This window comes from Cupressus sempervirens, chromosome 8 (assembly GCF_028749045.1).
Source record: "Cupressus sempervirens isolate cs-2001-9-10 chromosome 8, ASM2874904v1, whole genome shotgun sequence".
In the NCBI taxonomy this organism is placed as follows: Eukaryota; Viridiplantae; Streptophyta; class Pinopsida; order Cupressales; family Cupressaceae; genus Cupressus; species Cupressus sempervirens.
Genome location: NC_143125.1, coordinates 448,767,715 through 448,839,803, shown reverse-complemented (window position 1 = coordinate 448,839,803; position 72,089 = coordinate 448,767,715). Strand labels below are relative to the sequence as shown.

At 33.7% G+C, this 72,089-nt stretch overlaps 2 pseudogenes; one reads left to right on the top strand and one right to left on the bottom strand.

The window, feature by feature from the left end:
• Positions 1-58,553: 58,553 nt before the first annotated feature.
• On the bottom strand, positions 58,554-61,366 carry LOC149543150 (L-type lectin-domain containing receptor kinase SIT2-like; annotated as a pseudogene).
• A 3,284-nt stretch (positions 61,367-64,650) lies between these two features.
• LOC149543149 (L-type lectin-domain containing receptor kinase SIT2 pseudogene) lies at positions 64,651-71,709 on the top strand (annotated as a pseudogene).
• The last annotated feature ends 380 nt before the right edge of the window (positions 71,710-72,089 follow it).

Genomic DNA, 72,089 nt, shown 5'->3' with positions numbered 1-72,089 from the left:
TTCTATGATTTGGGATGGAGAATCCTATGAGTTTCTCTCTGTTTCTTTAGTTGTTTGAGCTATGATTGAGATAGAGAGTCCACCTCTTGTATAGGCTTCTAAATGGAACAACAAACTCTTTCCCAAAATAAACATTTTCTCATGGATAGTCCTCCAAGATAAAATTCTAACTCTGTACAATCTCAACAAAAGAGGTATTTGTTTTCCTAATAGACGTTTTCTTTATGCAGCTTGGGAAAATTTGGTCAACCACATTTTTATAGCTTTCCCTTATGCTTGGAATACTTGGATGGAAATCTTAAAGGTCTAAAATATGAGCTGGACTATTCTAGAAAAATTAGTGGATCTATGAAGGTTGTGAGAGGATTTTAAAGGAAGCATTGAGAAAAACTTATAGATGCTTGTGTTCTCTCATGTCATTTAGTTCCTCTGGAAGGAAAGAAACAATAGGGGTTTTAGGGATAAAGCCTAATCTTTCTAGATTTTGGTGAATCATATTAAGCATAGTGTAACAAAATATTTCAACTTAATGTATAAGGAGAATGTGGATTTCGATGCTAGAGAAAACATTAACTGAAATACAGATCTTAAAGATAAGGTCAACAAAAAAGGGGAAAATTCTAGATGGGACCATCCACCACCAAGATAGATCAAAATGAACTTCAATGGTGCTACTAATGGTAATCTAGATTCTACTATGTGTGGTGCTATAATAAAGGATGGAGAGAGTAACATGATCAAAGCCATGAATATCTTGTGATATTGCTATTATGATTTAACTATGTAGTTTTTGAGTCAAACTCATTGACCCATGTTTCATGAGTAGTGATTCAACATGAATCCATCTCTCATGAGAATAAATGGAACACTTATCACTCATTAGATCTAGGTGATACTCACAAAGGTGAAGCCCTGAGACTTCTCAGGAGGTCACCCATCCTAGTACTACTCTAGCTTGAGCGTGAGTTAATACGAAGTTCCCTTCATGGTTAAACTCACTTTTTTTGGGACCCCATTTGAAAAACTTTCACCAAGTGTTGTGCCTTATGAACCATTCATTAGAAATCCCCTTAATCTCATCAATTGATAAGTAGGAGATCATTTCCATAGCAAGTCAAATTGTGATATTGCTATTAGGATTTAACTATGTAGTTCTTGAGTCAAACTCATTGACCCATGTTTCATAAGTAGTGCTTCAACATGAATCCATATCTCATGAGAATAAATGGAACACTTAGCACTCATTCAATTTAGGTGATGCTCATGGAGGTGAATTACTGGGATGTCCTAGGAGGTCACCTATCCCAATACTACTGCAGCTTGAGCGTGCTTAAATATGGAGTTCCCTACATGGTTAAACTCACTCTACTTGCAACCCCATTTGAAAAACCTTCACCAAGTGTTGTGATTTATGAACCATTCATTTTAAAGCCCCTTAAGCTCATCAATTGATAAGTAAGATAATTTCCACAACAATTCAAATTGTGATATTTTTTCAAGATTTAACTATGTAGTTTTTTAGTCAAACTCATTAACCCATGTTTCATGATTAGTGATGCAAAATGAATCCATCTCTCATGAAAATAAATTGAACACTTAGCACTCCTTGGATCTAGGTGATGCTGAAGGAGGTGAAGCACCAGAACTTCCCAGGAGGTCACCCATCCTAGTACTGCTCCAGCTTGAGCATGCTTAACTACAAAGTTCACTCCATGGTTAAACTAACTCTACTTGCAACCCCATTTGAAAAACCTTCACCAAGTTTTTTTCCTTATGAACCATTAATTGGAAAGCAGCTTAAGCTCATTAATTGATAAGTAGGAGATAATTTACACGACATGTCAAATTATGATATTGCTATCAGGATTTAATAGTGTAGTTTTTGAGTATAACTCATTTATCCATGTTTCATGAGTAGTGATTCAACATGAATCCATCAGTCATGAGAATAAATGGAACACTTAGCACTGGGACTTCCTGAGAGGTTACCATTCCTAGTACTACTCCATCTTGAGTGTGCTTAATAATGGATGACAAGACCCATATTTGTCATTTTGTGTTATTAAATAATTTTAGATATTAAAAAAATATGTGTTTCCATTTTTATCTTCTTTTTTTGTTGTCTCTTAGTATCAATGCTTTAAGGGCTAACCCTAATAAACTTATAATGCATGACAATTTGATGAGATTGATTCACACTTATGTGAAATTTTTTGTTTCTGATCCTATGCCAAAGAAAATTAAAGAGAAAAGTGTCAAAAACCTAGAAAATGGGGAAGGGGAAAAGAATTATGGGGGAAATAGGGATTGATTTCTCTGATTCCAACAAAAAGGAGAAATCTAAGAGATCAATGAGGAACTGGTGTTAGGTAATGAGGTTAACAATGAGCATGAAGAGGAGAAAAAGGTGAATGATGGTCAAGGGAAAGAAAAGACAAAAATAAATGTTTATGAGGAAGAAGATTATTATGAATCCATTGAAAGGAAGTTTGGTGGTGGTATGGAGTCTCCAATTATGTCAATTTCTACACATAATGAAATTATTTCCTCAGCATACAAATAAAAAGAAACCCAAATAATCAAGAAAAGATGAGTATTTGGGCTACCCCAATTAATAATAAAACTAATAAAGAGTCTCAAAATATCAATGAGGATGAGGAAGAACCAAGATAAGCCATCATGCTAGTTGACTATTATGAGTCCATTGATGATGATGTGTACATTTTTCTTACTGATGTTGAAAGAAATGATACTGAAACCAATTTGAGAATAGGTAGGGTAGGTGGGAAAGTTGCAAGAGGATTAACTTTAGGAATAATAAACTCAAATTTTTTTTTTTTAAACTTATACTTTTAATAGGATCAATAAAGATGATCAAGACACGTAGGTGGTGTTGTAAGAAGAGATCAACATAAAGTAGTAATACAACTCCATAGTGTAGTAATACATCTTGATGCTCCATTAGAATCGAAAGCCTCCCAATATGCACCATTCCTAATTTACTAACAGTTTTCCCAAATGCTTAGATTTACTTATTTTTGTATCCTCGATGAGAAAAATATCCACCTTATTCTCTTGAATAACATATTTAAGAAATCATTTTTTGACAAGCTATTAAAATCCTTTACAAATTCCAAGACATTATCATCATTAGAATGAAATAGGAAGTAGTAAACCCTAAATATTCACCAATAACAAAGAAGTGACATTTCCTCCTTGATCTAAATGGTCCCTTACCTTTCCTTTCTTATAGAATTTTCAAACCCATTTATAATACTTCATCTTCTATTTGAAACTTCTTTCTCAATCTCCTTTTCCATATTTTATTTTTGGGTTGGTCTTGTTTGCCATCTTTCCATTCAAACATCCAGTTTATTTTTATTTTTTCCTTCCACTAAGTTCTATTCAAAATGCTCTTCATCTCATTATATCTTATCCTTTTTTTCCCATGTGTGTGTGTGTGTGTGTGTGTGTGTGAGGTGTGGGGGGGGGGACTATAATCTAGTCTATGAGGCTCATAGTCCCAAACAAGTACTTATTGGCTGCCATCTTTCCATTCAAACATCCAGTTTATTTTTATTTTTTCCTTCCACTAAGTTCTATTCAAAATGCTCTTCATCTTATTATGTCTTATCCTTTTTTTCCCATGTGTGTGTGTCTATGTGTGTGAGCTGTGGGGGAAGAAACTATAATCTAGTCTATGAGGCTCATAGTCCCAAACAAGTACTTATTGGCTAATGATGAACTAAGGAAAGATGAGCTTCATACTAAAACAAGAAGCTAAGATATTCAAGCTATTATAGTTCTCACCTTCTCCTATTTTTCTAATCTCTAACTTCTCATAATCCTTTTTACAATTGATATGAACCATTACATCATCTAAAATTACCTACTAAGAGGGATTGAAGATGGATCTATAGGGAAAGAACTTTAATAAAATAGGAGTAGTCAAGACTACAGAATCACCCTAGGAATCTAGAACATAGAGAGGTTCCACCAAAACAACCATAATCAACCTATAAGTCCCTAATGAGGAAGCTAGACCTTTAAAGGTGAACTGGGAATTATAGGGGCTAGAGGACCTTTCATCTTAAAGGTGCATGGGATATTAAGGTGAATTTATCTCTTTCATGCTAGAGAATTTTTAAAAAAAAAAAAAAAAAATTGTATTCCAAAGTTGGAGAAAAGAGGGCCATACTTCAATTCTAGAGGGATGCAGGTATGAAGGACAATATTTATTTCAAAACTATAACAAATTCTATAGAAAAGAAGATGAGATTTAAACTAGGTGACCCTATCAACAACAATAAGGGATTTTGAAGATTCTATTATGCCCCTAAACACTTTATTATTCCATAAATCAAGAAGTAAGCCAAAGGAGGAAAATTTAAGTTGGGGCCACTACAACCAAGTCAAACGTTGGATTTAGAACTTGATTCCACTTACAAAGAGCTAAAATATTTCTTGGTTACTCCTATAAGTGCACATACTATTGGACAACACAAAGAGGTGATCTTCTTTATTTACGAAGATGAACAGATACATACCATGAGACATGACATTAATATTAAAACTTCCTTCAAGGATCAATTAATGCATAGCCCATTTACATTTTTGGTAAATATAGGGTTTGAAATAATGGTATTTGGTAACTATTAGTAATTCCATAAAAATTGAACTATGTTAGTCAAGATCTTGTTAGGGACCTGCATAGTCATTCCACTAATTTTATAAGAGCCTTTATACCTGCAAACTATTGAATTATAAACCAAGGAAGAAGGGAAACCCTTCACCTTTTTAGAAAAATTTGAAGTGGTCAGGGACTTCAATGAAGACTCCAAGGGACCTCTAGGTACTAGCAAAGAGGGAGGGACAGTGGAGGGAGAAATACCAAGGACCCTTCTTGAAGGAACACTCTAGGAAGGTGGTGCAACTAATGTTATATTAGGGATAATAGAGGAAATATAAATGGTTGGGAAATCTCAAGCTCAAGATACACAAGAGAAACCCTTCTTACATAGAGTTGAAGAGAGAGACGCAAATAGTTTCCATGATCTCCTACAAGAGGCTACATAGAGAGCCTAACAAGCATGCACAAGAAAATAAGAACAGAGGGAGCTAAGCAATAGGGTGAGCCTAGAAGAAAGTAGAATGTTAAAGAAATGAAAGTGAACATTTTCATTTTAGATAGATTTAGTTGAAATTTTTTCTAATTTTTTATTCAAATAAACAAGTCCATGAGTTCTTTGTATAACTCATATTTTCTACCTTAGAATTACAAAACACAAAATATAAGCTAAGGTCAAATAAATGAAGAGCCATCTTCACTTCCAAGATTGTAAATGAAATTATCATAAGGGTAAAAGCACAAACTTGTCACCCTTTTGTAAAGGAAAAGGCTAACAAAAGTATAATTGTCCATCTTCAATGACATAAATTTGGCATTATTATTTTGAATTTGAAAATTAAGTAGACTAATGAGATGTATAAAAATGGATGATATTTATGATTATAATTTTTAACAATTATTTTGAATAAGAATTGATATAGTTTCCTAATTTTTATAGAAAATTTTTTAGCTATTGAAAAGCACTAAAAATTAGGGGTCTAGTTCCCACCACAAAACTATATGGAAATAAACTTAGTTCCCTTTGATCTCAAACTATGTTATAGATAACATATATAGCTAGAGCAATCAAAAACAAAAATAATATTTAGCCCTACATTTCCTCTTGTATAATTATTCAAATTTCAACTCACTTGACATTGATAGTTTTCATCTCCCACCACATTTTTCAAAACAAATCTATTTGAACCAAGAGAAGAATTATACATTCTAGAAGATGACTTTCTCATCTAGAATGTCATATAATTTTTAATTTTTTTTTATATGATTTAGTATTTTTTCCTTTCTCAAAACCAAAAAAATTTTGAGTGTTAAAATACGTGCTTGTAGAATTTTTAAATAATAATATACTATGTCTAATTAAAAGACTATAAACTCTATATGAGAATATTCTTGACTCTGAGCTCTATAAAATGGTGTTTATATGTTGTTAAAAAAATATCATAAAAATAACAAGAGTTATTGAAACACCACTTTTTCTAAAATAATTTTATTTCTTTAGTAATTGGATACGAACTAGTATAAAACATGCATTTAATAGACATTTCTAATTGGAAAAGTGTGAAACCATGTATAACTTAGCTAGAAGCAATTTATCTAGATCATATGTTTTAAAAAAATTGAATTTTAGATAGAAATACTCAAATATAGTCATTTTGATAAGTCAGCTTGAAAGGTGACACAACTTTGTACTTTGACTCATAAATTAATGTTAGGTCACTTCTTCAAACAAAATAAATAGGATTGTTTAGTTCAAAGTTTCATGTGTTAAAGATAAGGTATATGTCTCTAATATGTGAATTTAGATATATATATTTTTTGATTGTCTAACTAACCACAATAGATATATAAATCTTGAATGAAAGTTAGTGTGAGTTTAAATGATAAGCCTATGTTAAATATGTAACAAGGTACTATTCATGATCTTCCATATTCATCTCTTTGGAAACATCACAACTCTTGTTTCTCATTTTCCTTAACACATTTGGATACACAAAATTTCTATCCTTAATTCACCATCATGAACTTCTAATATTCATTTTTATGTATTATTTTATCTCTCTCCTTTGATCTATTAGTGACGATGTTATGATGTCTCTCCTCTACCCTCTTCCTCTGTAAATGACTTTATTTTTAAATTTTCATGAGGGGTTTACAATTTATGAGATTGTAATTTTTTTCATCTTTTATTAGCTTCCTTATGTTCTTTAGTTTAAATGGATGAACTAACAATAACAATTCCTTCTTATTGTGTCTATAATGTGCAAAAATTAAGTGCAATATTCTCCTTTGGGTAAAGTGAAAATTATTTATTTCTAGACATTTGTCACATGCATTAATGAGGATATACTTATTCTATTTTTTATTAATAATTTTAGTTGAACAAAAGATTTTTCTATTTTCCCATAGTAAATTTTGATTCCTTCCAATGTGACTTTATTTATATATTTGTGTGAGAGCTTTTAAATTTATATCTTGCAATATTATTTTGTCTTACACCAACTTCCTCTACTCTTTATTTTAAAGGTCAAACATAAAATAAAGTCTCATTCTTCCTTTAACAAGTTTTATCATATCAATGAATATGTGAAGGGGACAATAATAGAGAAGGATGATTAAAATGATACCATTTATGCTACAAAAAATTGTGTGTAATACAAACACACACTCTAAAATCTCCTTTAGGAAAAAAAGTGGCACAAATATCCTCATTTCCATGTTTTGTTGAGGTTTTAAGGCATGAAAGTCACAATCATATTTAGACTAGTTACAATTCTCTTGATAACATCTACATAATGGATGGATGGTATAAATTTGCTAGGATATTTTAGATTTTAAGAGTATTTTAGAATGATGCCACTCTATGCCTTGAGGAATTTTAGTTCACTCCCAAAATCAAAAAAAGGAACAAATGTTTTCTAACATTCAGAAATTGATGATGATTTATCCATTCACAAAATATACCAAACCAAGATTCATAATGATCTCTCATCTTCTTCTTTGTTTTCTTTGCCAAAACATTTAATTTTTTAATTTTTGTAAGGTGTTGGAGTTCTTATTGGTAAGGAACATATCAAGTGGGTTTAAACCTAATACCAAGAAATAATAAGATAGGGACAAGCCTAAGGATCAACTAAATCCTACATTCAGCAAGGCTAAATCTTATTTTTGTGTCATTATTAATAGAGTCATTAGGACTCACTTCACTTTAGGCTTTGTAGGGACAAGGTGGGAAAACCTTAGGTATTAATCTTACTAATTTGATATTCTTGCTCTTCAAAGATTGTTCCCTATAGCAGAAATAGTCAATATTCTTCTATGATTTGCTGAATAAAATTCCTGGACATAGTAGCTAACTATAACCAAAAACTAGATGCAAATAAGTAATGACTAGCACTTTTAGTTCTTAGTACATAAAGTAGTGAATTGATTTTTTTTGTTATATATTTTTCTACAATCAAGTGAATCATCAACTTGTTCTTGAACTTTTAATAGACCAATGTCTTGTCCATTGGGATACATAGTCAAAAATCAATAGATTTGGACCTTTTTAATCAACTTGTGATTAAAATTGTCAGCACTGAACTCTAAATTTCATTCTTACCATATCCTTTTCATAAACCCTAAACCTTATCAATTATAGAAAGAAATTACCCAATTCTTTAAATTAGCAGCAACTAGTAAGAGATATACAATTTGTGTGAATTGCATTAAACTAAATGAAACTTGTTCATATCAGTCTCAAGATTATGAATATATGAGAAAGGAGACAAAACTCAAAGACAATGATATTTAAGGGAAACTCCTTTTGAAAATGTTTGTAATACTAACAGAGACTCATAATACAACTTAGAAACAAGCCATTGGTACCAAATGTTCACTTTTTATATTCAAGTATGCAAGAATTGAATTCATTCACATAATTATAGAACAAATGGATAGACTTTAAAACAAAACATGATAGATGAGAAAATTCTACATATGACCAACCTCTACTCTTCATCTTGGAAATTCATATATAGGATTGCAAAAGGCTACAAATGAGAGGAGGACACATGTCAAAATAAGAATGGATACAAAATGTGGAAAGATGGGAAAAAAAAGATATATAGAACATTCTTCAAAAGATTGATCAAAAAAAGAAAAGTACTTGAGATAATAAGTGAACATTTACGTCATGCTTTTAAACTTTACTATACCTTGTCCTTCATTGTCTTCAATGAAAAATATCTCAAACTACTTCCTATAGGCAGGGCTTTAATCTCTCCTACCACCTCCCAAATATAAATCTTCCTTTTTGTGGGCTACTCTATAGTTTTGACCTCTTGTAAATCCTAAGTGGCTTTAGTACACCCAGTGTCCATAATTACTTTAGATTAAATAGAAAATTTATTCAATTCTATTTCTACCTTAATAAGGGAATTAATTAATTTATTATATGGGACATTAGAAGTATCTTCAAAAATTGACATTGTGGTTTCTTGAGTTAAAATGGCACCAAAGGAATCAAACCATTCCTACCATTCTATCACTGCATTAGTGGCATCCAAGATTGATGGTATACAAGGTTATATTTTTTGAGATAAAACTTTTAATTTTTCTTGTATAATCTATAATTTACCAATGAAAAAACCAATCAATTCCTTAACTATCTCCAAACCCTCCTTCACTGTGATTATTTTGTTAGGCAACTCTGGCTTTTTAGCCATTACTACAATGAGCCTCTCCAAGAATTGTGTGTATGGACCCCATAGATTAAATGTGGGTGATAGCCATGAAAGTGCCTCATTGCAAAATTGTTGAGCACTTTGTAAAGCAATATAAAAATTGTGAACCTATTGTGACATGTTCTTCAAAGTTTCAACCTTGTGGCTCATCAAGATCTTAGGGACAGTTATCCTTATCTCATCTCCTTCTTGAGTAGATAGAGAATCAATGCTCATTCTTCTTGGTTTTTTTGTATCCTCTTCTCCGAAATCATTTGTTTATGTTGGGGCTTTAGTTGTATTCATAGTTGGTTGCTATTGATCCTCATGTTCATGTCCCTATCCTGCAACAACTACTTGCTCTACCTGTACAAGTTTCTCTTTGAGAGATGCAACCTAATTCTCAAGGGCTTGGACCTTAGCATCAAGCTCTAAAATCTTCTCCTTGTATACATGGCTCTTTCTAAGCTCATCTTTAGAGAGATTTCTTATATCAATGTAATTATGTATGGACTTAGAAAGTCTAATCTAAAACTCCTCTACCTTATCTTTATTCATAAACAAAAAATGCTTCATGACCCTAGAAATTTATGTGCTAGAGGTTCCATGTAGATTCTATAAAATCATATTACCCTATTCAGTGCTCTACACATCCATCAACTTTGGTTTATTTGATGATGGAGCCATGCTCCAAACTGCCAAAGATTTTTGTATCTATATTAAAAATGGTTCCCCTTTGTAGTCGGTTAGCACCAAATCCTTCATATGAGATGGCATTCTCTTGCCTCCTTATTTGATCAAGCATAAAAGCTTGCTTTAGGTCTCATCCAAGCACTAATAATATGTTACTCCTCTGTACAAGGTCTCTTGCCTCCTTTAGAGTCATGTTTTCACTCTGAGGATCATAGGCTTGTAACTTCTCCACTAGTTCTAGCTTTTTCTCATTTGATTCTCCTAGCTTCATCTTTAGCACAAGCTCACTCTATTTTATCTTGTATAAAAAACTCTTGAACTCACCAGATTTGATGAATTCATCATCTTCTATAAATTATTGGGTTTGGATCATCCTATCATCTAGCCTTGCTATTGCTAGTTCCATGTCATTGAGTGTATTCTTAGCTGCATTAATCTTATCCTAGAGGTAACTCTACCTTAAGTTAGCAAAGTACTGACTATTTCTAGGTAAAATCTATAAGCTCCACTATTTCACCTCTGCAGGGATATGGACAACCTTATGCCTTTTATTTCCTTTTGTGACCCATGATGCCTCAAAAGCATCATCTTCTTCTATTTCTAGGGTCACATCAAGTTTAGGGCTATCTGGGCATACCCTCTCTTCCTCTCCTATAGGTCCCTCTAGCATCTTGGCCATAATCTCAGCATGGTTTGTGACCATCTTTCTAATCCTTTGAGGATAGGGGATATCCATATAAAATTCCATAAATTGGGGATCTATTCTCTTTATTTCTCTTTCTTTCCTCAAGACATCATCCAATTTTGCCAATCTATCAGCTACCACACCCTTTGCAACTATTTTTGGAATAACATCTTCATGTGGTAATTCCTTGGTGCTAGGCAGTACATAATTCCTTATTTCTTTAAGGGTGATCCTCATCCAATTGTCAGGATCATGCATTCTATAAGTACTAGTTGACAAAATGTAGTGGTGGAGGAAAGTATGGATTTGATCAAGGACCTCTTTTCTAATTGTAAAATCCCCCACCCTAAAATATCTACACAAGAAAGTTCCTTTATGCACTTTGGGACCTAGATACTCCCTATTTACCATAAACAACTTCCATATAAACTCAATTATACCCAACCTTGGAGGAATAAACTTTGGTAATATATGGGGTGGTTGAGGACAACCATAGACTCTCATCAAAGAAAAATTTGGAAATAAGAAAATGTCCCCCTAGTTATGGTCTAATCTTTTACCCTTAGGAAGTAGGGCTGGTCTCAAAAGGCCTTTTGGAATCTCAGGTTCCCTAAAGTAACCTGGATCTAACATTCTCATTATTACAGTACTAAAATTATTAAAGAATGAAATAGAATCATAAAAGTGACAGTTGATGTCCCATACCCATGTCCACAAATGAACTAGTAAATATCCATTTGCATAAGAGATATGATCAATAAAATCAAGACTAACATACCCTAGATTTGTGTAGAGGATCAGGTGCATCAGCAGTGAGTAGTGATGGAACTTGAAATCTTTTAATTCTCCACTCTAATCCTAGGAAATGTTTTCTTTCATCACCTCCAAAATATACTCAACATAGTCATACTCCCCCCCATGGTAGGAATCTTACACATCTCTGGAAATAATGAATTCAGCTCCATATACCATACCAGTCCCATCTTTTCTAGTCACCTTGTGGACACCATATACTATTTTTACAAAGTAATTTTTAAATTTATCCAGAGGCATCATTTTTTCTACCTTTTTAGGGTAATCACCCACATTATTTAAATCCATGGGAATATGTTGTAGCATTGACTTCCCAGTGTAGGCCTTGGTATTTTGCTCAATCTTCCTCTACAAATCCTTCAAATATATAGGTTGGCCCATGGCCCCATCCAATGCAAAAGCTTCAATGAATGAAACATGATCTAGTGTACAAAGAATAGTTTTGTCTTTCTTATGAAATGATTTTGTGGAAGAGTTGTAAGAACAAAATAGGGCCTTCATCAAATCAACATCCACAAAAACCTCTAGAAATATCAACTTGGCCAAGTTCTTCTTCCATGGATTACATACAAAAACCTTCTTCTCTCTAGTATAGTATAAATACTTGAAAAGTTCAAAACCCATGACACCAGAGCATACAACATCTTTTCAAAGGGAATATGGGTCAGAAAAAGCATGGTCATCTATAGCATTGGCATTGGAAGAACTAGGGAAAAGCTTAATCCATTCTTCAACAAACCTGTTAGGTTTCTTCTATCTTGTTTTCCCTCCTTTAGAAGCTAAAGTTTCTACAACTCCCATATCTAACACTTGAATTCCTTCCACATCTTTATTAGACATCTTGATAATATGTTAGCAAACAAGGAATGGACTCCTCTCTCAGGTTTTGAAAACAATTATATGTATACATTGAAAGCTCTGCAACTAATCAAAATATCTCTCTTTCTGTAAATGGTGAACTATAATTGACAAATAGGAAAGCCTTTAATACTCATTGTATACAATCAAAATTCATTTTTGCATTGATTTTCAGCATACTTGAAACATAAGATCAACTTATTCTATTACCTCAGAGGAGCGTCACCATTACTATCCAGCAATGCACTTTTTGTACCATATTAAAATATCATTGGTCGAGAAGCTTTGTTGTTATTTCCAGCTTAGAAAATTGACTATTATATCATATACTAAATTATGATCTATATCTTAGATCATTATTCAATAAAATGACTATTTGTATTATCGTATAGCTAGACAAAGAGTTCCACAATGTTATGAAAACCTTGAAAAATCCCTCATTGAACAATCAAAAACCATCGAAAAACACTCTATGATCTTATGACACATTAGTTTTCATGGCATTGGCACTGATTATTGGACCCTTTACGATCTCTTGACAAGTGGTTTACTTTGAATAGTGTATCATCTTATTTGAAATTGTCTTCCTTTATGATCTCATAGCATGGCCTTCTTCGTACCATTCGAGCACTTTATCCATTACCTTGAGATCTTACGATAAACTATCTATCATAAAATTAGAGATCGCATTATGCTACATAAAAATTAGTATAAAATTATTTTCTAGTCTCACTGGTCCAACTAAGAATCCATCTGGTGTACATTGCACAATTTGGTCAATTAGATTTGGACACTTGTCACCTGTCTGACAATGTACTATCACTTTTCCCTTTATTTATCACCTTATGATCCTATGATCATAAGTGTCTCACAGCATCGCAACATCAAAATATTACCTTCATGACCTTATGCCACCCATTGCTTCACAAGATCATAGCAACCTTTTCCTTAGTCTTTGATGTCATAATTGCCTTCCTTGTAATAGCATCACACATCAAGAGTGGACATCATTCAAAATAGTATACAATTGTATGATTCAAAGGAATCATAGAATCAAGAGGCTTATTTAATTACCCTAAGATATTATGATGCTCTATCTATCTTAAGATGGGGGGAACTGAAAATATTCCATCGAGACTCTTCAATAACTATTTGTAATAACACCATGAAGGATGATGTAATAGAAAAAATAAAAACCCGCTCAACTACAAAACCTAAGGTTAGGGAAAGATTCATATTTTTTAGGAAGATCTCAAGAAATATTAGGTGGAAACAAGACCTTAGGGTACTAATTTTTATCGTAGGGAAATAAGAAAATTAATTGGATTAGTGAAAAACCATGCTAAGGTTTTCCTCTTCAAATGAAAACAAATAACATATGACTCTAACATCACAACACTCTTTTTTAATAATATTGTCACCATAAAATTTTTAAATTTAAGCTTGGTGAAAATATGGGCTATCAGTGGCTCTGTATGGGGATGATGGATAACCTATATCCATGCAAGAATTTATAATTTTTGGGTTAAGCAGACAACATACATGATAGCCTAAGGTAACATCCTGATACTATACATTAAAATATACACATATACAAGGGTTATTAACATATGCACAAGTAATTACAAAATTGTAGGAAAATACAAATCCTAACTATTGTTCATGGAAGATAAATACCTTCAATAGAAGTATTTCTTCAAAAATTGTCCATGAGCTAGCAATTCTAGAAAGTTTCTTGATAATTCCTTGATGAAATATGAATCATCACCCCAAGTAGAATCAACCAAATCAGGATGAAGCCAAATGGGATCAAATTTCTCATGTTTACCTTTATCTTCTAGCCTTGCATTCCACATTAGGACAAGATCATCTGATTGAAACTTTCTAACCATTGCCCTTTGGTCATATAAATGTTTTGTCTGTAACTGTAATTTCATATTCCTTGTAGAGGCCTCTTTCCTTGTCTCAGTTAATCCAACTAATTCATCTATCATTTCATGCATATCATCAATGATATCATCATCATACATCTAAATATAGTTATACAAACCCATCAGATTGTTCTAAGGCATTCTGGCTTGAATTTTGTATACAAGGTGAAAAGGCAATACACCTATTGCCTTTTTTACTATCACTCTATCAGACCAAATGGCTAACTGTAATTTAGAGTCCCAAACCTTCTTGTTATTATCCAAGGTCCTCTTTATGACCTTTAGCAAACTCTAGTTTGTAGATTCTACTTGTCCATTCCCTTGTGGATGATAAGGCAATGAAACTGATCTATTGATGTCATATTTATCACATAAATTAATGAATTCCTTAGATCTAAAGCACATAGCATTATCACTTACTATTTTTCAAGACATCCAAACCTTGTGATGATATTATTCAATTGGAAATTGTTTACCACTTTTCTGGTAGAATTCCTAGTAGGGATTACCTCTACCTATTTTATAAAATAATTAGTTGCAACTTGTATCCAAGAGTAACCACTACTAGAGCTAGGTGAAATTTAACCTATAAAATCCATTCCCCATTACTAAAAAGGTTCTTGGAAGGTAAACTGATTTTAAAGGTGTGTTCCTAGAAAATTTTAATTTTCCTGCAAACCTTTGGCAAGAGTCACATTTCCTAACTAGGATTTGGGCATCCTTAAATAAGTTAGGCCCAAAATCCTTCTCTCATGATCTTGTGGGAAATTTTTTTTTCCATATAATACCCACCACATACCCTTGAGTGCATATCATTCAATACCTTCTCTAATTTCTATTGATCAATGCACTTCAAGAGTATTTTATTCCTTCAAAATTTCTCCACCATAATTCTCTATTTACAATAATGTATCTGATTGCATGCAATTTTATAGTCTACCTTTCATTATCTATTAAATGGGATGGATATTGCATGTGTTGTAAATATATATCATATCTTTGTACCAATCACACTTACTCATATCACATGTACTAGAGTTGAGGTTCTGATCTTCAACATTTATCTGATTAGTGTCTAAGTTGGCCTATGCCATGAGTTTAGCAAATCCTTGTCCTCTTATCAATTTGGTAATCTAAATATCTATGTTAAATTCTTGGATTCTTTTGATCCATCTACACCTCCTATCAGACACTTCTTGCTGAGATAAAATATCCTTCATTGTTGCATCAAGCACAAAAGCAATAACAATAGCACTGACTAGGTAACACCTAAAGGCCTTAACAAATTTGACTAGAGCATATGTCTACTTCTCATTTATTTCATACCTAAATTATGTAGGTTGCAAAAATTTACTAAAGAATGCTATAATTTGTTCATAACCATCTTCATTTTTCTAAAGTAAAACTATTATGATAGTATGAAAAGATGCAAAAGAAAAAATATGCATAGGATTTTCATAATTAGGGGTTCAAAGGACTAGGGCATTCTTTATGGAATTTTTAATTTCTTGGAAAGCAACATTAGGCTCACCTCCCCAACTAATAGTTGTTCCTTTTTTGAGAATTTTTGAAATTGGCCTACTAACCTCAACAAAGTTAGTCACAAATCTTCTTAAGAAATTAACCTGCCCAAAGAAAGATTGTATACCTTTGACATTTTTTGGCCTTGGCACTTTATCAATTGCTGCCACCCTTTTAGGATCAATCTTTACCCCATCCTTTGAAACTATATGATGCATGATGCTCCTGCATCCGATAGTCTAACCACTTGGTTCTATCTACAAAAGCAGGTTCTTTACAAGATTTCCATGCTTCAGCAAAATCAGGATCCTCGAGGTACAAATTCTTGAGTTCATCAAACCCAACTACTTCAACCTACATTGTTGTAAGAAAAAAAAATCTCCTACTTAGTGCATCTATAACCCTGTTAGATTTTCAATTCTATGCTTCAACACAAATGTATAACTCTGCAAGAATTCTACCCACTTCATATGCCTCTGATTCAATTTACCTTGGCTATTTAGGTACTGTAATGCCTGATGATCAGTATGCAAAACAAATTCCTTTGGCAATAAATAATGCCTCCATTTCTTTAAGGCCTGAACTATTGCATAGAACTCTTGATCATAAACAGAATACTTCTTCTTTGCATCATTCAATTTTTCACTAAAATATGCAATAGGCTTACCTTCTTGGCTTAATACAGCCCCAATAGCGCTACCACTAGCATCACAATCCACCTGGAATACTTTTCTAAAATCTGGAAGTGCCAACACAGGCTATTCAGTCACCTTCTTCTTCAGCAATTCAAAACTTCTCGCAGCTGCTGCAGTCCATTTGAACTCTTTTCTATCCCCTCTTATTGTATCAGTTAGAGGTGCACATATGCCACTGAAATTCTTAATAAATTTCCTGTAAAAACTAACCAGACCATGAAATGATCTTACCTCAGTAGCAGACCTTGGAGTAGGCCATTCTAAGATGGCTTTTACCTTCTCTGGATCCATTTTGAGACCTTCAGGTGATATAACAAATCCCAAATAGACTAAATCCCTTTTTGCAAAGACACACTTCTTTAGATTAATTAACAGTTTCTCTTCCCTTAGCCTTTCAAGGACACTATGAATATACAGTAAATGTTCTTCCAAAGTTGGAGAAGAGCTAGTGACGAAACAAGGAGGTTGCTTGGTGGCTTGCGAGCACAAGTTGAGATCTTGGAGGTTTCTACTAGAGTGTGGATCTGGACTAGCTTGGGTTTGGATTAGATCTTGAGAGATCTTGTAGAAATGTTAATGTAATTGGGATTGGGTTTTCAAGTATAATAAAAGAGTTCTTTGGGAAGCATTTTATTTTTTTGGTCTTTATATTGTTGCATTCTTGGTTGTGAGTTGGTAAGGGTGGAGTGGTACTTCATCAGTGGTATCAGAGCAGGAGTTCCTGAGTGTGCGGACAGATCGCCAAACGTGAGGTAGTTTGCACCAGAACCTTGAGTTGGGTGAAGTTTATGAAGAAGTTCTTGATTGTGTAGACAGAGCATCGACTATGAGGCAGTTTGCACGAGGTTCTTGTTTTGGACAAGATTTGTCTTCTGAAGACTTGATTATGGAGAAGAGAAAGAAGAAGATGAATTTTGTGATTGGATGGATTCTGAGGATTCCTTGAATTGAGAAATTTAGAGCAAGAAATCAACAATCATTGCTAGTTGATTTGCAGAAGCAAGTGAATGAATTAGAAGCTGAGTTGCAGAAACAAAGATCATGTCACCAGAAAAGAGATGTTGATAATTCCTTGGATGTGGAAAAGAAAGATGATCCAGTGGAAGAGCAAGCAGATGAAGAGGAAATCATTTGCGAACCTAAAGTTGAAGAAGATGAACAAGAAAAGGAAGAGCATAAAGATGACAAGACTTACAAACCTGAAGTAGATCAAGATGATTTGAAGATTGCAGCAATGGAGGAGAAGTATAGTGCCTTAGTTGGAGATCAAGCAAGTGGAGTAGTTACATGCATTGTTGATGACATAAAAGAGGCAAGCAAAGATGAAGATGTTAGACAGGTAAATTCTTATGAATCATGGGATGTTGTCTTTGATACGAGTTTAAAAGATATTGATGATTTTTTGCATGAGGATCTTGTTAGTCATGTGTGGTATGCAAAGGAAGATTGGTATGGTGTTGCTGGATTTATTACAGGTGTGATTAATTCAACAAGATTGAATGAGGATGAGATTTATGCTTGGATAGAGTTCATTGCAAAGGAAAAATTTCGGCATTGGATACTTGTTCCAGCTATGTGTTGGAGGAAGAGGAAAAAAATTATGTCAACAATGGCTACTTCATTTTGTAACTCCATACTCACAAAATTTTTCCTACCATGGGAGTCGGATGCAGGAGCATCATGCATTAGCAATATATATATATATATATATATATATGGAAGATTTGCATGTTGGTTTTCTTGTCCCTATTGAGGTGGAAGCTTGTGGTGAAGATGAAAATGGTTCTATATCTTTCTTTTGACATCAAAGTGTGGGACACACTTTTCTACCTACCAAGGGAGTCTGATGCAGGAGCATCTTGCATGGGAAAATTAAATTATTAGAAAAAAAAAAAATTGTGGAGAGAGAAAGTGACGAAAATGGAAGGAAAATAATAAAAAATAGGAAAAAAGGAGAAAAGAGGAATTTCCATTTTCAAGGTGCATGGGTGGCATAAATAGAAAATAATAAAAATAGTTGTCATTCCATTAATCGAGGTGTGTAGGTGGCATCTTAGAAGTTTGTGGAAAGTTCCTTAAATCGTGCATTTAATATTTGTTGGGTGCTTAGTTGTATTTGGGTGGGAATTTAATAGGTGGCATAAATAGAAAAATAATAAAAATAGTTGTTATTCCATTAGTTGAGGTGTGTAGGTGGCATCATGCATTTAATATTTGTTGTGATCCACAAAAGAAATGTAATTTTCTAATTGGGCCACATAGTGGTGCTTAGTTGTATTTAGGTGGAAATTCTAGAAGGTTTTAGATATTGTAGAAGGTTGTGGAGATTCTAGAATGTTGTGGATAAATCATGCCTTGGGTGGTAAGTGCCTATTTAAGAAAGGCCTATTATCATTTGTAATCAAGTTCAAGAAATGGAAGCTCTTCTAATGGAAGTTAAAGAAATGGAAGCTCTTCAAGACAAGCTCTTCAAGTAGAAGCTCTTCGGATGTAATTTCTTGTAGAAGCTCTTAGTGAGCAATATCTCTTATATTGTAAGAATTTGGAGAATATTCTAATGAATTTCAAGTATTAATGGAAGTTTTATGAAGAATTTTTTCATCTCTCTTGTCTCCATATTATTGCATTTTTTTGGTTGTGAGTTGGTATGAGTGGTTTGGCCCTTCATCACTATATGCCCTGGAAGCTTCCCTTCTATGACCCAAAAAGTATATTTTCTAGGTTTTAAAGAAACATCATATTTTAAAGCCTTAATAAAAATCTTTTCAAGATGCTTGCAATGGTCTTCAACTTTCTTCAAATAGGCAGTTAATTCATCTTGATACACCACCATGAACTTGTTAATATATTCTTTGAAGGCTACATCCATGGCCCTCTAAAAAGTTTCTCCTACATCTATGAGACCAAAAGGAATTCTCTCTCTCTCTCTCTCTCTCTCTCTCTCTCTCTCTCTCTCTCTCTCTCTCTCTGTCACACACACACACACACACACACACACACACACACACAGGTTCCCCAAAGGTAGTACAATCTATCTTGAACTGCTCTTTTTCATCAACAAGGACCTAGTTGTATCCTAAGAAACCATCCGTCATAAACATTAAGTCTGAATCTATCACTTGTTGTAGCATAGCCTCCATGTTAGGCAACCCATAATTATCTTTTATAGATGTAATATTTAAATTCTAATACAACATTGTGGCACAATAGAGTTGGGCACATGAGTGAGAAAGGTATGAAAATACTTCATTCAAAGAAAGTTTTACCAGGTCTAAAATGTGTTAATATGGATTTCTATGAAAGTTGCATGTATAGTAAACAAAAGAGAGTGAATTTTGTGAAGACTGGGAAGGGAAAAAAAAAGGGAAAATTAGAGCTTGTGCATATTGATGTATGGGAACAGACTCAGGTATCTTCTGCTGGTGGTTGTCATTATTATGTTACATTTATTGATGACACAACTAGAAAAGTATGAATTTATTTCCTTAGATAGAAATTTGATGTATTTCAAACTTTTAAGAAATGGAAATGCTTGGTTGAAAATAAGACTAGTAAGAAATTAAAATGTCTCAGATCTAATAATGGTGGTGAGTATTGTAGTCATGAATTTGAAGATTATTGCTCCACTAATGGTATCCATAGATAGAAAATTATTCCAAGGACTCCACAAGAAAATGGAGTGCTTGAATGCATGAACAAGACTATAATGGAATGTGCAAGGAGCATGAGGTTGCATGCTAGGTTGCCCTTACACATTTGAGCAGAGGCTGTCAATACTATTGTATATTTGATTAATAGAGGTCCCTCTACTCCTTTGGGTTGTGGTGTTCCAGAGGAAGCATGGACTAGTAAGAAGGTGAGTTATTCTTTTCTCAAAACCTTTAGTTGTGAAGCATTTTCTCACATAGATTCTGAAAATAGAACCAAGCTAGAAGCTAAGTCAAAGAAATGTGTATTTTTTGCATATGGAATTAATGAATTTGGTTATAGGCTTTGGGATTTTGAAATTAGAAAATTGTAAGAAGCAGGGATGTCATATTCCTTGAGAAAGTGTTGTACAAAGATTTGTTACAGCAACATGAGAAGAAAGAAGATGATTATGTAGTGTTGGATGATACTCTGCAAGATGATGTTCTAGCCATTCCTCATGATGTGCAACAACCACAACCACAAATACCACACACACCAATGCATGTTAGACAATAAACAAGGCAAATTAGACCTCCAGAAAGATTTTTTCCCTCTTTGTATTCTATTTTATTAGCAGATTCTGGTGGGCCTAAATGTTATGATGAAGCTACGTAGGTGGATACAAAGATTTAGTGGGAGTCTACAGTGAAAGATGAAATGGACTCTTTGCTAAAGAATAAGACATGGGATTTATGCAAGTTGCCTCCAGGTAAAAAGGCTTTATAGAATAAGTGGGTTTATAGGCTGAAAGAAGAGGAAGGAGGTAAGAAAAGATTTAAAGCCAGATTAGTTGTAAAAGGATTTGCATAGAAAAAGGGAGTTTATTTTGATGAGATATTTTCTCCTGTTGTTAAAATGACTTCTATCCATATTGTTTTAAGTATTGTGGCTACTGAATATTTTCATTTTGAGTAGCTTGATGTTAAAAAAACCTTTCTTCATGGTGGTTTGAGTGAAGAGATATATATGACTTAGCCACAGGGACTTGAAGTCAAAGGTAAGGAGAACTTAGTGTACAAATTGAAGAAAAGTTTATATGGCTTGAAGCAAGCACCTCGGCAATGGTATCTAAAATTTGATAGTTTTATGCATGAGCATGGATACAATAGGTGTCATTCAGATCACTATGTTTACTTTAAGAGGTTGGATGATGATAGCTACATTATTTTATGTTTATATGTTGATGATATGCTTGTAGCTGGGCCTAACATGGATAACATTAAGGGGCTGAAATACCAATTAGTAGATGCATTTGCTATGAAGGATTTGGGGGCAGCAAAAAAATCCTTGGTATGAAGATTTTCAAAGATAGGAAGAATAAGAAATTGACACTATCTTAGGCTAATTATGTTGAGGTGTTGCAACATTTCTCTATGGAGAATGTTAAAGTTGTCATCACACCTTTACCTGGTCATTTGAAGTTACTAAGGAGATGTGTCCCAAGACACAAGAAGAGGATTAGATGTCCAAGGTACCCTATGCTTCAACTATAGGAAGCTTGATGTATGCTATGGTATGTACTAGGCTAGATATTGCACATGCAGTGGGAGTCATTAGCAGGTATATGAGTCATCCAAGAATTGAGCATTGGAATGTCATCAAATGAATTCTCAGATATTTGAGAGGAACATCTAATAAGTTTTTACACTTTGGGGGCTCTACTACTAATTTATAGGGCTATGTTAACTCAAATTTGGTAGGGGATATTGATACAAGGTGGAGTACTACAAGTTATGTGATGGGTTTCTAGGTTATATAAGGTTAATGCTTTATCCACTATAGAGGCAGAGTATGTTGCTACTACAAAGGTAGCCAAGGAGATGATATGGATTCAATTCTTCTTATACGAATTGGGACATCCTCAGAAGGATAATTTTTTGTTTATAGATAGTTAGAGTGCCATTCATTTTGCAAAGAATTTAGTTGTGCATTCAAAGACAAAACACATATAGTTGTAGTATCATTTCATTCAATCAGTTTTGGAGGATGGACAGTTAAAGCTAGATAAGATACATGCAGATGAAAATCTAGCATGTATGTTTACAAAGGTAGTAATAAGGGAGAAGCTAAACTCCTCTTCAGCTTTAGTTGATCTTCTAGACTAAACATGAATACAATAACAATAGAGTCCAGGGTGGTTTGATCTAGTGGGAGCCTCATGGAGTAGTGGCATAGCTACAGGATCAATCTCTAAGTGGAAGATTGTTGTTTAGTGTGAAGCCTGATTAGTCCCCAAGTGGGAGATTGTTAGATTGTTAGTTTGTATAAGGTGGTATAAAATTACTTGTATAAAAGGGCTTAGGGTTTGGTATTTTCCTAAAGTTGTGATGTAAAATTGGTTCTTGCAATGGTATTGAGTTGTAAGGGATTATAGATTGTAATCAGGTTATAATCATTGGATTGTAATAATATCAGACTTGTTGTTTGGTGGATGTAGCCCAGGGATTGGGTGAACCACATTAAATCTTGGTGCCTTGTGTTCTATTTTGTGTGATCTATTATTTTTTGTTACTGGTTATATTTGCATGTAATTTTTATTTTTTGTCTATGGTTGAATCCTGACATATTGTTTCTACCCAACCACTACAATCAAGCTCCTATCCATGATATTTATCCTCATTAAGGAGGAAATTTAAGATGTCCTTATCATCCTCAAAAACTTTCCAACTCTCCATATTATCTATAATTGAAGGCCTATTTTTCACTTCCATAGAAGACAAATGAGCAAATGATATTTCATCTAGCTTCATAGACACATTTTCTAATAGGTCGGCCATTTTATTATTACTTTTGTCTCTCCATATTATTCCAAAAGCATCAAATGACTCAATCATATTCCAAACAACATTCATATATTGTTTCAATCCTTTATTTTTTGAAACATACACTCCTCTAACCTAAGAATTAATCAACTCAGAATCACCTATGACATGCATTTTCTTGATTCCATTTCTCACTTCTATCTTTAAACCTAGCAAAAAAGCCTCGTATTTTGCAACATTGTTGGTACACACAAAGTTAAGAGAAAAGGAATACTTAAATATATTTTTTTCTGGGGAGGCAAAAACTATCCCTACTCTTGATTCTTCCTTTCAACTTGCTCCATCAAAATACATGCTCCATAGTTCTGGTGAATCCATATAGCGTGTGATCTCCTATCCTATTAGTGCAGGCAGTTTCTCAACTTCTTGAATAATTAATTCAGCTCTAAATGCATTCACCTCTATTTCTAAGAAACAAGTTGCATCCTTGTCAATATTATCTTTAAAAATATAAGTTACCCTTGGCTCCCTATTTATTTTGATAGCCTTTTTCCCTAGCTGGAAAGTAGCATATGATAAATCACACTACAAACTAACTCCCATCACATCACTCCACTTCCTAGAAATAACATCCCATAATGGGGAGGAATATCTACTACAAGGACTAACATAGTTAATTCTTCATTAGGGTATGTGGCAAGTTTGAAAGGTAAAGTATTGATAATACCTATAATAGGAACTTCCTTAGCATCCATTGCTCTGCACCTACCTTTCTTAGTGCCTAATTCTAAACCAAGGGCCTCCATAACCTTAAAAGACATTATGGTATTTGATGCACCAGAGTCAATCATACAATTCTTTAAAGTTCTATCCTTTATGACTAAGCTAAGAAAAAAAGGTTCAATGTCTTGTAGGTATGCAACTAATGAATTGTCCAAATACATCTGGAGTATTTAAGACATGACTCCCTTATCTTCCTTTTCTTTTATTAAGGTTGGAGGCTGCTATATAACTATTGGTTCTTGTGTAACAACATTATTATTTCCCATCCCTCCTAACCAAGAAAGAGACATGTTCTTGTGTTCTTTTATCCTAGACATATCTAATAAAGGAACTTTGAAAGTAATTTGTGATAGCATTACAATCATGTCAACTGGATCATAATTGGTAGGCTTGAGACTAATACCTATGGATACAAATGTTTGAACAATAGATGGCTCCTTTTTCTTGACAATATTAGAGTCTAATCTTTTTTCTTATGCATTTGGCTTGGTAGTTTCAATTTCTTGAAAGTGTACCCTCTTTTTGGGTTCCCACTTCTTATTCTTTTTGTCCTTGATCTTGGAAGTTTCAAGAGTGTCCTTATTTTCATTAATAACCTTTGCATTAGTGTCCTTGATAAAAACACTAGCTAGCTTTACCGAAGTACCATTTATAGTTCTATTCCTTAAATTGTAAGTACTCTGAGCTTGAGCCACCATTTCTAAAGTGATCTTATCAATTTTCTCCTTCAAAGGCTTTCTCAAATCTATTTTATCCATCACTATCAATGTGTTTCATATAATGCTCTCATCCTCATCTTCATTATCAAAAAATACCTGCTAATGATGCTTATGATGTACATTTCTTTGGTCTGCAATATCATGTTCAAATTCCTCAATGTCAGATTCTCCATCACTGTCACAAAGGTGGATCATATTGCATGTCACATCCTCTTGATTTTCTTCTTCACCTTCCTCATCATTTTGTACTTGTTGATTTGCAACAAAAGATTGAGCTACAACATGGTAGTTAGGGGAATGGGGGGATTGACAAGCAATACAGTAAGGCATTTCTTCTGCCATATTTACATAATTTCTCTGCAAAAGATCTGGTGTTCCTTTACCCTTGTTTCCTTGAGTGGGATTGGGAACTAGCTTACTATCCTTCCATTGAGTGGTATAAGGGTAATTTTGCATCATAGGTTGCCTATTAAAATTATTATTTAAAAGGATTCTTCTCTACAATATTTAATTTATTTTCTTGGTAAGTTGGAGGACTCAATTTCTTCAGAAAACCTAAAACTTACCCCATTGTATCCTCTTTAGGCTTCTTTCCTATAATAGGGTTTTCATTTTCTTTCTTACTTCTAGGATTAAACAACTTGGGGTCATCCCTTTTTCCAAGTTTACTAGTAGCTCTTCTATTATTTTCAATGTTTACAATCATTATGTAAGCATCCCTTAATGTTTTTGGATCCTTGTCCCTGAGATCATAGGCCATCTTACTATTAAAAGCATTGAAGTAAGCAGTAAGACAAACATCCTCATTTAGCCTCATCACTTGGAATAACTTGTGCATGCCTTTTTGAAATATTAAATTAAAGTCAAAAGTTGACTCATTAGGTTTTTTCTTGATATTGTTGAAGTCATTTAACATGAAACCAACATTGGTCTTATCACCATACTGTCCTTTGAACATTTTTTCAAGATCATTCCATGACTCGAAACTATCATCTAAAAATCTTCTAAACTAATCTCTAGCATCCTTAATCAGTGAATGAACAAAGAGTTTCATGTCTACATCTTCATGTTCAACCTCATAATCATTGAGCATGTCAATGAGCTTTATCATATGTTCTTCACTAGTAATGGCATTATTTCTAGCAAATTTTGTGACCTTGTCTCTAAGATCATTTGAGATGGGATGGGGAAAACCAAAGATACCTAAGAAGGTCATCTATCTATATTTTTCCATATAAATTGGTCTTCTTTGGGAACTTGAAACACTTGAGGTACTTGCTCCAGTGGGTTAACTTTGGACAGAAATTTGAGTCTGTTGGGTTTGTCAAGCAAGAGGGATTTGGAAATTTGTAGTAGAAGTTAAAGCATGGGCTAATTGTGAAGAGCTTTGACCTATTTCCAGAGGACCAATATTATGTATAGTAGGGGCAACATGTGAGGATTGGCCAGGCTAAGAAGCTAGGGTAGAGTTTGACTTAATAAATTGGATCTTTCTCCTAGTCTTAGTTGCTTGAGCTTCATTCTCTACTTTCTCAAGTTCCTTTGCTAGATCTTCTTTTTCCTTTTTATCCTTTTCCAAATCTAGAACAAGCTTTGACATGACAAAGGAAGTCAATTTACTAGGGGCATGGGGTTCATTGATTTGTATCCCAACAACCTTTTTCTTTCCCTTATCTGAGTCTTTTCCATTCACATCTAGCACTCTGGTTTCTAATGGCTTACAAGGTTGAATTTGTGCAATGACAGGGGTCTCCTTCTCTTTAAGAAGATGCTCCTACTTTTGAACATTAGACTTTAAAATATCCATATCTCCAAAGATGTCAAAATGCAAATTAAAATATCTCTCCTCCAATTTCTTGTTTTGTTGTTGTAGGGAAGTCATTCTCTTAAGTAAGTTATCTCTTTCAATAATGGTATTAAAGATAAATTTTTCCTTTGCCTTTTCCAAGCACATATGCATGGCTTCCCCTTCTGCAACTCTCCTCCTAAGAAGGACATGTTCTAGATACAACTCCTCATGGTCTATAGTAGCAGCTTCAGAATCTATTGGATCATCTAGATCTATAAGGTTTTCTACATATGGTTCTTGTCTAGGACTGAAGCTTGTATCCAGGTACTCCCTAAAACACCAATTGTGGTTTATTTCATTTACTAGGTTTTCTCTATAAGGTATAACCCCCATATGAGACATATTTTTATCATGAAAAACACTTTGCTCCCTTAATGGAGTTGTGAATGTCTCTCCCAATAGTGTAACTTCTTCTAATTTAGTACTCTTGGAGGATGACTCTTTCTCTACCATAGGGTGGCATAATGATTGGGCTGACATATTACCTCTGAGAACCCATGTAGGATTAAACTCAGCTTTCTTTTTATTTTGGTTCTTTCTTCCCCTAGGAGGTAACTCAACCAATAATGGTATTTCAGGGTGCTCCTTTATAAAGGCATGTGTATTCTTCTTCTTCTTAGCCATTTGTTTAGCATTTTCCTAAAATTTATAGCACTAGCTACAAAACCTTAGACTTGAGTCACCACCCTATGAAGGAAAAATATAAAATGAAGCTTGAGAAATAGAAAATAACACTAAAGATTTATAACAATAACCCTAAAACAAAGTCACAATGAGAACCCTAACATACAAATTGATGTAGAGTAGTCCCGAGTAGAGTCACCATTCTATTGGAGTTCTTGCTAGTAAGGAACATATCAAGTGGGTTTAAACCTAAAACTAGGAAACAATAAGACAAGGACAAGCCTAAGGATCAGCTAAATCCTATATTCAGCAAGGCTAAATCTTAGTTCTCGGCCAAGATTAATAGAATCATCAGGACTCACTTCACTTTAGGCTCTAAAGGGCTAAGGTGGGAAAACCTTAGGGATTAATCTTACTAATTTGATATTCTTGCTCTTCAAAGATTATTCCCTATAGTAGAAACAGTCAATATTCTTCTATGACTTGTTGAATAAAATTCCTGGACATAGTAGCTAACTATAACAAAAAACTAGATGCAAATAAGTAATGACCAACACTTTTAGTTCTTAGTACATAAAATAGTGAATTGATTTTTTGTTATATATTTTCCTACAATCAAGTGAATCATCAACTTGTTCTTGAACTTTGAATAGACTAGTGTCTTGTCCATTGGGATACAGAGTAAAAAATCAGTAGATTTGGACCTTTTAAATCAATTTTTGATTAAAATTGTCAACATTGAACTCCAAATTTTATTCTTACCGTATCCTTTTCACAAACCCTAAACCTTATCAATTACAAAAAGCAATTACTAATTCTTTAAATTAGCAACAATCAGAAAGAGATATACAATTTGTGTGAATTGCATTAAACTGAATCGAACTTGTTCATATCAGTCTCAACATTATGAATATATGAGAAAGGAGACAAAACTCAAAGACAATGATATTTAAGGAAAATTACTTCTTTTGAAAATGTTTTTAATATTAATAGAGACTCATAATAAAACTTAGAAACAAGCCATTGGTACCAAATGTTCACTTTTTATATTCAAGTATGCAAGAACTAAATTCATTCACATAACTACAGAACAAATGGATGAACTATAAAACAAAACATGGTAGATGAGAAAATTCTATAGATGACCGATCTCTACTCTTCATCTTGGAAATCCATTTATAGGATTGCAACAAGCTATAGATGAGAGGAGGACACATGTCAAAATAAGAATGGATACAAAATGTGGAAAGATGGGAACAAAAAGATATATAGAACATTCTTCAAAAGATCGATCAGAAAAAGAAAAGTAGTTGAGACTAAAGGATTTGAGAAAATATGCAAATCAAATCCATGAAGCCCTTAATACCTACATGTAGAAAACATGTCACAAAGAAGAAAAAGACAAGAAGAGGCAAGGGTTTGGTCTAAAAATGTGAAAATTGTATTCTCAGATAAAAAATGATATGAGTTAAAAATACAATGAGAGATCATCCTTATAAAGGAGATTGAAACCTAAAAAGGTAACGAAAAACTCTTTAGGGTATTTAATAATTACAAGATAATTATTAAATGTGGAAAGAGAAATGAACTCTAGTTCACTTAAGCTAATGAAGGATTTGAGCAAATATGTAAATCAAATCAATGAAGCCCTCGAATACCTGCATGTAGAAAACATGTCATGAAGAAGAAAAATTCAAGAAGAGGGAAGGGTTTGGTCTGAAAATATGAAAATTGTATTCTCAGATAAAGAAAATATATGAGTTAAAAATATAAAGAGAGATCATCCTTATAAAGGTGATCAAAACCTAAAAATGTAACAAAAAACTCTTTAGGGTATTTAATAATTACAAGATAATTATTAAATATAGGAAGAGAAATTAATCTAGGTTGTATCATAATAATTAATTAAAGATATTAATTATTAGATACCTAAAGTTTAGCTTAAGAGAACTAGAGTTTATTAGAGAATATCTAATTACTCTAACACCCAACCTTAAGATAAACTTAGGGAGTAGCTAAAACCAAGAAACTACAACTAAAAGAAGATTGGATCCTAGCAAACAAGGCCTGATGAGGTTCCCAAGCACAACCAAATCTCTATAAACCAGAGAAATAGAGAAAACCCAATGGAAAAACCCTACTCCAAGAAGAGATTGACCAAACATGAAGGAAGGAAGGCCTCAATAAGACCGACCCCCCCCCCCCCCCCAAGGACAACTATTGTAACCCCAAGAATAGACCACAACTAAAGATAGTGTGGTAATGCAAAAGGTTTGGTGAAGATTTCAACAACCTGCGAGTCAGTGGAAATATACTCCAAAGAGAGAAAACCATCCTAAATATGCTAATGGATGAAATGCATATGAAGCTCATTATTTTTAGTGTGATGATGCTCCAGTGGGTTGTAAAAAATATGAATAGCACTTTGATTATCACACCACATAATAGTGGGATGATTAGGAGGAAAACCAAACTTAGTCATCAACTACCAAAGCCATAAAATCTCCTAACTAGCAAGCATTTCTGCTCTATACTCAGCCTCTGTAGATGAAAGTGTTTGAGCATGTTGCTTCTTGCATGACCAGGTGATAGGACCAGAGCCAAGACAAAAGACAAAGCCAAAAGTAGACTTTTGATCATCAACACCACTAGCCCAATCTGAGCCAGTGAAGCCAACAATGTGAGGAGTACCGGATGTGTAATGAATGCCATACATAAGTGTGCCTTGAATGTATCTCAAAATACACTTGGAAACTTTCCAATGAATCTCATGAGGCTCATGTGAAAATTGAGAGATTAGATCAATTGGAAAGGAGAGATTAGGACAAGTATGTGTCAGGTACAACAAGCTACCAACCAACGACTGAAGGTGAAGTGAAAGACATAGCCAAGGTAACACCCGACTGAAAAGGTGTGGGAGTAGGCTTGCAATCAAGCATGTCAAAGTTTTGAAGCATGTCAAGAGCATACTTCTACTGGTAAACAAGGATCCCAATAGAAGATTGAACAATCTGTAGACCAAGAAAGTAGTGTAACAGACCAAGATCGGTCATCTCAAACTATTCCATCAATGCACACTAAACATCCTGAAGCATAGAGGATAAGATATCTATGAGGAGAAGATCATCAACATATAGCACAAGAATCAAAAACTTAGCCTCAAGATGTTGAATGTATATTGTAGGATTTGAATGGAAGTGGGTGAAGCTTGTAGAAAGTAGAAAGGATTCCATCTTCTCATACCAAGCTTGAGGGGTTTGTTTGAGACCATACAATGAGTGTCAAAGTCTGCAAACCAAGGAGGAATCCTACACAAATCTTGGAGGCTACTCCATGTAAATCTCCTCAGTAAGTTCACCATGAAAGAATACACTCTTCACATCCATCTAAAAAATGGGCCATCCCTGAGAAGCTGTGAGGGACAAGACAAGGCGAATAGAGTTCATCTTGGCAACAAGGGCAAATGTCTTAATGTAATCAATACCCTCAACCTATAAAAATCCCTTCACAATAAGATGTTCCTTGTACTTATCAATAGAAAACTTAGTATGATATAGACATTTGTATTGCACTAACTTTCTTCCCTTAGGAAGAGAACAAAGATCCCAAGTATGATTCTCATCAAAGAAGAATACTCCTCCTTCATGGCACTTTCCCACTCAAGATGTCCTTTTGCTTCTAAAAATGTCTAAGGATCATCACAAATAGCATGACCTAGAAGACTAGAACCTGCAATATGAGACCAGGTGCAATGAGAAGTGGAAGGGCCACCAACTAGAGAGCACGCAACCTCAACTATAACACGAGATCATTTAGTCATCTGTGGAGGAACCTGTAGTGGAGGTAAATGGGCATCACCAAGGTCATCATCCTCATCATCTAGAAGAGAGACTATAAAGGCTGAGGGAGTAGGGGTAAGTGAAGTAGACTTTGGAGGTAGGATATCTACTATAAGAAAGCGCTCATCAAACTAGAAATCTCATTGAAATAGAACCTCTCTTGAATCAAGATCAAACAACCTATATGCCTTAACATCCTCATAGTAGCCAACAAAAATGAGGTGTTGGCTCTTCCACTCCATTGCTCTCCTCTAAGAATCAAGTAAAAATGTCCATGCTACATTACCAAAAACTTAGAATGAAGATACATCAGGCTTGACATGATACCAAGCCTCCTTAGGGGTCATATGTCAAACTACCTTGTGAGGCATTCGATTCTGAATATAGTTGGCACAATTGACTACCTCTGCCCAAAAAGAAAAATCCATGGACCTAGACTGTATCATACAATTAGCCATCTCCTAAAGTGCTATGTTCTTTCTCTCTACTTTACCATTCTACTAAAGGGTGTAGGGCACTAAAAACTAATGCTCAAGACCTTGTTTAGAGTAAAAATCCCTGAAAGCTTGGTTTACATACTCCCCCAATTATCTATTCATATTTTCTGAATAGAAAGACTAGATTACTTCTCCATAAATGTCTTGAAGAATCAAAATGAGTCAAAGAAATCAAACTTGTACTTCAAAAAGTACACTCATGCGCATCTAGAGAAGTCATCAATGAAATTAAGCACATATCAAGCACTAGAAAAAGGAGTGGGAAATGACATGAGGTCATTGTGAATCAACTCCAATGGTGCCGAAGCACAAGTAGCTCATCCATGTGGAAAAGGATCCCTATGTTGTTTGCCAAGAGCACAACCATAACAAACACCATATGTGCAAGAAATCTAGGGAAGCCTAAGAATAGGTGCCTGTGTTCTCATCTGCTAAAGATATCTATAATTGGCATGGCCCAAACACTCATGCTAATGTTTTCTTACTAAATCTGCATGTGTTACAAGATATGAACCTATACCATCAGAAGACTCAAATCCATCAAATCTATATAAGTGAGATGCAAAGTCAACACTCCTATTAGTCACTATCAAATCATAATCATGTAAGTCCCAAATAACCACATCATGTGGTGAGAACTCAACTATCTTACCAAAGCTAGAGTGGAAAATTTGATAAATAGACAATAGGTTTGTCGAGATGTCAAGGACAAAAAGAACATCCTGAAGAGAACCCCTAGCTAATGTAACAGAACTAGAACCCAAGATAGAAAGATGTAATGAGTTCCCAATAGCAATCTATGAAGTAGGATAAGGAGCAAGTGAGGTGACCAACTATTGAGTGTGAGTCATATGGTGCGAGACACTAGAATCAAGAATCTAGGTAGGCCTAGAAGACATAGTTCATGCAGTAAGAGCCTGACCTTTCTCTGTAGGGGGGATAAAGACTTAGGAGCAAAAATGTGATGCTCCTGCATGGCTTCCTCTAAAGCCTCCAAAAATTTCCAAAACATAGAAAAAAGATGTCCATCCTTTCCACAAAAACTATAGGTCTCAACTGATTTCTTCTTAGTCATGGAGGAAGGCTCAGTAGACTTCGAAGAAGATTTACCCTTAGAAGGGTTAGCTAGAGGTTTGGAATCAGTTTTCAATGTATCTTTCTTCAATTTGGCTTTCGATTTTGGTTTCCCCTAAGAAGACTGAGCAACCAATGATTGGTTGGAAGAGACCAAAGCATCCACCTATTGGATCTTTACCTGTTCCTATGTCAACTGATCAAAAAATGTCTCAAAAGAAGGCATTTGATGTCTATTGCCCAAAGCATCCATAGTGGAGTAGAAAGTGGAAGAAAATATCTAATATTGTCCTTAAAACTTTGAGAGTATCAAAAAAATGCACTCATCATCTATCTTGTTTTTCCCACATCCCTACAAAACTAAATGCAGAGATTTAAACTTCATCAAGAAGTCCTCAATGGTGGGAAAGTTAGTAGGTGTCAAAGAAGTCAACTTTGCATCAAGATGGAGTGTCCAAAACTCATTCACTATGCCAAACAAGTTGTAAAACTTGGTCCAAATAGCTAAGGAGTGGTCAAACGATCTAGGGGAAACAAGAGACAATCAGAGATGTTCAGTGCAATCAAGCCCATGACTTCATCCATTTTGTTTTTGTGTTGAAGAACCTCAAAGGGGCAGTGCAAGACAGGTTAATTTTCATCTAGATATGACTATAAGCCACGTGACATAAGAAGTCAAGTCATGTGTGCTTTTTAATTGTGGTAGTTGTGTGGTGTCATCTAGGCCACAAAGGGGTTTGACATTGAGAGAAGAAGATGGAAGTAGAAGGGTTGTTTTTGAATTAAATTATAGAAAGGAAAATGCACCCCCCATAATGTATATATTTATCCCTTGTAAACCAAAGAAACAACTAAGGAAAGCACAAAAACTAAGAAGGAAACCTGGACACCAGATGTAGAGAAGGAGGAAATCGAGGCCTCTACTTCAATGCCAAAAATAGGAGCTCAAATGACTGATTTATGAAATGAAACCAACATCATCACCTATTTTTTATAGGCAAAAAAATGACCAAATGATGAAAGTATTATTTCCACTCAATATTACTCCAAACTGATTCTAGATCTAGAACGTAGACAATAAATCATGCACTTTAAAAAAAAGTTAGCATTGAAATATATGTCCATATGAGCCTAAATGAAGCCTTTAAAGTTTCAAAAATTGGGATTTGTGATTTTCAAAAAAATTTGGAAATAGAGATCACAAACAACCTACACCAATGTGTAGATCATGAAATCCTACCCCAAAACAAAAATTATTGCTCGAAAAAAGGATTTCGTATGAGGGAGATATTATTATTTGAAAATTACCTTTGTAATTTTTTTTCTGAATCATCATTGTTGCATCTCCAAAAATCAAAGAGAAATGCCCAAAAAAAGTCAAATCTATCATGTCAAACCCTCTTTCTTCTTTTTCTCCAAATACTAAACAAGCTACAACAAATCTGGCTCTGATACCATGAAGGATTTGAGCAAATATGCAAATCAAATCCATGAAGCCCTCAAATACCTGCACATAGAAAACGTGTCACAGAGAAGAAAAAGGCAAGAAGAGGCAAGGGTTTTGTTTGAAAATATGAAAATTGCATTCTCAGATAAAAAAAGGATATGAGTTAAAAATAAAATGAGAGATCATCCTTATAAAGGAGACTGAAACCTAAAAAGGTAACAAAAAACTCTTTAGGGTATTTCATAATTACAAGATAATTATTAAATATAGGAAGAGCATTTAATCTAGGTATTTAATAATTACAATATAATTATTAAATACAGGAAGAGAAATTAATCTAGGTTGTATCATAATAATTAATAAAAGATATTAATTATTAGATACCTAAATTTTAGCTTAAGCGAACTAGAGTTAATTAGAGAATATCTAATTACTCTGACAAAGACAGTAAGTGAACATTTATGTCATACTTTTAAACTTTACTCTTCCTTGTCCTTCATTTTCTTCAATGAAAAATATCTCAACTATTTCCTGCCAGCAGAGCTTTAATCTCTACTACTGCTTCCCAAACATAGATCTCCCTTTTTGTGGGTCATATTGTAGTTTTGACCTATTTTAAATCCTGAGTGGCTTTCGTCCACCTAACATCCATAATTGTTTTAGATTCAATAGAAAAATTATTCAAATCTATTTATACTTTAAAAAGGGAATCAATTAATTTATTGTATGGGACATTAGAAGTATCTTCAAAATTTGACACTGTGGCCTCCTTAGTTAAAATGGCACCAATGAAATCAGACCATTCGTACCAATCTATCACTGTATTAGTGGCATCCAAGATTGATGGTATATAGGGCTATATTCCCTAAGATAAAACTTTTAATTTTCCTTGTATAATCTATAATTTACTAGTGAAAAAACCAATCAATTCCTTATCTATCTCCAAACCCTCCTTCACTGTGATTATTTTGTCAGCAAAATCTGGCTTTTTAGCGATTAGTAAAATAAGCCTCTCCAAGAATTGTGTGTATGGCCCCCATAGATTAAATGTGGGTGATAGCAATGAAAGTGCCTCATTGTAAAATTTCTCAACACTTTGTAACATGATATACAAATTGTGAGCCTGTTGTGACATGTTCTTCAAAGTTTCAACCCTATGGCACATCAAGCTCTTAAGGACAACTATCCTTATCTCATCTCCTTCATGAGTATATAGAAAATTAATTCTCATTCTCCTTGGTTCTATTGTATCCTCTTCTCCCAAATCCTCTATTTGTGTTTGGGCTTTAGTTGTGTTCCTAGTTGGCTACTGTTGATCTTCATGTTCATGTCTCTATTGATCTCAGATTGGTTTTGACAAGTGAGTGTCAACACGCTTAAGCCATTTACTTAGTTCATGCCAAAATAGTAATAGATGATAAGCACAACATGTAAATATTAGACCATGCTGAGTTGCAATGAGTGCCAAGTCACTCATGTGTTGAGTCACTCATGTGCCGAGTCACTGAGTTGCAATTGAAGGAGTGAACAAGATAGTTTGCATGCAAAGCATTCATGGTGACATAGAATTGAGAATGAATTGAAAAATCAGTTAGATAAGAACAAAGGATAGATAAAAGGATACATCATTGAGACATCTAATCATGAAGGATCAAGAAGACATTTTCTAGAGGTGATTTTTTATCAAGAAAACAAGTGCTAATTGCAGGATCTATGCTAAGACATTCTAACATGTGATTTCAGTTAAATATCTTAATAGAGTAGTCCTAATAGGCTGTATGAAATCCTTTAATAGGGTGCTTACTTAGTTGTAAGTTGAAGTCCTCTAACAAGGCACACTTCTAATAGGGTGTTGAGATCATTTGACAAGGTGAGACCTAATAATCTTTGTAAGCCTTTAACAAACTAGACCTTTCATAGTGTAGACCATGTTTCATGTTCAAAACATTGTAACCTTCATTGGATACATTTTATTATTGTAGTAGAGAATATTTGTGGGTATCATCCCCACCCCAATTTTACCTTCTCACTTGGAGGGTTTTTGGGTAATCATATCTGGTGTTATGTGTGTGATTGCTACATGTTTTACATGATTTAGATGTATGTGCTTTACATATTATTTCAATTTATCTATTGAATGCATGAGATGGATGTGTGGTGAAATTTTTATGGGTCCAAATTTATACTATTAATTCACCCCCCCCCCCCTCAGAAGTTTACCTTTCCTATTACAATTCCAATGATTGGTATTATAGCTTTTTTCTCTAAAAGAGAATCTTTACAACTTTGAGGAAAGATCTTGAAATGGAAGTCTACAAGTTGGGAAAGACTATTGAGAACTAGGAGATTGAAATACATCTTATACTACATCAACTAAATGAAGCAAGAGAAGCTTTAAAGAGTTCCTTGAAGAGAAGGAAAGAGATTGCTATTGTAGAGAATGACACACTATACAAAGAGATAGACACTACCAAGCTATTTATAGATGGTGACATCGATGAATTTGATGCATCCATTGCAAATCTAATGGAAAAGAATAGAGTCCAAGTTGAGGAAATAAAAAATCTCAAGTTAGAACAAGAATCACAAGCTATACTGCTATGTGAGGTGACTAAACAAAAGAAGAAAGCTATAGAAGACAAAGCCATGATTGAAGAGGACAAAGGAGTTTTTGCCAACAGATTGGAAGGGAAGTCAATAGAACTAACTAAGATTTCCAACATGCAATTGGATACTCTAAGTCATGATGAATACCAACTATGAACTAAATGGCAAAGATATTAAGATAACCACATTGAAGTTGTAGAATGAACAACTGCAAAATGACCTCAATAGAGAAAAGGAATTTGTTGAAAGTTTCAACAAACCAAATAAAGCCATTAAATACTTTGAGCAATTACTAAGATCCCCTAGATCCAACAATTATACATCAGGACTAGGCTACACAAGCACTGAAGAAAGAGAATCATCCAAGTTGTAGAAGAAAGGAACATCAAAGGTAAGAACTCCAAACCTACTTATCATAATTGTGGTAATAAAAGACATAATGTTAATGTGTTTAGGAGAAAAACTACAAATTAGATTGCTAAGTCTAAAAGCATGGTTCACTGCTATAAGTGCAACAAACAATGTCACTAGGCACATGAATGTAGAATCAAGACCATGAACACACAAAGATTTGAAGATTATTGCTACAATTGTCAGAAGTATGGACATAGAGCTTTTGAATGCAGATCCAAATCCATGTGGTCATCAAATAGGAAAAAAAAGGTGAGGAATAATGGCAACTCTTATAATTGGGATTATAATACAAGATATAGCTATCATTATTGTCAAGAATATGGACATGTTCTTGAGAATTGCATCAGGACACACTTCAGTGGTAACTACAAAAGGTGGTTGAGTCAAACCACATGCTTTAGTTGTTTGAAGACTGGTCATATCAGTAAATATTGTCCAACTAGATCAAAGGCACCAAGTTGTGAATATGATAAAGGTAAAAGCAAGGTAGATGTTGAACACATTAGAGATGAGATGAACAAGACATGGAAAAAGAAAGATGATTGCAACACATCAAATGAAGAAGGGATGACTTCACCCAAAGGGCTAGGTGATCACACCTCATCAAATTAGGAAAACAAGAGGTATGTGGGATTGATATTTAAAGGTTATATCATACATCAATTCTAAAATGATATAATACTGAAAAGACTAAATTAACATGAATAAAGATGCAATAAGTTGTAAGAAACCCAAGATAAATCTTTAAGTTTTTCATGTTGTTGTCGAATATGAAACACTTCCTATATATGCCGAGTGGAATGATAGTTGATGTTAAGCTATCAACTTATGTAGTTTATGTTGAGCTCATTGTAGTTGTTGAGTAATGGGAATATCAATGGATACCAATTTAACTCAAAATTAGTTAATGGTGAACTTACAACTATATAAGAACTCAGCATTAAATGCAAGGTTTTCAAAGGGTATATGATCATTTTTTGCTCATTCTTCATCATTTAAAATTTGAGAAAGAGCGACAGAGTCGAAGGTGATTCAGAAACCCATTCAAAGAATTTGTAGAGATTTTAGCAATGGTTTCACACCAGCTCATTAGATTTTACAAGGTATTTATCAAGAGTTGAGCTATGTAGTTTCAATTTTCATAAACCCTAGTTTGACAAGATAGCATCTACTTCAAAAAATGTTGAAGGGAAGGAATTTTTAAATGTTCAGCTAATTAGTAGCGAAGTTAAACAACCTATATTTAAAGCCATTCCTGACATCACTTACAAACAAGACCCATATGGTGCATTATCTATGATCCCACCTAATTTGATAATGGTACAAGATGTAAGGAAATTCTACAATTGCAAGATAGGAAGCATAGGAGACATGGAAAGAAGAGGTGCATACAACAAATTGTGTGAAAATGGTGTTTTGAAGGAAGAATACAAAATTGTTGAAAAAAAGGGTGTAACACGAGCCCTAGATTTTCCTAATGTATTCAAAACTGAGTGGATACATATTGTGCTAAGCCAACGTCATGATGGTTCCTTGTGGCTAGAAGGAGGACCAATCAAAATAACTAAGAGAATAATTCATAGGGTTACTGGCTAGCCAACCCTAGATCACCCAAAGACACTCAGAAGTGATTCAAAGGAAGTCATTGAGAAGAATACTAGAGTAGTCTAGAATAAAATATGTATGACTATAAATACCATCACTGATCCATTTCTAAACTTTGTAGTAATGGTAATCTCACATAAATTCTATCAATCTAGTAGATTGAATAGTGTACCTTGCATAGCTATGGATGTTGGTTATAAGATTATTAAGAAAGATCATACATATGATCTAGCAGAACTCCAACTACAAAAGCTTATGGAGAACCTTGGAGCAATAAGGAAAACCAAGAGTGTGCAATGCAAGTTTGGTTCTATACTAGTTTGCATATTCTTTTATGTATAGGATGGAAAACTAACAGGTCAATTGTAGTACAGATTAATAAGTACATTGAGAAACTAGGAGAAAAATTTGAGTCGTTGATAACAAGTTACTTTGAATATTTCAAGAAGTCAATTAAGGAAGGATGAGGATACCAATTTCCTTAGTGGAAAAACATTACAATGATGTATGTTTTCTTGTTGATGCTGACTACACATTTTTACAAGCTACCACACCAAGGGTAAGATGGTTGAGACCTTTAGATTATGAGGTCAATGTAGATGAAGCCTCAACAACCATAATAGCTTTACTTGTTGAAGAAGTAGATAAGACTGCTAAAGTCTTTGGAAATTATGAGATGGTGAAATCAAAGATTTCCATGGACTTGAAATCTACTTGCACAATCAAGAAAAAGGACAAGTTGTTAATGAAATTGAAAGAAAAACTTGGAGAAGGTGCCAAGCAGGAAGAGGAAGAAGAAGAATAGGATGAAGAGGAAGAATAAACACAAGCTCAAGAACCTCTAGCTTTAACTCAAGGCATGGGAGAAGACAAGGAAGAAGAGGAGACTAAAGGTGACAAGGGAGAAGAAGCCAAGGAAGCACCTACTCCTTCTGAGTCAAAGAAGAGAAAGGCAAAGGCACAACCAATGGCTAAGGCAAAGAAGATTGTAAAACCTAGCCAAGCCAAGCCCACTGCACCTACCACTAAAGCCAACATACGAGAAACTACACAAAAGTATAAAGAAAAGAAAAAGGAGATAGAGTAAGGAGGATAGGAACAAAAAAGATAGAGAAGGAAATATGTGGCACAACTAGATTCTAATGAAGAGAGGACAAAATTAGATGACAAAAACCAATTCAAGTTGGCAAGTCATAATCCTCTATCAAATCTTGAGAACTTATGTGAAAATGTCAAGAGAAATGCTAACTTATTAGGTTTTAGTCATGTTAATTTTGATAAATTGGGTAAGGAAGAGAAGAACCAAGTGGAAGAGGCATTATATACCATGATGTCAAAGTTCAAGAACACACAACTAGAATTTTCCAACTCAATGTGTAAATGCTTATATGATATTGTTGAGCAAAAATGGTATTATTGTTTGAATTTGGAAAGATAGATCAAGGAAACAACATTAGCCCAAGTAATGCCAGAGTTGACAAAGGGACAAATTGCTAAGGTAGTGAAGAAATATGCAATTAGGTTCACACCTAAATATAGAGCCTTCAACATTCTCCAAAATAATATTGAAGATGTTGTCAAGAAATCAACTCAAATATGAAAACTCATTTATGTGTTGACCATTGTCAAGGAAGGAGAAGCTAACCCTTTAGAGGGTAAAGATGATGAAAAAGGTGATGATAAAGATGATGACAAGAAAGATGATGATAAAGATGATGATAAGGAAGATGATGACAAAGACAATAAAGTTGGAAGAGAGACAGAAAAATAAGATGCTGACAAGGCAACAGCTGAGCAGCAACAAGATGAACAAAGTGTGCAAGACACACAAGTGTTGAGTGTCAGTCCTCCCCATGACACAACCAAAACCATTGAAACTATAATTTTTAAGGATGTTTCTAATGCTTTATCTCAAAACATCAATCTACTTACTGTAGAAGATTTAAAGAAGATTTTAGATCAATCTACACTCCAAGCCAAACTATGTGGTAATCCAATTTTGGTTAGTGTAGAAGAACTACAAAAGGTAGTAATTGGTGTCACAAGGGAAAAGGTGAATCCACAAGAACCACCTTCAATAATCCCTTTAGTTACTCATGTATAACCTTTAGTTCAAATAATGATAGAAACATCCACCAAGGTTGATACAAGTGTTAAAGTTGATACTATTGAAAAGAAAGTAGAAGAGAAAGACATAACTACATGAGAATAACAAGAAACAAGACAAATAGATTCATCTGTACCTACAATACACGAAAAAGGTGCTAGAAAAGTCATAGTGATAAACTAGGGCAAACCTAAAGAGATTGAGCTAACACCAAAGGTGAAGGAACAAGTGGCCATCCAAGCACTAGTAGCCTTACCAACATCTGGCACTCCTTCTACACAAACTCTTCAGAAGTTGGGCATAGAAATGATTCCATTGCAAATCTCAGTGCCAAGCCCAAGCTCATCAAAGGTAGAAAAGGTAATATATTATGGAGTTATAATCCTTGATGAAGACATTGGTATTCCAAAGTATGATAATGATACTATGACATTGGAACAAATAGGAATTTTACAACAAGCCTTAGAAAGGAAGAAACAAAAAGAAATGCTTAGGAGAGAACATAGGCAGAAGCAAGAACTTCAAGATATCAAGGACATCTTTCTAGATGCATTTAATATGCCAACTCTTGAAGAGACCAAGCCACTAATAGAACAACTGACAGATATAGTGGAGAAGATCAGCAATGAAGACCTTGATACAAATGAAAAACTCTTAGAATGGTCTGAAAGGAAGTTTCAAAACAAGATAAATGAGAAAATATCTAGTGAGATAGCACTACAAGAAGTTGCATTAGCAACAAAGATTGAGGATGTGAAGAAGGTACTTGAGAATATATTCTCACTGTACACAAAACTATGCAATCCTACACTCTTCACCCTAGAGACCAAAAGTCACATTTTGAGTCTAAAAAGTCAAATATTTGCATCAAGTGTAAGAGTACCATCAAATCTAGCTCAGAGTGAGAAGCATTTTAGAACATTGCTTCAAACATAGAGTTAGTTAGCTATCTTAACATTAGATGAGGCTAATGGGTCAGTGCAAGAAGTTGGGTCTCACTTTTGGCCAAAAAGAGGAAGTGTTTTTCCTGTTTTTGAAATTTTTTGTCAATTGATGTCAAAATTTGAGGCATTTAGAAATTGAATATAAAAAATCTTCAGAAAGAAAAATTGTAGTGTTTGGAATCTAGTTTTTGAATATGTAATTTATTTGTATGATATATGATACATTATTTTTTCGGTATGGATCTTTAAAAACCACTTTTTCAAAATGCCTATTTCAGGACCACACCACACTCGTGTAGGAACACCATAATTTGACACAAATAAAATAATTTTCGCAAATCCTTTTAAAGGGAGTTACCTAATACACCTAAGGTTGATGAAAATATTTTTCCTTAATTTTTTATTGAATAGTTTTTTATTATTAATTATTAATTGGCTATAAAGGTAAATTTTAAAACCTCTTGTGTACGGACCACATAATTTGATCAAAATCTCACTTTTTAAAAAAAATAAAAATTTTAACCTCAAAAGAATTGTATGTAGATTGGTGACATATAAATTAATTTAAGAAAAATTATAAAATAAAAAAGTTATCACTTTTTAACATTTAAGAGATAGTTTTGATTAATAAATAATGGAAAAATAGAAAATAAACTAATAACACTATAAAATTTACATTTTTGGAATCAGAACAGTAAGACCTGTAATGGGTTTTTGTTTCATCAAAAAATTCAATGGGGACAACTATAAAAAAATTATGACAATACTAGAAATTGTCGATTAAATGCCTTAGAAAAAAAATGGATCATAAAGGCATGGCTTGGTGGGACCAAGCTTATGCCATGCCTTTTCCCAAGGAAAAACCCCATGCAAAAGTCACATGTGATACCAAATTCCTGCTCATGTCCCAAGAATCGGGCACCTGATTTGTAATTCAAAAATTGGGTGCCCAATAGCGTTTCAACCATTCTAAGAATTGGGTACCCAATTTTTTTAAAATTGGGTACTCGATTCTTTTAAAATTAGGTACCTAATTTGTAAGTGGGTACCAAATTTTTAAACAATCAAGTACCCATTTCTAATGTACCTGTTGGGCCATAGACCGACTTTCAATGATTGAAATGATTGAATAACAGTTTCGATTTGCAATAGAAAATTCTGTCATAGTTATTCTATTTTCTTGTCTTCTTATACAATTTGCAAGCTACTAATTCAAATTCAAAATTGGTGCAAACATGAGATCAAAACAATGAAGAAAGAAGAAAGCAAAAGTTCTGACAAATAAAGAGATTGCAGCAAATAAAGAGAATGAAGCACGACGTCAACAATAGAGAAGACAAATAATTAGAGACTTGAACAATGTTTCAAAGGAGAAAGAAATTGATGATACCACAATGGATGAAGAGGTCAAAGAAGAGAACCTAATACAAAAAAATTCAGGTGCACATTCTAATCATGCATTCAATACAGGTGTGTCTCCAAACCCTCAAATTTTCTCTTGTGATGAAATTGGTGATTTTTCAGAAGTAGGTTACAATTTAAATGATTTAGATTTTCTTCATGAGAAGAAATTGTCAAATGATCTTGCACAAAAAACTCCAATTGAAATGCATGCCCCGAAATAAATACCAAGAAAAATTGAAAATGAGATTCAAATCCCAAATAATAGTGAAAATGAAATGTCAATTGCAAATAAAAATTGCATGAATGTAGACATAGAAACACCAACTACTGAACACATATGTTAGAATGATAGTAAAGTGTCTGAACATAATTTTCATATTCCTAATGATGTGCTAGATAATCATGAGGGATTGTTTTCATGGAGACAAATTAGGACACATACTAATAGATTGTATAGACATTTTTTTTATAATAAGAAATGTGGGTTTCAATGTCAGTTAATGTTGCAACTAATTAAAATGTCTAAAATGTGAAGAGTAATGAGAAGGTTGGGAATGTATGCAAAACCCAAAAATAAAAAGGAGTCTTTAAAACAAGTTGTCTCCACTATTGCTAGTGCCTTTGATGTTATCAGAAAGAGAAGTCAGTCTAAAGATAAGAATGCAACATGACGAGTAATAATAATAGCTTTAGTTAACAAATCAACATCTAACAAAAGATTGATTAGCAACATAAGTGGTCATCTTAATGTGAATCGTAAGAATTTAGAAAGAGCTGTAAAGAGAAGGGTTAACTTTGAATGTGATCCAACAAATATTTTATGGACTTCTAGTGGTGGAATCCCAAGATGTGATATGAAACTTACTAGTGAAGTCAAAAGTTTGATTGAAATTTTTTGGCATAATAATACAAGAGTATCACCTAATTGAAGAGATGATTTTAAATTAAGAATTGGGTCAAAAATATGTGATCCACATTCTAAACACCTTTTGAATGTGACTCAAATTGAATTGTTTAAAAAAATTGTAGATGGTAAGGTATTAAATATTACCATTAGTCAAAGATCTTTTGAAAAGTGTAAACCATGGTATATAAGGATTAACAAGGAAAGAATCACATGGTGTTGTAAAACTCATATTCAATTTTGTTACCATTATGATGTATTTCGATCTATATGTGGTACCATGCATAGTAAAGAAATGTTGTAGGAATGTGGTATAAAAATACCACCTCAAACTATAAAGGATTTCATATCAAGTTTGTTTTGTAAGCCACCTAATGATCAATACTTTCTTTTCAATGCATGTCTTTCTAGTATATGTGATATGTGTGGCAATCTTTCTTTGTTAAATGAATGTTTGCATAAAAATGCTTTGACTACTTTTGGACAATAATTAGTTGAGGTAAAAAGATTCAAAACTATTGAATATCCATTGAAGGATGGGAAGATTGGAAGAAGGTGTGATCTAGTTATAGATAAAGTTAGTTGTCATGCATTTATGGATGAGTTTAAGAGTGTGATCATACCAAAATATGTTAAACACTCTCAATATGCTAGATGGCTTGATGGACAATTTCACATATGTAAGAATACATTTCCAATTGGTACTATACTTTTAGTTGTTGACTTTGTAGAGAACTACACACTTGCACTGCAAGAAGAGGTACAACCACAATATTACAATTCGGTGCGAGTAACAATTTATGTTCATATAGTTTATAGACATGCACCTAATAGTACAGAGGAGGATTGAAAAATATTGAGAGAGTACCATTTTTATATGAGTGATAATAAACTCCATTCATCTGAGTTTTTGCAATATTGTTTCAAGGTCTTTTATGATAATTTAAATGAGAGACAAATTCAAATGACACAACATTGGATATGGTCAGATAATTGTACAAGACAATTCAAGAATGCTAGAATGTTCTATTGGTTGAGTAGGACACATAGGCAAACTAACATCCAATATGTGTGGAGTTTTTTTTGAGGATGGACATGGTAAAGGAGAACATGATGGTGCTAGTGCATGTGTGAAGAGAGCCCTTAGTAGAAAGCAATTAAAATTTGAGGAAAAAGCTAAATTCAAAAATGAAAATGAGATTGTCAAATGGTGTAACAAATATTTATATACAGGATCAAGTCAGAACTCTACAATCAAACGTTTCTTCTACCTAGTTGAAGAAAAGAATATCCTTTCAAGATATGACTGTGATACAATTAGTGGGTCAACTAAATGGCATTCATTTAGGAGTTCATATTCTAACACTTGGACTATATGGACGAGGGAGTTTGCTTGTTTTTGCCAATTTTGTCTTGCAGGTGAATGGGAAGAATGCGAGAATATAGAATGGGTTGAAGATTGGCAACAAAAATCATTAGCACCTATTGACACACATTTTCAAGATGATATAGTAAATGAAGGCTAGAATGTTACTTTTGCATCAGAAGACTATGATCATATTTTAGACCTCATAGAACCTGGAATGCACAATTTAATTAGATTTTGTTGTGATTTCATGCTTCAATTTATATAATTTGCATACGTACTCATGTGATTAAAATGTTTCTGTACTTTATCTTATCTTGTAGGACATGTTTATGTTGTTATTGCACCTAGTAATAATGATGAATAGACTGAGTATTGGCTTGCTAGATGTGTGGAACCTAAGAAAAAATTGATATGCCATCAAGTAGATGATGATGGTTTTGAGTATCTAGTTGGGTCTGTCATTGTAGCTAGCACTTGGCTACGTAGATACCTAACAAGAAGAAATGGTTTACTAGCATTTGGAGATTACCAATCCAAAAAGAACATTTTACACTATTCTCATTTGGTTGTGGTAATGAATATCAAATTAGAAAGATACAAAGGGAGACCCACCAATAAGGTATTATGGACAATTTCAATGGACGAGTATGAGATAATCATAGATGCATTGCAAAAGAGAGAGGATGCAAATGGTACAGTGGGATGACTACATTTAAATCAAACACATGTAATTTTTTCTTTTATTATGTTATTTTAATATGTGTACTTATATGATTTAATTACATGTATATTTGCATTGTCAATACCAAATTAGAGAACTTATATATATTCCTCTTATTTAGGTCTCAATTACAATTTATGCAAATTTAAGTGTTAAAGTGGATCAAGAATCAACATCTTGTCCAATTCCACATAGCGAGTACATACAAATTACACATATATTTACATAGTTTAGATACCTCATATTAATTTATGTGTTTATTAACATGTGTTTTTGTTTAACAATTTTATTTTATAGGACCTCATTTGAAGAGATGTGTTGAACCAATTTTATATTATGAGTTCACTTCTATATATTTATCATTGACATTGTCTTACTTATATTGTGGAATATGTTGTACAAACAAATTTAAAAATAGGAGTTTACTTCTATTTGAAAGTTAAAGGTGTGCACTTGATATTATAAATTAATTGTCAATTTAAGTAATGGCCTCCTATTTTTTTCCATTACTTTTACATTCAAGCATGTTTAAATTAATGTTTGTTTGAAGTTTCAAATTGTTATTGATTGTAATTAATAATCCTTCACTTGTACATGATAATTTAAAGATCATTACTCATTGTATTGATTATATGCTATTGTTATGTTGATAATTGACATGTATGTTTAACCATGTTAACCATGTTAAGTGAGAGGGAGGGAAGGAGGAAGAGAGGGAGAGAGAGGGAGGAAGGGATATGGGGAGGCTTATAAGTGCTTGTAATTTATCAAAAAGGGTTATCAGAAAGGGTTATAAGTCCTAAAAGTAATCTTTTCTAATGTGTCCTAGTACATTCTAATATTTCTAAGAGGTTTTGATGGGTCGTATGTGGTCATAAGAAACCTTAGGACCCATTATGACTCCTTCGAACCCATTCATACCATTAACACACTTTATGAACCCTTAGAACACATTAATCATCGTAGGATACACTTTAGGGTTGTAATGTGTCCTATTCAATCCTTTTTTTTCCTAAGAAGTTTTAGTGGGTCCTAAGTGGTTCTAGGAATCCTTGAGACTAATTATAACCTCCTAAGAATCATTATGACCCATTATGAGCCTTTATAGTATATTAGTCATTGTAGGACACCATTTAGAGGTCTAATGTGCCTTAATGAGTCATATGTTCTAAGGGGACATTAGGGATTTTTAGGACCCATTAGTACACATTAGGTCTCATTAGGACACATTAGGACCCATTAGACCCCACTAAAACATCTTATAACACATTAACCATTGCAAGACATAGTAATGTGTCCTAAGTGGTCCTAATATCTCACAACGGAGCACGATTGGTCCTATGTGGTTTGAAAACCCATTAATATTTTTTAAGGTGCACATTATGACCATTTAGAATATATTAAAATCCATTAATACCTCTTCGATAATCTTAAGGGGCATTTAGGACACACTAATGGGTTATAATATGCCCTAATGGGTCCTAATGTGTCTTAACAGGTTCTAATTTGTTTTAAGTGGTCCCATGACCTTTTAGGACCCGTTAGGAACCCTTATAATCCATTAGGGGCCATTAGGACTCATAAGAAGCAATTATAACCCCTTTAAACACATTCACCATCATAGGATACACTACTATGTCCAAAGGCATTATAATAGTTCCTAAGTAGTTGTAATCAAACCTAATGTTTCCTCTTGGATTTTAAACTATGGTCTTAACATATCATGAAGGATCATAATGGATTCTTAGTGGTCCTAGGACATCTTAGGGTCTAATAGGACCCCTTAGAACACATTAACTATAATAGGACACACAAATGGGATGTTAATGATTCTAATGTATCATAAGGGGTCATAATGGATTGTAAGTGGCCCCAGGACCCATTACAAAACCTTAGAATACATTAGGACCAACTTGGACACATTAAAACTACCTCAATTGGTTATTTAATTACTTGGGATGTAAGAAAACCTAAGTCAAAGTTACAAGGAACCATCTAGGAAAATAGCCTTGATGAGAAAATGTGTGAAAGGAAGGGTATCATCCATCATTTCATAAAAAAAACTTCAATCTTCACCTAAATTTTATAAATTTGAATTTTTAGGACAAAAAATATTTATAATTTAGTAGGTCAAATTTATTTGTATGAATCTCAATGCATAAATTTGATGTGATATTTATCCAATAATCTTTTTTATATCAGTACTAATGCTCTATATAAATAGTTAAAATTATTGTTCATGTAGCATTTATACTTACAAAATGTTTCATATGTTCATGAATAAAATATGTCACAACAAAGAAAATGGTTTGAATACTTAAAACATGATGAAGCATAATAATATATACTACACACACTAGCATGATAAGAAGTCATAAAAAAATAGTACATGGTCTAACATGTCATAACATGATCTATGAAGTCAAAAAAATACATATAATACATTTAATTGTCTTAATACAAAGTGTATCAAAATAAACAATATGTGTCATAAAAACAAAATCTAAAGGCGCCACCAAGACCTAATCTATCTGATCAAATGTCCTCTTTACTCCATGTGAAGAGGACTTAGATGGATCATCCTATGTAATATGAGTTTTCTCATCATGTGGGACACCCTATGAGGTAGATGGATCATCCTGTGTGATAGGAGGAGGTGCACTGGGAAAGCTACCAAATGCAACAATGGTGAGGTCCTGTAATTTACAATACACACATTTTTCTTTTCTTATAATATCATGTTATATATAAATTTACCTAAGTACCCTTCTTGATTATCTATGATGGATGTAGTAAATGACATGTCTCTATATGGTTCTTTTGATATGATATGCATGGATAATATAATGAAATTTTTAAATCCTTCCTATGCAATAAATGATGTAATTAGATATATAAATGTTTTTAGATTCATATGACACGTAGATGTAGATATGATGCTCCTCTGGGATAATAGTTTATCATTTAAGGTTACAATTATGGTTTGACATTTATAATTAGTACTTGGTTTTTAGGATAGTTATTCAATTATTTATATATTAGGGTGTAGGTTTTAACAAATTAAGATTATGGTTAGGATGAAAGTAAGGCTCATGATTAGAGTTTTGGTTAAAATTGGGATTATAGTTAATCCTAAATGATGCCTAGCCAAGGGATCCAAAGAACTAATCTAAAGTTTTTCTATGAAACCAATAACATGTACAATAATTTACATTAAAAACATAAGAGATTATATTCCTCAATGATTCCTTAACAAGCACATTTACATTTCATTTTTAAATAATTATAAGTACTAGAAGTAAAATAAATAACACATCCACATGAAAGAATAACTACTTGAGTCCAATCCATTTAAATAATATACATTTGTTCTGAATGCCACTTGGAAAATTAATTCAAAATGCATAATCATCCACTGTACATGTCATAGGGTATGAAAGGCTGAAAGAATATACATTTATAAAATAGTTTACATCATCCATTTTTGATCCATGAAACAAAGTACAATACAATAAGTAAAATCATTGAATACTAAGTTTTGTGTTTGAATCCCTTGGTGGGGTGTTACGTAATTAAATACTTAGTTATATGTTTAGGGTTTTATTGTACAGAACTATATGCTTAGGTCGAGGTTACAATTAGTTTAAATACTTTCTTTGTTATATGGTTTACAAACTAATCTAGATAATTAATCACTAGTTATTTGAAATCAATATTTATTTGTAATTACATGTTTAAATAATGAATTTAAATCTAATCTAATCATTCAACATTGTAATAAATACATAAACTAAATATATTTTAAAACATCTAAAATAATAATTTTTAAATGAGCATCTACAAAACTATTATTTAAATTAACAGATACAATAATCTAAAGATAATACTCATTAACAATGGAAATTTACAATTTTATGTATATTAAAATTGAAAAAAAAACAATAAATTGACGTACATTTAAAACATAAAACTGAAAATAATTAAGTAAAATAGTACAAAACAAAATAAAATACTTGCTATGTCAGAAAATAGTAGCAGGGGCGGTCAGTAGAGGTAAAAATAGGCTCCCATATTGCTCTCAAATTGGGCTTTCATTTTCCAAATGGTGAAAATGACCCCAAAACGCTTTAAAATGAGTATCTGTAACTTTTACAAATCAGGTATACCTGATTTGTAAAAATATCAGGTGCCCAATTTTTAAGTAGTTTGGGCACTCGATCCACTTTTCAAAAATTAGGTACCCAATTTTTGAATCATGGCTTGGGTCATGAAGCACGATTTTAGAAATAGGTACCCGATTCTAATAAAATCAGGTACCTATTTCTGAGAAGTACAATTCCATAGATTTGACTTTCGCATAATTTTGACCCAACTTCTTGTGGGTACCCTAATATTAGAGCGAAATTGACAAGTATTGAAGCTACCCTCACCCCATATATGGAGATAATGCACAAGGAGCTAGGCTATGCTGAAATTCTATTGAAGAAAGACCCCAATCTTTCTACTTTAGATGGTCTAGTACACCTTGCTACCAAGCTTGCAATCCAAATTAAGTCATTGGATGTTGCATGTGATAACTTGGATGCAACTCTAAGGATAATAATGGATGTCCAAAAATCCTCTTTGGACAAACACACCATAGGTGTATAGCCCATTTGACATAAGTGTCAAAAATGGGGAGAAATATAACATGGGGGAGAAATGGAGGAGAAACATAATATAGGAGAGTATGAACAAAAGGAAAATAGATAAGAAAGGGGGAGTATAGTACCATATATATTTTTGGGAGAGAAAGCAACTAAAAGGGACAAATATTTGCTAAGGGATAGCATATAAGATGAAAGAGTATCAGTAATACAATGCATTGAAGTGAAAGTGTATCAACAAAAACACATTTACTCAAAGGGAGCACATAATTTTGGATACAATACAGAAATATTAACTTAGGGGGACTTATCAAATTTTGAGGTATCTAAGTTATTGCAAAATTTTGAAAATTTGAAATTTTGTATATAAGCTAAATCATGGATATATTATGCTTGAGAAGTTAAGGATAATATTGTATATTTAAGTGTTTTTGACACTCATGTCAAAGGGGGAGATTTTTTTATCCCAAATTGGTTTTGACAAGTGAGTGTCAACACACTTAAGCCATTTACTTTGTTCATGCCGAACTAGTAATACATGCCAAGCACAACATGTAAATATTAGTCCATGTCAAGTTGCAATGAGTGTTGAGTCACTCATGTGCCGAGTCACTTAGGTGCCGAGAAAATAGACCATGCTGAGTGATTCAAGAGCTGAGTGTACAATGGATGCCGAGTTACAGTATACAGAACAATGCATGCACACCATAAGGGACTTCATATGCCGAGTGACATAGTTTTGACATATTTGTTTGTAATGGCACAAACAACTATGTAAACCATTTTTGAGCTGACTTAAAGATAAATTTTGATATTTTAGAGATAAGGACAAATCTCTATTTGTATTCCCTATGCAATTACATACAACGAATCAGAAAATGGGAAGGATTAAGTGAAAAAATGGATGAATCTCAATCATAGATTCATACCTAACCCTAAGACACCAGAGTCTTCTTAAGGAGGATGAAATCCTAAACTCTTTATGGATGGATAGAGGAATGAATAATGAGTGTTTAAGGAATTGAAGGAGTGAACAAGATAGTTTGCATGCAGAGCATTCATGGTGACTTAGAATTGAGAGTGAATTACAAAATCAGTTAGAGAAGAATATAGGATAGAGAAAAGGATACAACATTGAGATATCTGACCATGATGGATCAAGAAGACATTTTTTAGAGGTGATCTATTATCAAGCAAGCAAGTGCCAATCACAGGATCTATGCTAAGACATTCTAACAAGTGATTTTAGTTAAATCTCTTAACAGAGTAGTCCTAATAGGTTGTATGAAATCCTTTAATAGGGTTCTTACTTAGTTGTAAGTTGAAGTCCTCTAACAAGGCACACTTCTAACAAGGTGTTGAAATCCATTAATAAGGTGAGACCTAACAGTCTTTGTAAGCCTTTAACAAGGTAGACCTTTCACAAGGTAGACCATGTTTCATGGTCAAAACATTGTAACCTTCATTGGATACACTTTATCACTATAGTAGTGAAAAATTTCGGTTGTCATCCCCACCCCAATTTTACCTTCTCACTTGGAGGGTTTTTGGGTAATCATATCTAGTGTTATGAGTGTGATTGCTTACATGTTTTACATGATTTAGATGTATGTGCTTTACATGTTATTTCAGTTTTATCTATTGAATGCATGAGATGGATGTGTGGTGAAATTTTTATGGGTCCAACTTTAAACTACTAATTCACCCCCCCTCAGAAGTTTACCTTTCTTATTGCAATTCCAATAGTCCCTGTCCTATAGCAACTACCTACTCTACCTATACAAGTTGCTCTCTAAGAGATGCAACCTCATTCTCGAGGGCTTGAACCTTAGCCTCAAGCTTTACAATCTTCTCCTTGTATACATGGATCTTTCTAAGCTCATATTTATAGAGCTTTCTTACATCAATGTAATCATGTGTGGACTTAGAAAGTCTAGTCTCAATATCCTCTATCTTGGCTTTGTTCATAAATGAAAAATGTTTCATGGTCTTAGAAGTTCTTGTGCCAAAGGTGCCCTATAGATTCCATCCAATCATATCACCCTATTTAGTGCTCTGCACATCCATCAACTTTGGTTTATTTGATGATGGAGCCATGCTTCAAACTACTAGAGATTTGGTATCTAAATTAAAATTGGTTCCTCTTTGTAGTCCATTAGCACCAAATGCTTCATATGAGATGGAATTCTCTTGCCTCCTTATTTGATCAAGCATAAAAGCTTGCTCCAGATCCCATCTAGGCACTAATAACATGCCACTCCTCTGTACAAGGTCTCTTGCCTCCTCTAGAGTCATGTTTTCACTCACAAGATCATATGCATGTAACTTCTCCAAAAGTTATAGTTTTTTGCTCATTTGATTCTCCTAGCTTCATCTTCAACACAAGCTCACTCTGTTTTATCTTGTATAAAAAAACTCTTGAATTCAGTAGGTTTGATGAATTCATCATCTTCTATAAACTATTGGGTGTGGATGATCTTATCATCTAGCCTTGCTGCTACTAGTTCCATGTTAGTGAGTGTATTCTTAGATGCATTAATCCCATCCTAGAGGTAACTCTGTGTTAAGTCAACAAAATACTAACTATTTCCAGGTAAAATTTGTAAGGTCCTCTGTTTCACCTCTGCAGGGATATGGACAACTTTTTGCCTTTTATTTCCTTTTGTGACCCATGATGCCTCAGGAGCATCATCTTCTTCTATTTCTAGGGTCACATTAGGTTCAAGGTTGTCTGGGCATACCCTCTATTCCTCTCCTATAAGTCCCTCTGGCATCTTGGCCATAATCTCAGCATGGTTAATGACCATCTTCCTAATCCTCTGAGGATAGGGGATATCCATATAAAATTCCATAAATTGGGGATCTATTCTCTTCATTTCTCTTTCTTTCCTTAAGAGATCATCTAGTTTTTCTAATCTATTGGCTGCCTCACCCTCTACAACTATGTTTGGAATAACATCTTCATGTGGTAACTCCTTGGTGCTAGGCAGTACATAATTCCTTATTTCTTTAAGGGTGATTCTCATCCAATTGTCAAGATCACATACATTGTATAAGGACCAGTTGACAAATTGTAGTGGTGGAGGAAAGTATGGATCTGATCAAGTCCCTCTTTTCCAATTGTAAAATCCTCCACCCTAAAATATCTACACAAGAAAGTGCCTTTATGCACTTTTGGACCTAGATACTCCCTATTTACCATAAAAAACTTCCACATAAACTCAATTATACCCAACCTTGGAGGAATAAACTTTGGTGATATATGGGGTGGTTGAGGAAAACCATAGACTCTCACCAAAGAAAAAGTTGGAAATAAGAAAATGTCCCCCTAGTTATGGTCTAATATTTTACCCTCAAGAAGTAGGGTTGGTCTCAAAAGGCCTTTTAGAATCTTAGGCACCCTAAAGTAACCTAGATCTAACATTCTTATTATTGCAATACTAAAATTATTAAAGAATGAAACAAAATCAGAAAAGTGATAGTTGATGTCCCATACCTGTGTCCACAACTAAACTGGTAAATCTCCATTTGCATCAGAGGTATGATCAATAAAATCAGAACTTACATACCCCATATTTGTGTAGAGGATCAGGTTCATCAGTAGTGAGTAGTGATGGAACTTGAAATCTTTTAGTTCTCCACTTTGAGCCCAGACAATGTTTTCTTTCATCACCTCCAAAATGTACTCAACATAGTCATACTCCCCCCCATGGTAGGAATCTTTCACATCTTTGGCAATAATGAATTTAGCTCCATATACCATATGAGTCCCATCTTTGTCCATCACCTTGTGGACACCATGTACTATTTTTACAAAGTAATTTTTAAATTTATCCAAAGGCATCATTTTTTTCTACCTTTTTAGGGTAATCACTGACATTCTTTAAATCCATGGGAATATGCTATAGCATTGACTTCCCTGTGTAAGCCTTGGTATTTTCCTCAAACCTCCTCAGGAAATCCTTCAAATCTATAGGCTAGCCCATGGCCCCATCCAATCCAAAAGCTTCAATAATGAAACATGGTCTAGTGTACAAAGAATAGTTCTATTTTTCCTATTGAATGATTTGGTGGCAGGATTGAAAGAATGAAATAGGGTCTTCATCAAATCAGCATCCACAAAAAGCTCTAGAAATATCAACTTGGCTAGTTTCTTCTTACATGGATTACATATAGGAATCTTCTTCTCTCTGTTATAATAGAAATACTTGAAAAGTTCAAAACCTGTGACACCAGGGCATATAGTATCTTTGCAAAGAGCATATGGGTCGACAAAAGCATGGTCATCTACAACATTGGTGTTGGAAGAACCAGGGAAAAAGCTTAATCCATTCTTCAACAAACCTGTTAGGTTTCCTCTATCTTGTTTTCCCTCCTTTAGAAGCTAAAGTTTCTACAACTCCCATATCTGACACTTGAATTTCTTCCACCTCTTTATTAGAAATCTTGATAATATGTTGGCAAAGAGGGTATGGACTTTTCTCTCAAGTTCTAAAAAAAATAATCTATATACACGAAAAGCTCTACAACTACTCAAAATCTCTTTCTTTGTAAACGATGAACTGTAATTGACAAATAGGAAAGCCTTTAGGGTAAAAGCACAAACCTGTGTCACCCTTTTCTAAAGGAAAAGGCTAACAAAAGTATAATTGTTTACCTCAATGACATAAAACTAACATTATTGTTTAGAATTTGGAAATGAAGTAAACTAATGAAACATATAGAAATGGATGAAGTTTAGGATTATAATTTTTAATAATTATTTGGAATAAGAATTGATACATTTTCCTATTTTTTATAGATAACTTTTTAGTTGTTGAAAAAAGTTGAAAATTAGGGGTTTAGTTCCCACCACAAAACTATATGGAAATAAACTTATTTCCATTTGAACTCAAACTATGTTATAGATAACATATATAGCTAGAACAAAAATAAATAAAAATTGGCTTTAGACCTTTATTTTTATTTTTATAATGGTCCAAACTTCAACACACCTAAAATCAATAGTTTTCATCTCCCACCACATTTTTCAAAATAAATCTATTCTAACTAGAAGAAAAATTATGCATTCTAGAAGAGGACTCTCTCCTCTAGAACGTCATATAATTTATTTATTTTTTAATTATATGATTTAATTTTTTTCTCTCTCTCAAAATCGACATCTTTTCGAGTGTTAAAATACGTGCTTGTAGAACTTTTAAATTAAAATATACTATATCTAATTAAAACACTATAAACTCTATAAGAGAATATTCTTGACTTTGAACTCTATAAAATGTTGTTTGTGTGTTAGTAAAATAATATCATAAAAAATAGTAAGAGTTATTGAAATGTCAGTTTCATGAAATAATTTTATTTCTTTAGCAATTGGATACAAACTAGTATAAAAAATGCATTTAATAGACATTTCCAATTGGAAAACCATGACACCATATATAACTTAGATATAATGAATTTATCTAGATCATATGTTTGAAGAAAAGTGACTTTTAGATAGAAATACTCAAATTCAGTCGTTCTAATAAGTCAGCCTAAAAAGTGACACAGCTTTGTACTTTTACCCTTTATTGCTCAATGTATACAATCAACGTTCATCTTTGCATTGATTTTCAACATGCTTGAAACATAAGATCAACTTATACTATCACCTCAGGGGAGCGTCACCATTATTATCTGGCAATGCACTTTTTGTACCATATTCAAATATCATTGGTTGAGAAGCTTTGTTGTTGTTTCCAGCTCAAAAAACTAACTATTATATCATATATTGAATTATGATCTATGATCTTATGATCAATATTGAAGAAAATGACTGTTCATACTATCTTATAGTTGGACAAAAAGTTCCACGATGTTATGAAACCCTTGAAAAAACCCTTCTCAAACAATCCGAAACTATGGCAAAACCCTCTATGATCTTATGACTTATCGGTGTTGATTACTAGATCCTTTACGATTCTCGATAAGTGATTTACTTTGAATAGTGTATCATCTTATTTTAAATTGTCTTCCTTTACAATCTTACAACATGGCCTTCTTTGTAGCATCGAAGCACTTTATCCATTACCCTAGGATCTTATGATAAACTGCCTATCATAAAATTGGAGATTGCATTATGCCACATAAAAATTAATATAAAATTCTTTTCTGGTCTCATTGGTCCAACTAAGAATCCATCTGGTGTACGTTGCACAATTTGGTCAATCAAAATTGGACACTTGTCACCTATCTAACAATGTACTATCACTTTTCCTTGTCTTTTATCACCTTAAGATTCTATGATCATAAGTGTCCCGTAGCATCACAACATCAAAATATTACCTTCATGACCTTATGCCACCCATTGCTTTGCAAGATCACAACAACCTTTTCCTTAGTCTTCAATGTCGTGATTGCCTTCCTTGTCATAGCATCACACATCAAGAGTGGACATCATTCAAAATAGTATATGATCGTATGATTCAAAGGAATCGTAGAATCGGGAGGCTTATTCAATTACCCTGAGATATTACAATGCCCTGTCTATCTTAAGATCAGGGAACTAAAAATATTCCACCACAAATCTTCAATAACCATTTGTCATAACACCATGAAGGACAATGTATAAACAAAATAAAAATCCACTCAGCTACAAAACCTAAGGTAGGGCTAGATTCAAAAATTTGAGGAAGATCTCAAGAAATATTAGGTGGAAACAAGACCTTAGGGCACCATTTTTTTATATTAGGGCAATAAGAAAATTAATTGGATTAGGGAAAAAACCATGCTAGGGTTTTCCTCTTCAGATGAAAACAAATAACATATAACCTTGACATCATAACACTCTTTTTTAATAATATTTTCACCATAAAATTTTGAAATTTAAGGTTGGTGAAAATATAGGCTATCATAAGGAACATTAGAACTTATAGCATTTGAAAATACATATCATATCACATTATCATATTGTATGTTTAATTAATAACTATTCATTTTCCATCTACTATAAAGATAATTTGAAAGTATAGTCTAAATAAATTATTCGAGGAAGTAAGATTTTACAAAACTACAAGCTTCTTGATCAAGTTCTACAATAGAAGAATTGACAATAATAAGAATTTGAATATTGTTAATAATATTTCTCTTAATCTCGTAAATTGATGGTCTTGTTTATTCCCTTGTAACAATCCTATAATAAATATGACACTAATTCAAATGGAAACTTCACTCTCCACCTATATGGTACTTAGTCTTACTCACACTTGTCGGACTGAGATACTCCCACAATACGTACAACACCTATCCTTACCTCATATGGTACCTTATCTTTGTATGAGAATGTTCTTGTATAACACTAAGTTCACCCATATGGTAATTATAATTCACTCCTATAGTAGTGTAGTTTGACTTCACCCATACAATACAATAATTAGTCTTATCTATATGGGAATTGAAATTCACCCATATGGTAATTAGACTTTAACTGTATAGTCATAATAAATCATCATGAAATGTGTACTTATTTCAAAATATTGAGCCATTTAATTATTACCAAATATATTACCACAAATGAAGGAAATAAAATAGATAATACACTGACAATAGGCAAATTGTTGACGATGATAATTTAGAATATTTATAATTATTTCAAATTTATCTTCACTTGAAGACATCACATATTTGGTTTGACATGTACAATAGAATAAGGAATCGCTCCCACCAATGTTGTAATTTCCAGACTAAGGACATTCTTGTAATTTTAAAATGGCATACAATCAATTCCAATAGTATACTGATAAATTTCTCATACCTCACCTGATTATTTAAAATATAAAAATGGCAAATAAAGTTGTGGAGATTTATTATCTCCCCAGACCATTTTTAACCTCTCTTACATAGCTTATGGTTACAGAGTATAATCTAGTATTTGTATTCTAGCGTTTAAGTGTGAAGAGAAGAAAATTGGAGGAGAGTCCAAATTTATTGTGAAAGACAAGATTACTAGAAGAAGTGACAGAAGACCATGAAACCTGGTGTGCCTCAAACAGAACCGATTTCTCCGTATGAAAAGGGAGGCGGAAGAAAGTGTGGAAGGTAACCTTGGGCCTCAAGTATTTGAACCAGTTGCCTCATTCCAGGCCTTGCTCCTGGAAGAGGATCACAACATACAACTGCCAATTTCAACACGCGCTCCATCTCATCCTCATCGTAATCATCACCAAGCAATGGGTCAGCTGCATCCATCAACCTCTCATTCGCATACTGAGCTCGCACCCAATCAATCAATACGATTTGAGCGGCATCAACAGCCCTTCTTCCACAACAAACCTCCAACATCACTACACCAAAGCTGTACACATCCGTGCTGCTACTCACTTTCCCTGTGTTAATGATTTCTGGGGCGATGTATCCAGGTGTTCCCACAACACGACTTGTATGTGGGTTTTCATTCTCTTCATACAATCGAGCAAGCCCAAAATCTCCCAACTTTCCATTAAGCTCCGAATCCAGTAAAATATTGCTGGATTTGGTGTCTCTGTGCAGTACCGTTTTCTCCCATTCTTCGTGAAGATACAACAATCCAGCAGCCACATCCTTCAGAATCTTGAACTGTTCCGGCCATCCCAACACACCGTTTGGATTCTCGAAGATGAGGGTGTCCAGACTTCCATTGGGCATGTAATCGTAAACTATGAACAGCTCCCTTTTCCGCTTGCAGAAGCCTCTCATCTGCACTAGGTTTTGGTGCTTTAGACGACCCAAACTGGAAATTTCTACTATAAACTCATCTATTCCTTCTTGACGGATAGATTTCATGTTAGTTTAGTGAGCTTTGGACAGCTGTTCGTCCATTTGTTATTATTTAGCAAGTAATTGTTTTTCTAATTAATTGGTTAGGTTAGAGATAAATATTTGTTAAATGACCACTTTTGGAAACAACTAGAAACCAACTTGGTTAGGGTTGTTAAGTTGTTTTAATCTTGACCATCGATTGTAAATCGATCTTGGCCATTGGATTACCAACAAGAGTAGTATAAAAGGAGGTCAGGGGGGCATCTGGAAGAATGAGAAAGAAGTTTGGAGCAACATTTGCAGTGCTAGCAAATGAGTTTGTAAGTTTGCAGTGTTAGCAAACAGTTTTGCAGTGTTAGCAAGGGCGCATTGTTAGCGTGGGAATAGCAGTGGGGAATATCAGCGGGAGAAATTAAGAGGTTGTCGGAGTTCTACCAGTGAGAGGCAAGAAATTTTGCATCTCTTGATTTGCTAAAATTTAATATAATTCTTCATCTATGGAACTGGTTTTCCCTTAGGAGTTTTTCAGAGACAATTTGTCTGAAAATATTGTGTTCATTGTGTTGCGCATTTCTTTCTGTATTTTATAAATGAAGTTGCAATTGTGTTATTTTTCCATATTAGGTGAAAATTTATTTTCAACAATTTGATAATCTTTTAAGATAAGAGATTAATAATCAGTGATGACAATAGTTAATTTTTCACATTTCACCACAACTTCGAACCCACTACAGAGAGAACACCTTTGTAAACACGGCCGAATCCTCCACAGCCCAAAAATTGGTCGTCTCTGAATCCATTTGTGGCAAGATACAAGTCTCTATAGCTGAATCTATGAGGCCAATACCCAACCTCCCCTCCTGCAACAAAATTCCTGCGTTTTCTTCTCTTCAACCACAACAGAGAACCTACCAGCAGTACCAAGATTAGAACTGTAAAAATCACGCTAAAAATAGCTTTTTGTCTAATATTTTAGCTTTGTTGCGGAAGGAAGGATGGAAGATGAGTTGTGTCCAAGCGAGAAGCTACTCCATTCATACTGAAGCTCCAAGAAAGGATATAATGATCCTCAACATATGTTCCTGTAGCCGCGGAGAACCCAACAGACATTTCTTCTTCAATAATGGCAGACAGACTGAAAATTTTCAGATAAGTGGCTTTAGCGGCCGAAGCGAACCGGCTTGTACAATTGTTACATTGAGTTCCGTTTCAAGATGATCATAATCAATCCAAGCTTGAATATTGTTTCCACTGTTGAGATCCAAATCTTGGAACTCGGTTTTGGTAGTCCAATAACCCGCAGTCATGGACATCGTAGAAGTGAGATCGTTGATGTCCAGACCCACATGATTGTCGTTCATGTCTTGGAATTCCTCGTTCTTGACTGTGTCGAACTCGATGGCAAACAAGTGATTGTAGGGTTGTCCGTTACTCGAAAGATTAATCAAACCCAGAAACTCAGTAGGTAAAACCCTGAGGGTGTTGATATTGTGAAGGCTAACAGTCAAGTCTTTTTTCTTTCCGATAATCGAATCTTTTGGTTTTCAAAGATTCTTCATTTGTAATATTATTGGAGCCCTTTTATATGCTGCTCCGGCTCATTTGTAATTAACTTTTACACATTAATCTAATACTCTGCAGTCTGGACGTAGCCACTATTGTAGTGAACCAGAATAAATCTGGTGTTGTGTATTTCTTCTTATTGCGACATTTTCATTCTCTGTTTAATCCTTCCAAGGCGACTTTCGAGAGGTCATGATGAAAGCCAATATGTGTCCGCTTCTTAAGTGATCTGAAGAATCAGATACCATGCTGAAGATAAATGTCGTGCTGAATGACCGAAATGTCGTGTTTGTAAGTCGCACAGGGAGAGGGTAAATAGCGGGACCGAATAGGTACTGTGATTGATTTGTGAGGGAGATAACATTGGAATGCACTGAAGTGTTCCCGAATAAGTCGAGGGTCATAGCATTGAATTCATTCAAGGTAAAAGTGTTAAAGGTTTCTGCAATGGCGAGGACGACGAAGAATGTGAGGGCATGAATCCTTCCCACCCACATGATAATAGACCTTTGAATTGTGTTGGAGTTTTTGGTCGATGCTTCAGCTTTTGAAACCGTATACCCAAGGTCGGTTGCTTAGAACTCCGCATTAATGTTCCTTAAAAAGCATTGGAGACATGGTTGCACTCTCATCACATAAAAGAGAGATCACGTACAGAACTTGAAAATGTATATGTGCATAATTTACATAGTCAAACTATTACTTCTGAAGAGATCTTTGTAGTAAAATTTGCTGGATAGAAAAGGTTACTTTACAAGAAGTAAAGTGAATTTGAACCTCATATTTACTATATGATATATGAATGTTTACTTGTTATTAGTATTGTAATAAATTGTTCAACAAAAAATTTCAAATTGACATGTTTCTATATTTAAATTTACTATAGTTAATTTGTAAGATATTGATAGAATTATACATAAAATTAGCCTAATAAACATCTTGGATTTGAAACAAGTCTAGTAATTAACAACAAAAAAAGTTCCTTAAGTCAAGTAGAAACTAGCAACCATAGACAAAAGGAAAGCAAGAGAGCAAGAGTGAACTCTCCTTATTCTAGTTATTTGGGTTCTCTAGTAACAGATTCAACCAATTGCCTACCAAAAAGCCATACAACAAATGTGTTGTGTCCATGTCTTTGGTCTATGCACTCTCCTCCTTCCCAGCTTGCACAAGGTGGAGGGTGGTAGCAACGAAACACATTACATGCATACAAAAGTTGGCAACCCTATCAAATTTGTCATCTAAATCCTCATTTTTCTTGATTAGGCTAGTGATGGATTCCTCTAGTTTGGTAAAATTCAAATTGCCTAGAGATTGTTTGATAGTAGCATCCTACCCCATAGTGCTCTCCTCTTTATAAATGCCACTGCCCATCATATTGTGAATTATGTTCCATTTAGGTGAACCTCACATTTAATAAATAAACGTAATATAGTAATCTAAACCTAACTAGAAACTTTTTATTATTACATTGTGGTTACTCCTACCTGACAAGACAATTTTTCAAAGGGTACAAAAATAGTTCCAAAAATTGGGTCTTAGACAATAACGCCTTTTTGAGTATATAAAATACTAAAAAAAAAGAATAGTTGCAAGTGTAGTCTACAAATTGAGTTTGATGCAATGGGTCAAACAATTTGGATGCATTATGATTTTAGTAAAGTTAGTAGAAGTAGATTCTTATGACCTCTTGTTTAGTCAAACAAGACCATGTACTCTTTGCATAGCTTCCATTTTATATCTTTGAATTAGACGTGGCAGTATATGTTGGGGTGGAAGAAATGAGGAGTCCTCTCAACATTCAAGATTGTAAATGAAATTGACATAAATTAATGGATGCCATTTCTTCAGAAAAAATAGATGGGATGTTTTAGTTCAAAGTTAAATATATTATAAATTATTTCTACAATATTTTTATAATTAAATTTTAGATGTATAGTTTTATTGTCTAATTATAATAGCTCTACCAATACTAAGTAGAAATTAGTGTGTGTTTGAATGATAAGTCTATATTAAATGTGTATAATAGAACAATATTCATGATCTCTTACTTCCTTCTCTTTGAAAAACTAGAATTTTTGTTTCTTTTTTTTCATTTTCTTTCACAAATTTAGATTTATGAAATCTTTATCCTCAACTTACCATCATGAACTTAGTTTTAATTTTAAAATTTCTTAAAATCCTTTTACAATATGTCTATTGTAAACATTTTGGTCATACATTAGCTTCCCTCTATTCTCTATGTAAAATTAGTAAACTATAAATAATAAATCTCTTGTATTTGTTTTGGAATGTACAAAATTGGGCACATTATTCTCCTTTGGTAAAAGTTGAAATGGTGTGTTTTGAGATACTTAGCAAATAGATTAATAAAGATTGCTTAAATTTTATTTTCTAATATAACTTTTAATGAAATACTAGCTTATTCTCTTTTTGAATACCAATTTTGAACTCCTTTCAATGTGACTTTATTTTTACATTTATGTGAATATTTTATAATTTATATCTTGACAAACAATATATATTTTCCATAGCAAGTTAAATTGTGATATTGCTATCAGGATTGAACTCCATAGTTTTTTAGTCAAACTCATTGGCCCATGTTTAATGAGTAGTGGTTCATAAGAAACCATCTCCCATGAGAGTTAATAGAACACTAAGAACTCACTATCTCTAGGTAATTCTCATAGAGGTCAAGCATTTAGATTTCATGGCAGATCACTAATCCCAGTACTTCTCTAGCTTGAGTGTACCTAACTATTTGACTTTGTTATGGAAAATATCTCCTACTTGTCATTTGATGAGCTTAAGGGGCTTTCAAATGAATGTTTGATAAGAAATAACAATTGTTGAAGGTTTTGTGAATAAGGTTTCAAAAAAAAAGTGTTTAATCATGAAAGAAATTTTGTAGTTAGGCAAACCCAAGCTGTCGTTGTTTCTAGGATGAGTGACCTCCCAAGAAGTCTCATCTCTTCACCTTTGTGAGCATTGCCTAGATGTAATGTGTGCTAACTATTCTATTCATTCTTATGAGAGATGATTTCTTGTGAACGACTACTCATGAAACATGGGCTAATAAGTTTGAATAGAGAATTACATAATTGAATCCAAGTAGCAATATCACAATTTATAACTTGTAATTTTATTTTATTTTAATTTTTTTAATGTTGGCTTACTCATTTTCTTAATTTAAAACTAATAAACTAAAAATAGCAAATCCTTCATATTGAGTTTAGATTGCCCAAAACTAAGGATATTATTCTCATATGGGAAAAGTTGATATTGTGTATTGTGAGGGAGTTGTCACATACATTGATGAAGAGACACTTGTTCTTTTTTCAAATATTAATTTTAACCCATTATAGGATTTTTTTCTATTTTCCAATGTTAATTCGTAACTCTTTCGAACGTGACTTTTATTTTACATTTGTACGAAAGATTTACCATTTATATCTTGCAATTAAATTAATAGATATTAGATTATTAATAATATATATTAAGTTAATAATAGATTTTTCTATTAAAAAATTATTGTGTATTTTTTTTTTGGTCAAGTTAATATAATAAAAGTTATTCTACTTGTTCATATAGATAATATTTTAAAAATGTTATGTAATATTTTTTTTTTGTCATCATCTTTCATATGTGACTAGTTTAAATCTTCACCTTGGCTTGACTTCATAACAATACGAATGCAATTAGGTATCCTCCTACCCACAGGTTGATTATTTCACTACATTTCCTTTGAGAGCACAATTGACAATATCGTCCATCCTTAGCCATGTTTGGCACCATTGGAATCTTGCTCCTCCTCTCGAAAACCCTTCCTATGCGAGGCAACACAACATTTATCTTTGACGAATTCAATGGCTCGGCCCTATCTTTCTACGGGAATGCTTCAATTCAGTCCAAATTCACATCCCTCACCAATGAATCCCCACAATTGTTTGACCATGCCCTATAGACACACCCAGTCCCCATGAGAGATTCTCTTTCCTTCAGCACCACCTTCGTGTTCAACATGGTTCCATCGGCTTCAAATCTTTCACTGAGTGGGCACAGCCTAGCATTTATCATAACCCCAAACTATTGGTGACATAGGCTTCCAACTGTCCTTTTAATCTCCCCTGCCTTTACCTGCTCCAACTATTTTATCTATTGTTGTCTTCTCATCGAGAATTCTAGATCTCTCATTTTGTAATATATACTTCTACATTATTAGGTTTAGGTTTAGGGTTTGTTCCAAAAGTTTGAGTCGGCTCTAATATTTTTCCAAAATTTTGTAGATGTTTTATCTTCTCAGCTAATGGTAGATTTCTCTAGAATATTGTATGCTTTCTTATAAAAGGAACTATGTACTCATTTGAGATCACGGGGGAATGAAATATAATATAGTTTATTGTGCAACATCACATCATATTGTTTTGTATCTTTGTTATTTTTTGTCCTCTTCCCATCCATCAGGTTGGTATCAGAGCTATAGAAAATCTGGGCATTGTTTTTATGGGCAGATGTCATTGTGGGTGAAGGGAAAATGAAAGCAAAAAGATCTAAGGAAGAGATCATAGTTGCTATGTGAGGAAGGAAGAGAAAGGGTTTGTAGTGGTTACAAGTTAGAAAGTTTTACTATTAAATCATGGTAAGAACCAGTGGAAGTATTTCATAGCCACAAATTCCTACTTTTAATGGAAAAAATTATGATTATTGGAGCGTCAAAATGAAAACACTTTTTCATTCTTAGGATGTTTGGGATTTAGTTGAAAGTGGGTTCCCTGAACCAGCAGACCAGTAGGCATATCAAGCTCTTTCACAAGCTAAAAAAGATTTATTAAAGGAAAATAGAAAAAAGGATGCTAAGGCACTGTTCTTTATTTAGCGGGTAGTGGAGGAAGCAATATTTCCAAAGGTAGGTGTTGCCGCAAGCTCAAAGCAAGCATGGGACAACTTGCAATCAACATACCAGGGCACAGGAAAGGTAAAAACTTCAAAGTTACAAAATCTTAGAAGAGATTTTGAAAATTTACAAATGAAAGATTGAGATTCAATAGACTCATTCTTTACTCAAACAATGGGGATAGTAAATCAAATTAGATCATATGGAGAAACCCTTGGGATCAACAAGTTATAGAGAAAATACTTAGAAGTCTACCAAATAAGTTTGATTCAAGAGTTGCAGCCCTTGAAGAATCTAAGGATCTCTCCTTGCTATCAATAGATGAGTTAATGGGTTCTCTCTTATCACATGAACAAAGGTTGAATCATCTGGGAACTTCATCATTGGAGAATGCTTTTAAGACTCAACTTTCATTTGGAAGAACAAGAGGAAGATTAGATTACCATAAAGGTAGAGGACATTTTACACCAAGAGGAGGAAGAGAAAATCCATAGTTTGAGAGTAGAAGGCCAACATCAAGCTCACAAACCAATTTCACATCAACAAGAGGAAGGGGGAGCAACCATCATCAAGGAGATAGGTATAACAAATCTAATATCCAATGTCATTATTGTAATAAATTTGGGCATTTTGCATTTGAGTGTAGAGAAAGACAATATGACATGAATAAGCAAAAGGCACATTTTACAAATGAAAGTCAGCCCAACACTAGTGAGCAAAACACCATCTTGATAACATGCAATGTTGCACAAGAAAGTTCTAAAGAAGTATGGTTCTTAGATAGTGGTTGTAGTAACCATATGAATGGGTCTAAGGAGATATTCTCAACAATAGATGAATTAGTAAAATTAGAGGTTAAGTTAGGGAATGATCATCAAATCTCAGTCATGGGAAAAGGGTCAATTAGCATAAGAACTAAGAAAGGTGAAGAAAAGAAAATTCCTAATGTATATTATGTTCCTAGATTGCAACACAATCTCATAAGCATTGGACAACTAGTACAAAAGGGATATAGAATACATTTTGAAAATGGTGAATGTGTGATTCTAGATAAAAGACCAAGCAATAGGCTGATTGCAAAAGTTGAAATGACTCAAAATAGAATGTTCCCACTTAAAATCCAAAGTGATTTATTCTTAGAGCCAAATGAATTGCAAAAAGTAGTTGAATCTGCATTCAAATATTTACACACAAATGAATCTTGGCTATGGCATTTAAGGTTTGGTCATTTAAACTTTAAAGTGTTACAACTCTTATATAAGAAACAAATGGTCTATGGGTTGCCATCAATAGAGCCACTTAAGACAACATGCGAGAGTTGTATTTTAGCAAAGCAACATAGAGAAAAACAATTAGATGGAAAGTCTTATAGAGCAAAACATCCACTTGAGATAGTCCATTCAGATCTTTGTGGGCCAATACAAACACCATCCTTAAGTTGAAAACTTTATTTCTTGACATTTATTGATGATTTCAGCAAACAAGCTTGGGTTTATTTTGTGAAGTATAAATCAGATGTATTTGTTGTCTTTAAAGAATTCAAGGCAAAAGTTGAGAAAGAAAGTGGATACTCTATTAAAACATTAAGAACCGATCAAGGTGGAGAATACATATCAAATGATTTTCTAAATTTTTTCAAAGAAAATGGCATATGGAAGCAATTTACAACAAGGTAAACTCCACAAAAAAATGAAGTAGAAAAAAGAAAAAATAGAACAATTATGGAGATGACAAGGAGTATGTTAAAGGAGAAACATTTTCCAAATGAGTATTGGGCTAAAGCAGTTGCATGTTCAACATAAATACTAAATAGATGTCCAATGAAAGCAATAATAAATAAAACACCAGAAGAAGCTTGGAGAAAAAAGTAGCACAATATAGCACATTTGAAAATATTTGGTTGTGTGGCATACTCATTGGTACCTCAAGAAATGAGACAAAAATTGGATGATAGAGGAGAGAAGTGCATATTTGTGGGATATAGTGAACAATCCAAGGCATATAGGCTATACAATCCCATCACAAAAAAGTTAATAATAAGTCATGATGTTGTGTTTGTAGAAGAAGAAGCATGGGATGGTAGCTTGGATAAGTGAACTATAGTTGCAGCTAGTGTTCCACAAGAAAATGAAGAAAATGAAACTCAAGATGTGCATTCTACAACACAAACAAATGTTCCTAAAACACCTACAAGGGCACCTACCACTCAAAACACTACTACTCCAGCAAGCACTAATAGCAATGAATCATCTAATCCAACACTTGCTTCATTAAGATCAAGATCTATAAATACTTCAAGGAAGACACGAAGTCTTAGAGACATATATGATGAATTACAAGAGGCTGAAAATGATGATTTGTGCATTAATTTTGCACTTTTAGCACATGCTAATCCAATTTATTTTGAAGAAGCTATTAAAGATGATAAATGAATTTCAACCATGGATGAAGAAATTCAATCAATAGACAAGAATGATACTTGGGACTTAGTAGATCTTCCTAAAGGCAGGGATGTGATTGGAGTTAAGTGGGTATACAAAACAAAATATAATGTTGATGGAAAAGTAGAGAAACACAAGGAAAGACTAGTAGCCAAAGGCTTCACACAACAACCGAGTATAGACTATAATGAGAGATTTACACTTGTGGCAAGATTAGACACTGTTAGAATGATTTTATCCATTGTAGCCCAAAATAATTGGAAGGTTTAACAAATGGATGTGAAATCAGCATTCTTGAATGGCATTTTAGAAGAAGTGTATATAAAACAACCACCGGGATATGAAATTTTGGGAGAAGAACATAAGGTATACAAGCTAAAGAAGGCACTATATGGCTTGAAGCAAGCTCCTAGAGCTTGGTACAGCAAAATAGACTCTTATTTTGTAAATAATGGTTTTAGTAAGTGTGGTTATGAACCAACTTTGTATGTCAAATTAAACAATGAAGGAGAAATATTGATAGTTTGCTTATATGTAGATGATTTGATATTCACTGGTAATATGTCAATTAACAATTTCAAGGCAACTATGAAAAATGAATTTTATATGATTGATCTGGGACTCATGAGATATTTTCTTGGGATACAAGTAAATCAAAATGATCAAGGCATTTTCATTTGTCAAAGTAAGTATGCTACTGATTTGTTGAAAATAATTAAAATAAAAAATGTGAATTCAACCCCTGCACTAGTTGCATTGGGTATAAAACTTAGAAAGAATGATGAAAGTCCTAATGTGGACACAACTTTATTCAAAAGATTAGTTGGCAGCCTTTTATATTTGACAGCTACAAGACCAGATATAATGCATGGAGTTAGTCTCATTTCTAGATTCATAGACAAACCTAAAGAAACTCATTGGAAAGCTAGAAACAGGATTTTGAGGTATATAGCTAGAAAAAAGAAATTTGGGATCTTATATGCACATTCAAATCATTACAAGTTGATTGGCTATACAGATAGTGACCAAGCAGGTAGCTTTGATGATAAAAGAAGCACTTCAGGACATATCTTTCACCTAGGATCAGGAGCTATTTCTTGGGCATCAAAGAAGCAACCAATTGTGACATTACCATCAGCTGAAGCAAAATATGTTGCAACAAGATCAAAAGCCTATCAAGCAATGTGGATGAGAAGAGTACTTTCATATTTGAAGCATCCATAAGAAGAACCTACAAGATTATATTGTGATAATAATTCTACAATTTCTTTATCATAAAATCATGTCTTTCATCAATGTAGTAAACATATAGATATAAGATATCATTATATTCATGAATTAGTGAACAATGGTGACATATGTCTTAAGTTTTGCAAGTCTAAAGAACAATTGGAAGACATTTTCACAAAGCCTCTTGCAAAGAATGTCTTTGAATGTCTTCAAGAAAGTATTGGTATTATAGACATACATGGTAGTAAAGATTAAGGGGGAGTGTTGGTGACATAGGCTTCCAACTATCCTTCTAATCTCCCTTGCCTTTACCTTCTCCAACTATTTTATTTATTGTCATCTTCTCATCAAGAGTTCTAGATCTCTCATTTTGTAATCTATACTTCTACATTATTAGGTTTAGGTTTAGGGTTCGTTCCAAAATTTTGAGTCAGCTCTAATATTTTTCCAAAAGTTTGCAGATGTTTGGTCTTCTCAGCTAATGGTAGATTTCTCTAGAATATTGTATGCTTTCTTATAAAAAGCACTATGTACTCATTTGAGATTACGAGGAAATGAAATATAATATAGTTTATTGTGCAGCATCACATCGTATTGTTCTGTGTCTTTGTTATTTTTAGTCCTCTGCCCATCCATCACAAACAAGTCTCTGGTGGGAGCTCTAGCTGGTCAATACCTCAATCTATTCAATGTTTCCTCCATTGGGAAGCCTTATAATCATCTCTTTTTAGTGGAGTTTGATACAGGAAAGAGCAAAGAGTTTCAAGATATCAACAACAATCATGTCAGTGTAGATCTCAACGATCTCACTTTGGTAGACTCTAACTCTGTCGGGTACTAGTCTGGAGCCCAATTGGAACAACTCACTCTCAACAATGGACATAGCATTCAGGGCTGGATTGATTACAAGCATCCAAGGAAGGAGCTCAATGTAATAATTACTCAAGCTGGTTTGCTTCATCCACAAAAATGCTTGCTATCTTTGCAAAATACGAGTCTATCAGACATTCTGCAAGAAGAAATGTATGTCAGTTTCATAGCAGCCATGAGAACCATGTTTGAAAAGCACTACATCCTCACCTGGAGTTTCAGCAACATTGGCTTCACACCAGTCTTAAATGTATCAAATCTCCCATTTTCCTTAATACTCAATAGCTCCAAATCATGGCTAAGGCTCAGTATAATCGTAGCTTTGATCCTTCCAGCTTTTTTGTTCATTGCGACAATGGTTATTTGGATCAAACTGAAAAGGAACAAGTATAAAGATGATATTGAAGAATGGGAAAGGGAGTATTGGCCTCACAGACTTAGCTACAAGGACTTATATATTGCAACCAAGGGCTTCTGAGAAGACCAAATTTTGGGATCTAGAGGATTTGGCCAAGTTTACAAAGGAAATTTGCCTTCAAATGGGGTTGAAGTTGCAATAAAGTTCATTCTTAGACATAGCACAGAAGGCATGAAGGAATTCAAAGCAAAGATTTCAAGTCTCGATCGTTTGTAGCATCAAAATCTTGTGCAAATTAGAGGGTATTGCAGGTGGAGGACGCAATTATTCATAGTTTATGACTATGTGCCAAATGGAAGCCTAGATTAAATGATATTTGGGAAACCAAAGAAGGTTCTTGGATGGCCTCAAAGGCACAAAATTTTGAGGGATGTGGTTGCGGGTTTGTTGTATCTTCATGAGGAGTGGGAGCAGAAAGTGCTACACAGAGACATCAAATCTAGCAATGTTCTTTTGGATTTAGAGCTCTGGGGAAAGCTTAGTGATTTTGGGCTTTCTCGTTTATATGAGCATAATGAAAACCCTTGAATAAGCCATGTTGTAGGCACCATTGGCTACATAGCCCTCGAGTTGATACACATAGGAAAGGCCACTCTAGGCAATGATGTGTTCAATTTTGGTATATATATGTTGGAGGTTGCATGGTGGAGGAGACCAGTTGATCCTTCACAAGGTGCTTCACAAGAAGTTTTGATAGATTGGGTCTGCGAGCTCTATGCTAGTGATCAAATGGTCGATGTAGCCGATCCCAATCTTAATAATGAGTTTGATGAAAAAGAGATGGAGTAGGTTCTTGTATTAGGATTTCTATGCTATAATACAAAGGCAGAAGCGAGACTTTTCATTAGACAAGTTGTCAGAATACTTGAAGGCAAGGATTCTATTCCTAAACTTTTCCCATTTCCTATTTCATTTGGAATGGAGAGTTCTTTTTATGGTAGTGATACTTTTATAACCTCTTGCACTTGGCCCTTTGGTTCTTTTTAGGAAAATTTGATTTGTTTGAACTATAATTTCCTCCATTAAAAGAGCTTCAACCTTGTGCAGTAATGCATGAACCTCAGAACTCTGGTTTCTAAATATGGAATTCATATGGATTTCATGAGTTTTTAATTTGTATGTAGTGTTCTAGATCTGTAATTTCTTCAATTTGTGTAGGACTTCTATTTATGGAAGCAAAAGTAATAGTTGAGTTTTTAATTTCTGATCAATTAATGTTGAAATATATGATTGAGGATGATTTTATGTGAATTTCTTTACTTTGTAATTATTCACAATTTAGGTTAAGATTGGAGGTTTTGCACAATATCTCAGCCATGGCCTATTGACATCACTTTGTAAATCTTTTGAGGAGCTGTTTTATTTTT